The sequence below is a fragment of the Pteronotus mesoamericanus genome, unplaced genomic scaffold, assembly GCF_021234165.1.
Source record: "Pteronotus mesoamericanus isolate MK-2021 breed Mesoamerican mustached bat unplaced genomic scaffold, CSHL_Meso_final contig_2, whole genome shotgun sequence".
NCBI lineage: Eukaryota > Metazoa > Chordata > Mammalia > Chiroptera > Mormoopidae > Pteronotus > Pteronotus mesoamericanus.
The window spans coordinates 27,526,314-27,596,769 of record NW_026555084.1 but is presented as its reverse complement, the minus strand read 5'-3'; the positions used below and the strand labels follow the sequence as shown (position 1 = coordinate 27,596,769).

The 70,456-nt window shown below is 50.7% G+C and overlaps 2 protein-coding genes and 1 pseudogene across 4 annotated transcripts; 1 reads left to right on the top strand and 2 right to left on the bottom strand.

The window, feature by feature from the left end:
* Positions 1–18,788: 18,788 nt before the first annotated feature.
* LOC129066322 (60S ribosomal protein L21-like) lies at positions 18,789–22,051 on the top strand (annotated as a pseudogene).
* CUNH5orf15 (chromosome unknown C5orf15 homolog) lies at positions 21,796–36,216 on the bottom strand. The gene is made up of 3 exons (XM_054568471.1): positions 36,046–36,216; positions 25,023–25,552; positions 21,796–23,279 (listed from the first exon to the last, which is right to left on the bottom strand). Exons 1-3 carry the CDS (start codon positions 36,182–36,184, stop codon positions 23,148–23,150), a joined length of 801 nt encoding a protein of 266 aa, XP_054424446.1. The 5' UTR covers positions 36,185–36,216; the 3' UTR covers positions 21,796–23,147.
* A 2,608-nt stretch (positions 36,217–38,824) lies between these two features.
* On the bottom strand, positions 38,825–64,403 carry VDAC1 (voltage dependent anion channel 1). 3 transcript variants are annotated; one of them, XM_054568467.1, is made up of 9 exons: positions 64,289–64,403; positions 54,415–54,487; positions 53,832–53,881; positions 52,490–52,642; positions 52,344–52,396; positions 45,779–46,006; positions 42,448–42,598; positions 40,717–40,774; positions 38,825–39,771 (listed from the first exon to the last, which is right to left on the bottom strand). In XM_054568467.1, exons 2-9 carry the CDS (start codon positions 54,479–54,481, stop codon positions 39,680–39,682), a joined length of 852 nt encoding a protein of 283 aa, XP_054424442.1. In that variant the 5' UTR covers positions 54,482–54,487; positions 64,289–64,403; the 3' UTR covers positions 38,825–39,679. The 3 variants fall into 3 exon arrangements, with proteins under 3 accessions (XP_054424442.1, XP_054424443.1, XP_054424444.1); XM_054568468.1 differs by having other exon boundaries at positions 54,415–54,484; XM_054568469.1 differs by lacking the exon at positions 64,289–64,403 and adding an exon at positions 56,535–56,555.
* Between the last annotated feature and the right edge of the window lie 6,053 nt (positions 64,404–70,456).

Sequence of the window (70,456 nt, the reverse complement as noted above, 5' to 3'; positions counted from 1 at the left end):
CTTCCTGCTATGGTTCTAGGAGTGGCTGTGTCTACTTCCTGGTCAAAAAGGAAAAAAGGGGGGAGTTGTAGGGAGTGATTTAAAAACGATTACTTTATACGCTCAAGTTTGGACATACAAACTCCCTCTCAGCACAGACCCCATGACCACGAGAGCCTCCCTGCCAGACCAGTCCTGGGACCTCAGACGGGCGCCACCGGGCCCACACGGGTCAGGGGTTCGCAGAGGCAGGGAGACCCCGAGGAGAGAGCACAAAGGCGGCCCAGAGTGCGAGGTCAGGGGCCGTGCCTCAAGCATGTTTTCTTTTGTTTGGATTTTGGGTAGAAAACTCAGCTCTCAAAACTCTTCCTTCCTCTCTTGAGAAAACTTCACAGCCTGCAGAAATGAGGGTGCTCTGGCGGGCCAAGCACCCCTATTCACCCCAATTCACAAATGGGTGGCTTGAAATGACAGAAATGTCTTCTCCCGGTGTTCTGGAGGCTGGGTGTCCAAAATCCAACCCTTCCTGCCCCCCCAGCTTCCAGTGGCTGCCAGCAGCCCTTGGCATTCTTTGGTTTATAGACACATCACTCCAATTTCTGTCTCCGCTGTCACATGGATGTCTTCCCCCTGTGGCTTCATGTGGCCTTATAAGGACACCCACCTTTGGACTTAGGGCCCACCCTAATCCAACATTACCTCATCACAACTAATTACGTCTGTAAATTATTTCCAAATAATAGCACGTTCTAAAGTACGAAGGGTTAGAACTTTAACATATCCCTTTTGGGGGGCACAATTCAACCCCCATTCACACACTCTCCAGCACTGTGGTCTCACTCTGCATTTCCTTCATCTGCACCTCAAGGTTTATCAGGAAGAATATTCCAGAAAGCAAGCTTTGTAGGATCCTAGAATGGAGGAGAGCCCAGAGTGGCCGATGGTGACTGAGGACTTACGAGCGCCCCCCGAAGTCTAGGCCTCCCTCCTCAGAGCATCTGTGGAGGGGGCTGCGGGGGCCTGGTCCCTGGGAGGCCCCGGGCAGGGGCGGGGGGGGGGCGGGGGGGGGGGGGGGGGCAGCCTCCTGAAGCGCCAGGGGTGTCCTGTCTCCTGGGAGTAGCTCAGGAAGGGACCGGGGCTCACAAAACTCCCCTGGCCACAGTGACCCCCTGCCAAGAGGAGGGTTTCCGGAAGCTCGGAGCCCAGCAGTGAGTCACAGCAGGCCCCCAGCAGCGCGCGACATGGCTGCTCCAGTGGCGTTTTCACGGTTCCTTCCGCGGCTCCCGCTGCAGTCGGTGGAGGTAGACAGCAGCTTCGAGCGAAACAGATGCAGAGGAAGCGTCGGGCCCAACAGTCCTGAACGGGGAGCGTCTGAACACCCACCGGAAAGATGGGGGTGGGACACGCGGCGGGGGAAAGCGAAGCGCAGCGGCGCGGCGCGGGGCGGGAGCCAGCCCGCTGGGACGTGACGTCAGGCCTGCATACGCATCAGGGTCCCCTCTCTGCCCTAAGTCGGTCACTTGCTTTTGCTTGTTCTGTCTAAGTTCCAGCGATGCCGGCTCCTGACCACGTGGCCTTGGGCAATCAGCTGGCTCTGTCTATGCCTCAGTCCCTGTCTGTTTCCTGGGGGCAGGAAGACATCTGCCTTACAAGACCGCAGGGAAGCCTTGGACTAGATCTCACAGGTGAAGAGAAGTTCAGCTGTCACCCAGCACACGCTCCGCCCACGCTCACTGCGTGGGACGGAGATGTGAAAACAGGCGCTTGCCTCTGGCTTTGGACCTCTGGGTCCGGAGAGCCCCTCCACTCACAAGCCGGGTCTTTGCATGGGGACACCTGACAAATCACTTCAGCAGTGACGTACACAAAGACTGCTATGCAAGGAGATTTAGTGCAGCATGACTAAAATTACTAAAATTGGAAACAATCCAAAGAACCCAAAGTAGGGAAAGTGGTTACAGGATTGCAGACCCACTGAGCGGAACATGGTGCAGCTGTTCATTCAAAGGTAGTGAGCAAAATGTGCTCGAGCGGGATCCCGCCCCGGAAACTGGCCGCACCCACACCTGAACAGGTGCGAGGTGGGGCCAGTGGGAAGGACAGCAAAACAGCGCCCACGCTTCCCGCTGGGTGGGATCCTGGGCGAGGTTGCCTGTCCTTGTACGTTCCCATGTTTCCCAAACTTTCTAAGACAAATTACTTAGAAAAAAATGAGCATGCAGTGTTTCATGAGCGTGCCACTCACCAACGCTGATGGGAAATTCAACATGTGTCAGGTTTTAGGGCGGCCTCTTTCACCCCGGAGAGTCAGGCAATATTCTTCGGGGTCCAGCACACGGTGGATTCAGGAAGGATCTTAATGTCTTCTGTCTTCTCTGGTCATCCCTGAGACGGCATCAGAATGGATCTCTGGCTCTGGCTGGGTGTCTCGGTTGGTTGGAGCGTTGTCCCATACGCCAAAAGGTTGGGCATTCGACCCCCAGCCGGTGCATGAACAAGAGGCAACCAATCATTGTTCCTCTCACACATAGACGTTTCTCTGTCTCCGCCCCCCATGTCCTCCCACTTCCTCGCTCTCTAAAATCAATAAATTACATCCTTGAGTAAGGATTTAAAATACTAATAATAATAATAGATCTCTGCCAGGCCCACCACACCTCCCTTCTCCCTAAGGGTCCAGAGTCTCAAGGATTTCAGTCCTTGGGGGGAAGGGGGTGCACAGGAAAAACAGAAGACACTCTGAGGAGCTTCCAGCCCCCCAGGAGCATGAGCCTGTCCCTGCCAGGGCCAGTCTGCCCTCGGGCATCTGGGCTCCTAGCCTTTGGACCACTGGCCCGAGGACACCCATGAGGTGGGAAAAACGGGGCTGTCCTGTACTGGGACTAAGTCCGATATGGTTTAAACACAGCGGGGGCAGCCTCGAGAAGCACCCGCGGGAACGTACCAACAAGAGGAAAACGCACAGTGGTCTCCCTGGTGGATGTCCCCCTCCCGGCTCTCACTGAGCTCCCTGCACGCGGGGCTGTCTGCTCCGCCTCGGCCTGTGTCCTCCCTGCACGTGAGGCAGGAGCTCCAAGTCCATTACCTCTCTCGTGGTGTGAGGCCTAAATCAGGGCCTAATATTACATGCTGCCTGATGCCTGGGGAAACCGGGAGGGCCTCAAATGGCCTGAGCTGCAGCCCCTCCCCACGCTGCTCCCGCAGATAAGGTCCCCCAGCCGGCGACCCTCCTAATCCCAGGCGCCAGGCCCCATTCCTGCTTGTCCCTGAGGAGGGGGCTTCAGCTCTCTGCCAGCGCATGGAATTATTCAAATAAGCCAACTGCATCCTCCCTGGGAACCGGGGCCCCTCGCCCTCCTGACACCACCCAGCCTGCTCCCGCAGGCCCACACTGCTCCCACGTCAAGCCCGAGTGGCCCTGCACAGGGCGCGGTGCCCGCCCTCCCCAGGCTGTGAGCGCCTGTGACTAAGGAACTGCTGGCAGTCCCATCCCCCCGGTGTCCGATGTTGTGCATTCAGTCACCCCTGTCTCCCTGGGACGGGAACCCCTCCCTCACCCATGGGGTGAAGATGAAGCAGTAGAAACCTCGGTAGGTTCTCTCAGCATGGGAGGCCCGGCAGCCTGGGCGGAGCGTCACGAGCCAGCACGGCGTCCCACCAGCAGGCGGGCAGCTCAGGACTGGGCTCTGTCCCTGAGAAGGGCCCGCACAGCCGGGCCGCCCACGGCCAAGTGGCCTGGGCTACTTTCGCTTCTCCAGGCCTTTGAGAGGTTAAACACCAGAGACACACCAAGGCAGAGCTATAAAACCTGTGGCACTTTTCAGAGGCTTACACTTAACAAATCACTGCTTTTAATGTTAAAACCTCCTTTGGAATAATCCCTGAAGGCAAAATGTGAAGAGGCGACTGTGGATGGGAGGCCCGGCCAAAAGGCTGCCTGTGCCTGGCCCCAGGCCGGCCCTGTGTCCCCGGGGGAGCCTGGGGCCCGGTGTGTGCCCGACCTGGGCCCTCCCAGTGACCGCGAGGCCGCGGGCCTCTGCCCTGCCGACCACACCCCCCCACCGCACCCCGCTTCCTTCTCCCCTCCTCTGCCTCTCCCTCCCCGCTCCTCCTGTCAGACACGGGAGCCCTGCCGGCTGCGACTGAGGGGCCCTGCGGCCCTGGGTGGACGAGCCGTCCCTGCTGTCTAACGCTCGTCCTTGCTCCGAGGACTTGCCGGGCCATGCTCTTTGCCAGGCTGTGGCTTGCCCAGGTGCCAGACTTCCAGATCGCCACCAAAGCATCTGAATCGCCGGATCATCGCACGGCCGGTGTGGTCCGCAACGCTGGCCTCAGCGGAAGGCGCTCTGTCCGGGGGTGCTGAGGCCAATCCCTGCGTCTCCCTGGGCCTGTCTGTCCCTGCATCTCCTGACACAGCCAGAGCCCCGCGCCTCCCTCCCGAAGCCTGGGCAGCCTGCACTGCACAAGCGCCCCCCCAGGAGGTCTCGCCCCTCCACGGCCGGCCTGTAGGTGGTCTCACAAAGGTGGGAGAACTTCAGCCAACAGCCTCACCGATGAGTGCTCAATAACCACAGGAATCGAGCTACCCGGGGAAAACGCAGTCCCTCGCAGGTGGGCAGCAGGGCCCCGCCCTTGGCCAGGGCAGGGGTGCGGCCCAATGCAGGGGGGGACATGAAGGGGGTGTAGAAGAGGCCGGTTAGAGGAGAGAAGAGAAGGGTGCTCTGGGCAGGGAGAAGGGCGCTGTGTGGAGCCCGGGCTTGGTGCTTCGGGGTCCCTGCGGCCCCAGTGCAGACAGCAAGGTGGGGGGCGGGGTGGGGGTGCTGAGAGCAGGCCAGACCCAGGCCCCCCAGACCTGGATGTAGTCGGGGTCCTGGGGCTGGGCCGCGCAGGCAGAACCCTCCAAGCGGGGCCCGGCCTGACCCTGGGAGCTGGCTCTTCCCCGGACTGTCCCAGCCATGGCCTCGGCTCCCCGCCTGGTCCCTGAGAAAAGCGAGTCAAGGTAGAGGACCCAGAGGTGTCTCTCTGAGCACAGGAGGGGTGGGGGACTGGGTGGGGCCACAAAAGGGGCTGGGGTGCTCGTGTGTGTGCAGCCATGGGCTGCTACCCAGGGGCTCCTGCCCGTTCCTACAGGCCGGGTGGGGCAGCCAGGTTCTGGCACGGAGGCCGGGGTGCCGCAGCCAAGCCGACCCCACCCGCCAGCGCCAGCAGCTGCACCCCACACAGTCCTCGCTCATGGCTCTGCCGCTCGGGAAGCAAGCTCCCAGGGGCGCTATACTTCAGGTCTTGTCAACACGGCCCTGTATGAAAGGCTGCTCCCCGGGCAGGGACGGGAAGCTCAAGAGGGGTTGGGGGTGGGCCTGGCGCTCCCCGAGCCGCCGCGGGCAAATCCCACAGCTTTTGGGGTTACTTCTCCCTATACTTGTGAGCTTTATCTTCAGGTATTAAAAAGTCCTATCTAGTTCAGTTTAAAATGAAACCATACAAAGATGTGAATATACAGGGATGGGCAAAAGTAGGTTAATAATAAAAAATAATGCAATAATAAATAATAATGCTAGAATAGACTCTGTTTTGCATACTCACAGCTGTGAACTTACCTTTGCCCACCCCTGTACTTAAACACTATGGAACTGTACACTTAAAAATGGTCAAGGTAGGCCCTGGCTGGTTAGGCTCAGGGGGCTGGGTATCGTCCTGCAAACCAAAAGGTCTCTGGTTGGATTCCTGGTCAGGGCACCTGCCTGGCACGCGGTTAGGAGTGTGCGAGAGGCAACTGATTGGTGTTTCTCTCGCACATCGATGTTTCTCTCCCTCTATGCCCCTCTCTCTAAAAGTGAATAAGTAAATACCCTTTAAATGGTCAAGATGGTAAATTTTATGTGATATGTATTTTGTCACAATTAAAAATAAATTTTAAAAAACTTTTTAAAAACCTTTACTCTCACAACCAGTTTTAGCCTTTTGGTAACCCCAGGCTTTGGGGACCAGCAGTCAGGCATGTCGTGTAACTGCAGCAGGGTAAAGGGGTTGAATGTGGCGGGGGGGGCGGGGGGAGGGGCGCACGCGGGTAAGGAATGAGCTAAAATCCCTAGAGCTAGTGTCCCGGTTCAAAGGTCGAGGGGCGAGGGATTCTCCTGCTAGGGCAGAGGCAGCCTTTTGTTCCAGCCAGTCCTGCGGACCAGAGGCAGCCTATCAGGGACGCAACCTGCTTTACCCAGTCTACCAATTCCTATGTTAGTCTAACCCAAAACCGCCCACAGAGACGCCCAGAATAATGGCTAACCCAATTATCTGGGCACCTGTGGCCCCGTCAAGTTGACACACAAAATTACCCCCCAGCAGTGAGAGAGCAGTCAGCAGGGGCGAGTCAGGCAGCCCCGGGGCTCCGCTCTGTCCCTGGCCCTCCCCGCTGGCTGACCTCTCTGGGCCTCAGTTTCCTCGATGAGGCCCGTGACCCCTCCACAGCTGTGTGCACCCTACAGGTGTGAACTGCGGTTGTGGTGGCGATGCCGGTCATTTTGGTTGCTCTTGGTAGGGGATGGGCCAGTTGCTGAGGGCTTTGGCAGGTTTCCCACGTGCAGCTGGGGTGGGGGTGGGGGTGGGGGAATCATTGCCCAAGACCTTCCCGGCATGTTGATTTCCAGAGAGGATTTCTGGGCCCTGGTAGTCATGGTTTCAGGGTGACATCAAAAACAGTGCCCACGGCCTCCCTTGCTCCACAGGAAAATTGTTTGCAAAACACAACAGGCATCAATAATGATGATCACAGAGTTCTAAATCTTTTTAGCCTGCCTTCCCTTCTTGGGGAATAAGGCCCTTGATTTGGTTCTCCAGGGGCCTGGAAGTTTCCAGATAGATAACAGAATCCCGAAGTCCATTAAGCAAGGTAATTTACAATCGTGGCCGACCAAACCCGCAGAAATACATTACAGCGTTTTTCCCATTTGGCTTGTAGAAAAGACATTATTCTAAGCACACACGCAATGAACGCTGTCAGGTGGCAACGAGGCCACCGGTTGGCGCTCCTAGTGAGTTTATCCATCCCCCACACCACACAGGGAGGTCATGCTCAGTGGAAGTTGTGCCACCAGTTAAGATTCTCACAGCCCTGACACAGACGCCGGGACCTCATGTTTGACCCGTTCAATAGCTGTCACTGGGCACTGTGACAGGAGAAGGGGGAAGGCAGGAGCTCCGACTCAGGCCCTAGCTCTCCCTCGTCAAAGGTGTGCGTGGAAGGAAGAAGCAATTTCAAACCCGGTGCTGCAGGAGCTTTTTGAGACCCCGGGAGTGTTTTGGGGAGAGGAATTGAACATAAACTGCTATCTGTGAAATGGCTAGTTTTCTCTCATGTCCTAAATGACAGCCAGACTAGAGTCACTGTTGTAGATTTCACTCTCAAGATAAGAGGACATGACTGAAGGGCCAAAAACGTCCTTCGATCACGTGGTTTCAATCACGGCTTGAGACCCTGGCTCCCTGTTGCGGGGACGGATGTGGGGCTTCCAGCTGCTGGGACCCCGTATTCCATTCATGTGCCGCCCGACTCCTGCATCCCCCGGGGCATGGCAATGGAGCAGCCATCGCCCAAAGTGCCCCCGGTCCCAACACTCTGATTTCCCCGCTGAGCACGTGGGGAGGAGGAAGAAGGGAGAGGGCAAGACAAACACCCCTTGACTGTCCCCAGTGTCCTCTGGCACGGGCTTTGTCTGGTCATAACTGATGTTGAAAGCTGGGGTTCACTGGACTTCCTCTCATGGGTACCTTCTTGGGTCCTTTGAGCCCCCAACTTTGGAGCGCTTGGTCACATTTTCCTCTGGATGGTCATTCATTTCCTCCCTCCCTCCCTCCCTGGGAATGTGGGGGTGTGTTTTTGGAGCTGCTCCACTTCAGGGCTCTCTTCAGGCCAGCCCCCCGCCCCCTGTGGTCCATGCCTGGTCTACAAGGGCCGCTGGGTATCAGCAGCCTTGCTTCCGGCAAAGGCACCGTTGGCTCCTAACGTCTCCCTCCTCTTCTCTCAGCTTTGCTTCTCTTCACTTCTCTTTCCACCCACCCCACTGAACCCCACGTTTAGACGCTTCGAGCATACGTCTGACACCAGCGCCCGACTCCGGAGGCCAAATCCAAGCTACGCCAGCCACCTTCCTGACGTTGCTCCTGCTAGACCTGCACCTTTGGGGCCTTCAGGTGAAACTAGGGAGGGAGCCCTGTTTCAACAACGTGTCACACTTGCATACACGACTCCGCGTGCACGAACCATCCCTGGAAGGCCACACAGAATGGCGATCGAATCCGGGGAGAGCAAGTGGGATGAAGACTTAGTTTGCACCCTTTACTGTTTTGTACTGTTTGAATTAATTTCTCATGCATACACTTTAGCAAGTCAAAAAAACACAAATTAATTCACGTTTTAGACAGACATTTTTGGAATGCGGCCTCTTTGCTGCGTGTATCATGGGACCGCCTTCTCTGACACATTCGGAGTCCCCGCGCAGAGGCAACGTGGTCTTGCAGAAGGTGCCCGTGAGCCAGACTAGACGCTGTTGACAAGTTGAGAGACCCTGAGCGGGCCCTATACTTTCTGGCCTCAGTTTCCCCATCTGCTAGACATCTGCCCTGCCATCCTCCTGCAACTCCAAGGAGTCAATCTATCCGTCAGATCAAACTGCAGCAGATCACCTTGCTCGAGCCTGAAGGTCAAAGCCGCTCCTTCTTGTCCCTAAGACTGTGTGGGGTGGGTCGTGCTGTACTTACCAAGGTCCATGTCCCCGCGCATCGGGCGGTGCCAGAGCTGAGGAGGCAGGGGTGGGAAGCTGCCTCCACCTCCCCAGCCAGGCTCCCTCGTGTCCCTTCCCCAAGCCTGGCTCAGCGACTTCCTCCCTGAAAGACCTTCACTGTAACCTCTCCACCTTCAGGTGCCCCCTTACATAACAGGGGCATTATGTACAGTATATGCAATATACATCATACATCAGGATATGTAAAATATATATAATATTATATATTCTGGCATACCTAGAAGTGACACCATAGGGTTCTTGTGGAAATTGAATTGAAGAACCAGGCCCGTGTTAAAGCAGTCAAAACTGCTAGTCTTATTTTTTCTAACCAGAGCACACAAACGGCCCCCACTCATCCACCAGGGCCAGGAATCAGGGAATATTCCTGACCGCGACAGCAGCTCAAACCTCGAAAGGCCGATTTCTCAAAATGGATCCGGGGCGAGCGCGCGCACACACACACACACACACACGCAGCTTCCTTGAACGTGAGAACCCCGAGCCGCGATGGCCGGTTCAGCGTGAGGCCTGGCGGGGCGGAGCAGGGGGCCTTGGACGCCGGCAGACGCCTCGCAGCGCGCCGCTCCTGGTCGCTCCCTCCCCGCGGGCGGGGCGCTGGGGATTAGCAGTCAGCAGCCCTGTGCCGCTTCTGTTCACAGGGGCCCACAGACTAGGGGAGGACTTTGGAGAAGCTACAAAGATAACTGCGGGCTGCTTTGAACATCTGAACCAAAAGCACTTCTGAAGCCAGGAGGCTGGGCTGCGCCATCGATCCTTAAGTTCATCAGGGCGGGAGCCTCTGATGCGGGCTGAGCTGAGGGCCGAGGGTCCGCACAGACGTTAACCAGGGAGATCTCTCAGCCTAGCCATCTGGACACCAGACACCCAGACTCCGCCCCCTCCCCCGGCCAAAAGTAAAAAATCTGCCTTCGGAGTCCTGAGCAGGCCCTGGGGTGGGCATCATCTGTGTATCTCGAAAGAGATAAGGGGCCAAGTTCCTGCCCTGGAACAAGATTGTCAGCTGAAGCCAAAAGCATTTCTGCAAGTCGTGCCTGCCCGGTGCCCCCGCGGATCAGTGGAACCAGGGACTGAACCTAGAATGACTAGAGGTTGGGAGTGCCCGAGGCTGGGAGGAGGCGGGGTGACAGTTGTGCCTCCGTTCGCCCTCACTGTTTGTGGGAGCCTTGGGCGCGCTGTCCAAGCCAGAAACAGCATTTTCCCAGGATCCGCAGAGACTCCGAGCTTCACTTTTCCGGGGAATGCGGCTGAAGGAGGATGCCCCTTGCGGTGTAGTCACACTGCCCCCTGCTGGACAGAAGGCAGCATGACGGTGCGGCCCGCTGTGCCCAGCACTGGTGGACATTTGCCGAGAGCCTGACGTGGGCAAAGCACCCGGTATACAGTGAGCTCTCAATACATGTTAGCTCTCGTTACTGCTTAGGTAGGTGGCGTCATTATTGCCAGTGTCGTCAGGCAGTGAGCACTGCAGGTGGTCAGCGCGGGCTGAGAGGGGTCAGGGAAGAAGGGCCCCCCCTCCAGCAAAGCGCAAGGGGGTTGATGAGCGGAGCAGAGCCGGGACATGGCAAGAGAGGCGGAGGGGTGCGTCCCACTTCCCACTCTGCCCGGGCCACCACTCTCCCGGGGGAAAAAACACCTCAAAGTGCAAGCTCTGAACAGGGCCCTCCTTCTAAGTTACAGGGGAAGAAACCACATGACACCCACCTCCCCCGTGCACGGAGGCCAGGCCCCAGCTGCACGCCCTGTGGGAGGCCGGCGCTCTCTGCCCCTGCCCCGCTCCCCGCTCTGCACGCGCTTTCCTGGGCTGCTCCAGCGTAGCTGCTGCCGCTGCAGCCGGGCCACAGCCTCTGGTGAGCTGGCCTGGCCCTGCTATTTCCCTTTCATCATGTGAGAAAATGCCGAGATAACTGTCAGCGTTAATAATGTAAAAATGCAATAGGTCTTGTAATTAAAAATAAGCCTGAAAGAGACCACAAATTGTAATAATGTTTCAAGGGCCAATTATAGAGCAGATTCCTCTCCCTGTGCCAGGAGGAGGGGAAGGAAGGGACTGACTCCTGAGGGCTCAGAGCAGCTCTTGCACCAGGAGGACCCACCTCCCAAGTCTGGCCTACGGGAGCGTGGGAGGCGCTTGGCCTCACATCTCTGTATATTTCCTCAATTTATTTATCTGTTCGGGGGATTTTGTTTGTTTGTTTTGAGTGACCCAGAAGCAACTGTGAACTCCTTTCTCCCCCTGCCCCTGCTCTCCCGTTCCTTCTGGTACATTCTGGAAAGTCTAAGTGCCATTTTTAAGCTTTGGTCCCATTACCCCCTGGCGAGCCTTGCTTAAAACTACCGAGCAGCTCACTTGTTCTGTACAATAGAGCAGTTCATAGACAAGCATCCTCTTTCCTGGCTAACATCCGCAGCCACTCTCGTGAGACGAGAGAAAGAGCAGGCGCGGTAGCCGTGGCTCTGGCTTCCGATGCCCCCTGGTGCGGCTGGTGCCCAGGCCTCTCTCTGCCTCCCAGGCCAGGTGCTGGCCTCCCGACTCAACGAGCCCATGGGGACCGCAGAATGCAGCGTGCCACGCAGTCCATGCATTTCCACTTACAGAGACCTTCCCAAGGTATCTTTTCCAGACCTCATTGTTTTCTTTCATGTTTAAATCAATAAATTAATCCTGATCATCCTATCATAGGCTTTTCTTCCCTCAAGATAAAAAGTCTGTTTCCTCAAAAATCTAAGCCTGCCTGCCCATGGAAGGATGTCGCCACCAGGCCAGTGACCTTGGGCAAAAGGCAGGAAGGGCTGTGCAAGCTGGTGGGCGGGGCCGAGGGGAGGGAGAAAGCAGGGCACCGGCTGCGTTCAGACACGCCATCCTCGGCAGCACCTGGCCCCAGACTGGAGGCTTTGTCCACCACGCTGACAAAGAGGACCCCAAAGTACACCCAACAGGGAGGACAGCCCCGCCTGCCCCCAGGCCCTTGAGTCAGAGGCCTTGCAAGAACATGGCTGAGAAAAAATGGCAGATGTGCATCTGTAAAGCTACCAAAAAGAAAACCAGTCTCCATGTCTTTGAATGTTTTTGAGTTTTTTCCACGAGGTTGGTTTCTAGTTTCAAGCCCTTGTGGTCCGAGAAAATGCTTGTTATGATTTCAATTTTCTTGAATGCGTTGAGGCTTGTTTTCTGTCCTATCATGTGGTCTATCTTTGAAAATGTTCCATGTGCATTTGCAAAGAATTCATATTTTGCTTCTTTCGGATGAGAGATTCCATATATATCAGACAAGTCCATTTGATCTAATGCATCGTTCAGTCCACAATATCCTTGTTGACATTTTCTTTGGAAGATCGATCCACTGTTGACAGTAGGATGTTAAAATCCCCTCCTATCCGTGTGTTGCTGTCTGTATCTTTCTTGAAATCCTCCAAGATTTTCCTTCTATATTTGGGTGCTTACGTGTTTACAATATCTGTCCTCTCGATAGAGTCTTCCCTTGAGTGTTACAAAGCACCCAGACGTCATCTCTGGAAACCCAGAAAGTCTCTGTAGTCCCAGAACCATCAGGCCCCGACGAGACCTCCCTTCAGCAGAGACTGAGTTTTCAGAGAAAACAAGACCTTACTGGGGGGGGCGGGGGGAGACTCACTTACCAAATACACAGACCCTCAAACATTCACCCAGACATCGGGGTCCCTGTTCCTATGCAAGTCCAGGGCACCCCAAAAAGAAACTCTCCTGTTCTGCCTACGAGTCGGGGGTGCCAGGAGGGCAGGAGAGAGGGCCCAGCCCCAGGACGGACCCTGGCAGGGGGGTCCAAAGGCCCATGCCTAGTGCTGCAGCGGGGGGCAGCCCCTGCCGCGCAGACAGCTCCCCCTCGGACAAAGGAGGAGGAAGCACCAGGCGCCTCGGCCCTCCTGAGAGGCCGGGCCTGTTCATGGCGTCGCTGTGGAGGCCCAGCTAGGCCTGGGCTCTCAGAGGGCCTGTTCCAAGGGGGTGGGGGCGGGGATGGGTGCGATAGGGCCAGAGGCTCCCGTTGAAACAGTGCCCCGGCCTCCCAAATGCAACCTCTGAGTCCCCTTCCAGCAAATAAATTCAGTGCATTCTAATAAAAACACGGAAAAGATGAGCTCATTGAAATTCTTATCCTCAGTTTTCTTTGGAACCAAGACCTGACCCCAGGAGCCAACTCCGACATCATGTCCCTGGTGAACCCTCCCCTCGCCCTGTGCCCCCGGACCCCCACACAGGGCCCTGCTCAGTGCCGGCCACCATTAAACATCTACGGAATGAATGAGCTGCCTGTGGGCTTCTGGAACGGCGTGAGACGCCAAGCCTCATGTTCCCGACAGGCGCAGCGCGTCTCAGAGTAACTCTGTCTCAGTGTTTGGCTTGGCCGGGCCTCCTTCCTAATGGGGTGAAAGACAAAGACGTCTCTTGTGTGTCCTCCTCTGCTGGGACACAGCTTAGTATATGGCTTCCTGCCGGCAGGCCCAAGGCCAGGGGTCTGGCCCATGTGCTAATGACTCACGGCAGCACAGGCTCCAAAGAGACTTTCGAAAAGTGTTCGGTTCCCATCCACTGTCACCCAGGTAACCGGGCAACCTTTTTAACTTCCTTGATGCCTTGATGAGCTGGGTTTTTCATGCGAAATGGAGGTACTCTTCATTTGCCCCCAACAATAAGGTAAATGACTTCCATGACCCAAGAGAATCTTGCCATCAGTGCTCAGGTAGTCGAAGTCCTTTCATCTGGAGGCTACGAAGGGAAGGCGGATGCAAGACACCACGTCACGCACTTGCAGAGCCTAACACACGATGTCTCTGTCGCTCACAGACCTGGCACAGGCAGCGGCTCGGGGAGAGTGGCCTGCTCTGCCTGACATCTCTTCCAACATCCTTGCCAACACAGAATCCGCTTTGTCAAGGTAGAAAGAGGGACATTTCTGCCTCTAACCATGATGGAGGAGCCAGCACCATAAACAACTGAAACACTAAAATATGAGTTTTCTTATTTTATGCATATACAGAAATGTATACAGTTGTCAAAACTGATTGAACTGAACACTTAAAACCTGTGAATATATCCATGTAAAGTCTACCTCAATAAAGAGAGCTCTAATTTCCTCCAAAAAACGTTAAGAATTTTTGTTCATCAAAGGACTCCATTAAGAATGCCAAAGCAAGCCACACAGACTAAGAGGAGTGGTTTGTCACATATGTAACCAACTAAGGGCTTGTATCCAGAATAGAAAACTCCCACAAAACTACAGAAAAAGACAGTCACTCCAATAGACAATAAGCAAGAGACTTGAACATCACTTCACAGGAAAGGATATTGAAATGCCCCATAAACATGAAAAATTGATCATAATGATTAAGCATCAGGAAAAGCAAAGTCCAACCACAATGAGATACCACCATAGAGCCACCAGATTAGCTAAATGTAAGAACACTAACAATGCCAAGTGTTAGCAAGGATGTGGCGCAACAGGAACTCCCATCCACTGCCAGAGAATATAAACTGGTACAATCCCTTGAGAAGATTGCTTGGCATGAGCTATTCAAGTATGCATCCAGCCATTCAGCTCCTGGTTGTACACCCACCAGAAAAGCCAGCTCTTCTGCAGGCAACAAAAGACATGTATCTGTATAAGAATGTTCCTAAGAGTATCATCCATAATAGTTTGAAACTGGAAATAACTCAAATGTCCATCAATAGTAGACTACTGCCCTGTAAAACACGGGATATTTTTATAATAGGATACCAGACAGCGATGAAAATGAATGAGCTACACCTACACACTAAACCACCTGTGCATCTCACTATCATAATGTAGAATGAAAGAAGCCGCTCACAATAGAAAATATACAATGCACACTATGATTCAATTTGTATGAAAGTCCAAAACATACTAAATTATAGTGTTAGGGATATATACTTAGGTGGTAAGCCTAAAAAGAAAAGTGAGGTAGTGATTACCATACAGGTGAAAATAATCCTTCCCTAGGGAGGGAGGGAGGCAGAGCGGGGAGAGCTCGGGGTGCAGGCCACGTTTGATTTCTCTGCCTGGGCGATGGCTACACAAGCATGTGCTTTGTAATAATTTGTTAAGCTGTACATTTGATGTCTTTTCATAGAGTGAGTTATGTTATATTCATTATAAAAGCAATTCTAAAAGGGAGAAGAGGATACACCTCAACGTGTAGGGCCTAAGGGGAGAGAGCCTTGGGATAATTTTCCGGCTCACGGTTCCGCAGCTGCCTCACGAAGGGCGCAAGCCCGGCGTCAGGCCGCACCCGAAGCCAACCCCCAGCCCTCTCCTATCAGCCGTACAACCTCAGGCAAGTCGCTCAACTCCGTAGACTCCTGTTCCCTTACCTGAGAAATGGGGTACTATGGTGCTCCTTAATTTATGATAGGGTCACACCCCAATAAACCCATCGCAAGTGAAAGATGTCATTAGTGAGAAATGCATTTAACACACCTGACCTACTAAACGCAGAGCCGAGCCTCACCAACCTTACACGTGCTCGAAACACTTCCCTGAGCCTCCCGCTGGGCAAACCCCTCGCACAAAGAATACACTGCAGGGCTCTGGTCGCTCACCCCGGGGATCGTACACTTGACTGGGAGCGGCAGCTGGAGGCCCCAAGCCTGAGAAACGGTCACAATTCAAAATTCAAAGTATGTTTTCTACTCAGTTGGTACCGCTTTCACACTGTCGTAAAGTCAAAAAATCATCAAAGCATCGTAAGTCAGGCCCACCCGCCCTGGGCCGGGGGACGCACAGGAGCAGTGAGAGCGCGGCCGTCCTGAGCCCTCACGCGGTGCGCACTGCTGCTGCAGTCCGTCTGCAGGACCTTCACCACGAAGAAACCAAGTCCAGCTCTCGGCATAGAAACATTCATCACGCTTCCCTGTGATTGCTTAACTCTTTTTCTTCTCTGCCCGACAGGGGCACCCTGGGGACCGAGGCCGGTCCGGCCTGACCTGGGCCGTCCCCAGCGCGCAGCACCGCGCCCGAGGGCAGGGAGCCCCGGTGTCCGCAGTCACAGCAGAGTGTGGGCACCTGCAAGCAAGCCGCGGAGCCCAGGCCCTGCTCCGTGCTGGCTCCCCCGGGGGGAAGCCCCCTTGGCTCCGGCACGCCGAGTAACCTAAAAGTGGCTCTCTCTGGGCTCCTGGGCCCCACTGCCTCTAGCCCAGGGGTGTCCAACCTTTTGGCATCTCCGCGCCACACTGGAAGAAGAGTTGCCTTGAGCCACGTATGAAATACACTGCAAACCGTAATCGCCAATATAATCTCATGACTTAGGTAAATTTACGATTTTGTGTTGGGCCTCGTTCATAGCCATCTTGGGCTGCACGCAGCCCGCCGGCCGCAGGCTGGACGCCCCTGCGAGACCAAGGTTCTTGGAAGCAGCCCAGGGCACGATGGGAAGGACCCCTTGGCCTTGTTCCAGGGAAAGGATGGGGGTGGGGAACAGAGGATGAGGTTGGAAAGCTCCAAGCAGCCCCATCTGTCACCTAGCAGGCTGCACACGTCCGGATGGTTCAGGGTGACCTGGCTCTGCCAAGCGGCATGTGCCAAGGCAGCCCTCAGGGAGCCAGGGGGCCAGTCGCAGGACCGGGGGCATCTCCGGGGCAGCGCCTCCGAGCTCGCACTCCTTGGTGGGCCTGAGGTTCCTGCTGACTCTACTGTGGTCAGTGACATGCTGGAAACTCCTCCCCACACACACAGTCCTTTCACAAACAAAACCATTTTCTCTTCCCGACAAACCTGTGAGCTATCAATTGCCCCTTTTACAAGGTAGGAGGCTCACAGGAACCCAAAGCTCAGACCAAGGTCATCGGGGACCTTGACCTCACCCTGCACTCCCCCTCCCCCTCCCTTTCCCCCCAGCTCTGTCTTTCTAGAATAGGTATGTGCACCATGGGCCGAGATGACTTTAGCCCCAGCAAAGCCCAGAACATTCCAGTTAGCCCTCAAGATCCCAGGCTCTTCGTCCCTCCCAAGGGAATGAGATGTATTTGGCCTCCCCTGGAGGCTACAGATCAGTGTGGAGAGGACTCGGAGACTAGAGGTCAGGCCCAGAGTGGGAATCCAACCCAGACCTGCCCGATTCCAGGGCCCGCCATAGCTCTAATGCACGGCAAGGCTCTCAGACGGGGGTGCCGTCCAATCCACAGGCAAAGGGGCTGCCAGGAGAGGTGCACCCGGAGCCCAGCGAGAAGGGTGTGCAGGAAGTCCAGGGCTCCCGGGTCACGGCACCGCTGGGTTTCCCGGCAGAGCAATGGGGCGGTTTAGGGGTGCTGAGAGGGAGCCGCACAGGGTTTCAGAGCAGGTGTATTAGGGTGTCAGGTGGAGAAGGGCTTCCTAAGGAGCAAGGCTGTTGGGTCTGGAGCCTCATCGGAGTGGCTCCTCAGGAGGGAGGTGGAAGACAGGAGGGCTTAGGTAGGGGTAGAGGCTGCGACTTACGGTCCAAAAATCAGGCCCCCTTGAGCCATGTCAGTAGCCTAGACAGCAGGTCAGCACCATGCAGAGCTACAGAGATGACAGTCAGAAATGGTCCCAGCTCCACTTCCAGAATCTGCCCCTGCCACATCCCCTCCTCCTGTTGAAGGGAGTAAAAACACAGGTGAACACCACCCAGCCCCAGACTGACCTCACGCCACAGGACAGCCTCCTTCTCCGCTCCCTTGGAAGACATCTGGCCCTGGGAAGAACACTTTTAACCTCTCGAACTCCTGCTGGGAAGGATGGGACTGCTTACTGCAGTTCCCAGACGGGAGGCAAACTGCCGCGCCGCAGACCAGACTGAGAGAGGGCAGAAGGCAGCCGGCCAGAGGCACCAGGGAGAGGCCCGTAACCCCTCGCAGCTGCGTGAGCCGCCGTCTCCCCCACCCCCGCCTCACGGGCAGCGGCTGCTGTGCCGATTGACGGAGCGTGGGACTGGGGCAGCGGCGAGATCGTACAGTCAGTGTGAGTTCAGCTCCATGCGGGAATGCGGGCGTTCGGATGCAGTTCTAGGTCCCGGATATTAGTAGAATTAGACTGCGCCGACTCCATGAGCCGGCGTAGAGTGTGATTTGTCGTGGTTTCCTCCCCTCATTTCCCGAATGTGTCACTGAACCATTTTAAGGGGCCTAGCGGCCTCCAGGCAGCACCGTGAGAGGCGCCGGAGATGAGTCAGAGCCGGTCTCCGTTCTCATAGACTCACAGGTGGAGGCTGCCCCGCACACCAGAGCTGCGGCTGACCCTCCTGAGTTCACACCTAACATCAACACCCCAGTTGCGACACGTCTGCCCTAACGCATTCTAAATGTCTCTCTCTGCCACCCAAGGTTCAACACATTCCTTTCCAAGGAAGATACTGAAATGGGAGTTCAAGGCTAACCTTGTGTACCGTTCGTACCCACATTCGGGGCCGAGCTCCTGGTCTATCCACAAAGTGACAGACACCACACAGGAGGGCACGGTAGTGCTCTAAGGCTCAAATGTGAGTCTTACGTGTGCCATCCAGTCCTACGTAGGCCCTCCTTTGCATCATGGAATCCAGACCAATTCTAGGACAGAAATGTTCACACATTATTGCCAAACCACAAATTGGAAACCATCTAAACAGTCAACAGGAACGTAACTAAATAAATCAGATAGCTATTAAATGTTTGTAAAGAATAGTAATGATATAGAAAATGCTCCTGATTTGCAAGATAGTCTCTATGAGGCCTGTCTGGTGTGGCTCAGGTAGTTGGCGCATAGTCCTGTCACCAGAAGGTTGAGGGTCTGTTTCCAGGTCAGGGCACACGCCTGGGTTGTAGGTTTGACCCCTGGTCTGGGCGCATGCAATTCCTGGTCAGAGCAAACACAGGAGGCAACTGATAGATGCTTCTCTCTTGCATTTATATTTCTCTCTCTCCCTGTCTCTCTAAAAGCAATGAAAAAAAAAATGTTCTCAGGTGAGGATTAAAAAAAATCTCTATATGACCTTTCAGCTGGAACCACCATCTTCCAGTAATTCCCCAAAATGACTAACACAAAGGGAAAGAGGAGAGGCACCTGCTGTCTGCTCTCTAGGCCTTTTGGAAAACACGTAGCTGTTCCTTTGGCCACATACATGCGAGTCTACAGGAAAGCCGATGTTGTACGCATGGAGGAGCAGGCACTGTTCCAAAAGGAATGCCCCACAGCCGTTGCCATGGCAAAACTGGAGCAGTCTACGGTGTCACCCAGCATGCGGTGGGCATTGCTGTAAACAAACACGTTAAGGGCAAGAGTCTTGCCAAGAGACTTCATGTACCCATTGAGCATATTAAGCACTCTAAGAGCCGAGATAGCTTCCTGAAACGTGTGAAGGAAGATGATCAGAAAAAGAAGGAAGCCGGACTTCCAGCCAAGATGTAGGCATAGGTAGACATGCTTCGCCGCCTCGAACAACCATAAAAAGGATCACAGCTAACCTCAAAATAAAAAACCAGAACTGCCAGAAAATTGAACTGTATGGAAGTCCAACAACTAAGGGTTTAAGGACAAAATATTCACCCAGGTGGTAAGGAGGGGCAGAGCCGGGGAGCTGGAGCAGACACGCTGGGGCAGCGAGGCAGCGGCGGCGGCGGGGCAGTGGCGGCAGCCCGCAGCGAGGGCGGTTCCACATTCACGTGGCAGATAAAAACCAGGAGGGGCACCTGGGGAGCGAGCGCTCTCAGCCCCAGGCCAGCCTGCACAGCCCGTTTCCAGCGCCAGGAAAATAAAGCCTCATAACTTCTGGCTGTAAAAACCAGTGGGGGTTGGAGCAGCAGACGCAACAGCCAGTCTCTCAGGAGAGTCTGTTTAAAGGGCCCCAAAGGTCCTAGAACTAACAGAAACCCACCCATACTGGGAACCACCACCAGGGCAACAGCTAGAGGGGCACCAGCTGCATGCGGGAAGTGGGTGAGGTGACTGGAAAAGGGGCGAGTGCCAAGTGAGTGGCACTGTTCCCTCTCAGACCCCTCCCCCACGTACAGCACCACAAAGTGGTTGAGCAGGCTGCCCTGCCCTGGCGAATACCCAAGGCTCTGCCCCTTACAACATCACAGGTACACCAAGGCAAGAAGCAGATTGACCTAACACACGGAATCAAACACAGGGAGGCTGCCAAATTGAGCAAAGAAATATGGCCCAAATGAAAGAACAGATCAAAACTCCAGGAAAGAGCCAAGTGAAACGGAGACAGCCAACCTATCAGATGCAGAGTTCAAAACACTGGTGATAAGGATGCTCAGAGAACTCACTGAGTAGGGCAAATGCATAAGGGAAGAAATAAAGGCTACACTAAGTGAAATAAAGAAAACTCCACAGGGAACCAACAGTGAACGGAAGGAGACCAGAGTTCAAATCAACGATTTAGAACATAGGGAAATAAAATAAATAGACAACCACTACAGAATGAAGAAATAAGAATTCAAAAAAATGAGGGGGAAAAAAAGACTCTAGGACATGTCCAAAAGTGCTGACATCTGGATCATAGGGATGCCAGAGGCAGAAGAGCAAGAAACTGAAAATTTATTTGAAAAAATAATGAAATAAAACTTCCCTAATTTGGTAAAGGAAACAGACATAAAAGTCCAGGAAGCACAGAGTCTCAAACAAGTTGGACCCAAACAGGACCACACCAAGACACATCATAATTAAAATGCCAAAGGTTAAAGATAACAAGTCTTACAAGTAGCAAAAGAAGAGAGTTACCTACAAAGGAGTTCCCGTGAGAATGTCACCTGATTTCTCAAAAGCAGCTTTTCAGGCCAGAACAGATTAGCAAGAAATATTCAAAGTTATGAAAAGCAGGGACCTACGACCAAGAATCTAGCAGAGCTATCATTTAGAGTCAAAGGGCAGATAAAGTGCCTCCCAGACAAGGTAAAGCTAAAGTTCAGCATCACCAAGCCATTATTATATGAAATGTTAAAGGGACTTATCTAAGAAAAAGATCAAAACTATGAACAGTAAAATGACAACTCACTGCTACCAACAACTGGATATAAAAAACAAGAAGAAACTAAACAAACTGGAACAGGAACAGAATCACAGAAATGGAGACCACATCGGGATTACCAGCAAGGAGGGTGAGGGGGGAGAATGGGGAAAAGGTACAGGGAATAAGGAGCACAAATAGTAGGTATAAAATAGGCAGGGGGAGTTGAGAACAGTATAGGAAATGGAGAAGCCAAAGAACTTACATGCACGGCCCATGACTTTATGAACTAAGGGCGTGGGGACGCTGGAGGGAAGGGGGTGCCAGGTGAAGGGGGGAACAAATGGTAAAAAAAATTGGGACAACTGTAATAGCATAATCAATAAAATATACTTTAAAAAAAAAAAAAGGAGGAAGCCAAAGAGAGAGATACCGGGGTCCAACGGAAGCGCCGGTCTGCCCCCCGAGGGGGCGCACTCTTCTGTGAGAACCAGTGGAAGCAGCCTGAGCTGCTGGAACCCACTCCCTGTGAATTCATGGCACAGAGTGTGAAACAAGCAAAAGACCTCTGCACTGGTAAAAAAAATGTTTGTTAATTTTGAATGAGATCAAATTTTAAAATTACAACATGAAAAGTATGTCTGAATTTTTCATCGATGTACAATCTGACCTTGGAACGTCAGAGGCTGCTTGGTTTCAGCACTGGGGCTGGAGTGGCAAAGGCTGTGTGGTCGGGGGGACCCGAGAACCCTGGGCCCACCCGGGGGGCGGTCCCCCAGGACAGGGGAGGCTTGGGCAGGAAGACACCAGCGGGGCGGGATGCTAGAAAGCGCACACGCTGCTTTAGCTGCCCGCTTCTCTTTGTAATCCTACTGTGCAACAGTTTCCAACTTCAGGACTTGGAGGAAAAGTAGGACTTGGAAACTAAGTGGAATTGGAAGAGACAGAGCCCTACCACTGCCAGAGCCAGCTGGTCAGTTCAGCTTCGCCCCCAGACACAGCACCAACCCTCAGTCACCGCCCAGAGGAGGACCCCATGCCACCATTAAAATAAAACATACGTATAAAATCATGGGTTGATATATCTTTGCCATTTATTTTTTGAAATCTTATTCAAAATATTAAATAATACAATTTCAGATATAAAAAAAATTACTGCAATAAAACAGTGCAGGTGTATTTCCATTGTGCTCCCCTTCCTTGTTGGGACAGTACATTGTCTGCCAAGAGAAGTGGCAGACGGCCCCGACCCTGCCAGCTCTGCCCAGAGCACGCGCCTCCTCGCTCCCCCGGGCTTCGCGGTGGCTGGCGGGGTGGGGTCTGACGTACACTAGGGGTTATGTTTTCTGAAAGGCTGTTGTGACTCTTGTAAGTCAACCATGCTTCAAATCACGTATTTACACATCGATCAATTCTTATGATAGATCAGTTAAAATAAAATACAGTAAGTAATTTCCAGTCACTGTTTAAATAAAAAATGGGAGAACAAGTACAGTGGGAGAAAACATAAGTGTACACATACAGTCTTTATGCATACAACTTCACTTAGGTTTAATTTTAACTTGAAAGACCTAAATATAACATTACTTAAGTGATAATGGCCCCTAAAATTTATTCAAATTTACTAGAAAATAATAAACAAAGTGAAAAACTCTGATATAATTTTAAATTCTGCCCCTGGCTTGAAAGCTTGGAGGAACCCGTGCTACCATCAATTGCCAACTAAAAGCAATTGTGCATGTATTAATATCTTACCACAATTTCTATCTCTAAATTTAATTCAGTAATTCAAACCAAAAAATATTATCTCTATAACATTTTACCCATGTCCACTGCAAACTGCAGTCTATTGCCAGAATTTCTAGAAATAGTTGTTAATTGACCTAAAATTGTGATCAGATTGAATATTATCATTAACTTAAATTATGTTTAAATTATCCAAAAATATCCAAAGCAATTTTTCTGGCGAAGAAAAATATTACTAATATGCAAAGTATTATTACATACATCTTTGTAGATGACAGTTTGGGAAGAAAAATAAGTGTCCTTAAAAAAAGTATGTGGATGGCAGGAAAAGAATCCGAGTCAGCAGCGCCAGGTATGTTAGAATTTAGTTCCAAGTTTGGGATCTCTTAAAAGTAGTATCACTAATGCTTCCAAGAGTACAGTAAGGAAATCTAAAACAATAAAAACTAACAGGAAATGCTTAGCTCCACACTTTGGACACCTGATTGAATTCACCTCTGAAAGTGTAGATTAAAAATTATACACTCCTTGTTTGTGACATTTAATTTCCAAAGCACCAAGGCAAAGTAAAGAGAGACCCACCTCTCATTTAATACCAACTGCCTATGGCATACCTCTGCATGGTATCATATAAAAAGTCAAGCAAATAAAATTATAGAATAAGCAAACTCAAACCACACAGCTTTAGAAAATATAATCATTGGTAATCTTCAGCGAAGGCATCGCCTCATTAACATTCTGGTCTAGACGATGATACTCCACTGTTTTGGAACAAAGACCATCACGCCATTTCCTGCTTTGAACCAGGAGGAAAATCTGGAATAAGACAAAATAAATGAGACAGGCAAGAGAAAACAGAAGAGATGCTAAAAGTTTTTTATAACAAATACCTCTCTCATGGGTTCCCAAATACAAACAGTAAAATAACAACAACAAAAGGGCTATTTTGTTTTCTATCTTGTAAACAAGACTAGACAGTGCTTCTCAAATTTTACACAGTGCTTGTTAAAGACTGATTCCTGGGCTCTAGCTCCAGAGAGGAGCGAGTTAGTAGATTGAGGTGGAATCCAGAAACCTACCTGTTTAACAAGTCCCTTAGGCATTTACAGTAGAGATGGCTCAACATTAAACACAAGGACAGAATATCCCTGGCATTCAAAATGTTGTCCACCTACAAATATACAAAGCTAGTGATAGGCCACTAAGCCACGAATAACCAAAAGGCTTTTAGAACCCCTGATTCTCAAAGCTGGAAGGCACGCTGAAATAATCCAGTCAGTTCTGTCATTTCTCATGTGAGAAAATCAAGGCTCCAAAGGGGAAGGTGGCTTGCCAGGAATCACAAAGCAAGTTAGGATAAAGTCAAAGACAGAGACCTCCTGACCAGGAAGCATTAAAAGGATACTGTGTGTTTGATTTCCCTGTAAGTATGTGAAAAGCTTAACTATTCAGCTCTGGGACCAAGAGCTCAAGACGTTCCCTCATAAGAAGTCCTCCGTCAGTGCTGCTCATGCCTCCTCTGCCTCATGGAATCCAACAAACCAATTTGAGCACAGAAATGTTCATCGCAACGTTATTTCTGAACCAAAAACTGGAAATCATCTAAATATTCAACCAGAAAACAGCTAAATAAAATACATAGCTATTAAATCATGTTTTTAAAGAACATGAATGGTAATTTAAAATGCTCATGATTTGTTAGGTAAAAAACAAGATACAAAACTCTGTATGAGATCAAATTCATTTAAAAATTACAACAAAAAATAAAAATAAAAATTATAAAATATGCATACATGTCTAAATTATATACATATCTGTAGACCAGAAATACAACAAAATGTTAATAATGCTCAACATTGGGTAGTAGCCTACATTTTCATTTCTATACTTTTCTGAGTTTTCTGAATTCCCTAAAATAAACATGCAATGCTTTTACAAGCAGGGGAAAAGTTACTAAAATATCACTAAGTTCAATGGTTAATTAATTAAAAGTACTAAATTAACAGTCTTTCTCCAGAAGTATTCCCATTGAAATAGCAATGCTAAATTAAGATATAAAACCTTTTTAAAAAAAAATCACTGGGTTTTGGGTTTTCTCATTAAAAAATAATTTTATTTCCTCTCTTAGAAGAATATGTAGTAAACCACTCTGTCTATAATTTGTTAAAATACACTAGATTTATGAACTGATTAGGTAGCTCAATATTTTACCATTTTAAACTTCACTAAAGAAAAAACTCTGAATCATCAAAAGCATTAATAAGAAATATGACTGATGCCCTGGCTGGTGCAGCTCAGTGGACTGAGTGCCGGCCTGCGAACCAGAAGGTCGCTGGTTTGATTCCCAGTCCGGGCACATGCCTGGGCTGCAGGCCAGGCTGCCTGTTGGTGGGTGTGTGAGAGGCAACCTATCTCGGTATCTCTCAAACATCAATGTTTCTCTCCCTCTCTTTTTCCCTCCCTTCCCCTCTCTAAAAATAAAATAAATAAAATCTTTAAAAAAAAATATGACTGAAATACTAAAGGGAAACTAGTGGGGCTGAAAAAACCCAAACTTACCTTCCTTTTGTTGTGATATGTAATATACACAATAGCAATGCAAAAAGCAAAAATAATAAGATGAAAAAAGAAATGGCTATCTTCCTCTTCTGTATGTGAGGGTGGGGTCTTAAAAGACCTCACTGACTGTTCAATTTCCACGTAGCCCCTGTTTTCCTCCAACGGCTCGCTGGGCTCGTCGTCCCTGGGGCTGGCGGTCCAGTCGTAGTCTGTTTCTCCGTAGTCCCCAGTGTCCAGGGCATCTTTGGCGGTGGACGGAGAACTATTCAGTGTGAGAAGATCCTCCTCTTCTATGCTCGGATCTTCGTTGTTATCTGCTTCCTCTTGGGACAGAGAAGTAGCTGGTGAGGGATGAGGGGGGACCGATGCCCCTCCACTCTTCTCTGCACTAGTTGGCAGAGGGAGAGCACTGCTGATCTGGGTGACAGAAGGTTTGGTCTGTTTTTCCTGTGTTAAATCCGCGCTCATATTTGGGGTAGAAACATCTTCTTTGAATTCAGTCTGGCTCAGTGAATCAGCAGGTAACAGAGCTAAAAAAAAGTGAACGAAGAACATTAAACTGAAATCTCTAAATTTATATCTATTAAGATAGAAGCGTATTTACCTAAATTTTTCACTAAGCATTTCTCTTTGCTAAATTCCTATATCTTGCTCTTGAGAATTAGTTAATAAGTCTCAACAGGCAACAGTTACTTTCTTAAGCTGATTATTCCTCAGGTAACAACAGCCTTGCAAGACAGCAACAACTGAAGCAGCAAGGAAGACCCAGCTGCCAGCAGAAGAGAAAAGAAAGAACAGAGAGGGTTTGACTACAGGCCCCCGCGGCCCAGGTCACACGGCGCTCTCACCAGCCCCGCGATCTTCACCCCGCGAGAGGGCAGACCTCAGTGACCTCTGCCCAGCCAGACCCACCCCATGCCCAGAACGGAGACCGTGGCTGATGCTAACACACAGGTCACACGCTAAGTGTGAAATCTGAACTTACGTATTTCCAACACAATACAACAAATTCAAGAGAAGCTAATGTAAACAGCATTTCTAAGTGACACTAGAACTGAAAGACTCCTCCATCTTCCAAATTATAAAAAAAAGGAAAGTATTCTTAGGAAGAAGAAAGGGAAAACTCCTAAAGGGAAAGAATTGGAAACTGGAGGTTAAAAACAAAGTGTGAACTAGACTCTTAAACATTGGGGAAGGCAACCTAGGTGTGGGAATAACACTAAACACGTGCAAGCTCAATCGCCCAATGCTACAACCCACTCGCATGCCTTACCAAAGTAACAGTTAAATTAGTTGCAGAAGTAACTCTATATGCCACAAGTCCAGAAGCATACCTGCTGAAATTTAAGTGTTTCTAATTTATAATCTGATGTAGTATCTGTTAGACAACATCGAGAATACCCATTATACTTAAAAAACTATCATGTGAGATTTAAAAATACTCAGATCATATTTTTAAGTCTATCACAGAAAAGAAGAACATTTATAGGGCTAAGATTAAACCAAATCATTCCTGGGCTTTCAAAAACATGTGTGCATATACACAAATTAACAATCTCACAGACAATTCTTTGTTTATGTGAATACACTCCAGTTTGTGTATCACAGTTGACATCTATTTCATATAGAAAAAATATATTTATTTTTTACACAATATATACACAATATACACAATAGCAATGCAAAAAGCAAAAATAGTTTCAATTGAACTGAATAGAATCTTAGAAAAAATATTTTAGTAAATTAGTAAAACTCTTAAAACAGTTGCAACAGATGATTCCTTGATATTTTTCACTAGAAGAAATCAACAGGGACTACAACTGAATATATTATTCAGAAAACTATTAAAAGGAATTTTTTATTTTATCTATTTAATTTTTAGAGAGAGGGGATGGGAGGGAGAAAGGAAGAAAAACATCAATGTACAAGAGATACATCAATCAGTTGCCTCTCACATGCCCCCAACAAGGGAACTAGCCTGCATCCCAGGCAGGTGCCCTGACCAGGAATCAAACCGGTAAAGCTTTGGTTCACAAGCCGGGGCTCAGTCCACTGAGCAACACCAACCAGGACTAACAGGAATTTCTTAAAATAATTTTTTTACATTTTTCGCTTCAATTTACTTATGATTCAGGCAGGCATTTACAAATTGCTACTTCTCTCTTTAATTTCCCTGAAAAAGTGTTGGAAAATATGTTTTAAAATAAAATTTTAAAGCTGGGCGCCAACAAACTAACCTTGACGTTTTTAAAAATTATTTTTCTAGGCTTGACTTTTAGAATAGCCATGTGAATCTAAAGAGCACAAGCTGACGGGGCGCCCCGCCACCCCGCCACCCCCCCACGCCACAAACGCCTCCCGCCAGTGCGCTCCGGAACTCACAGTCACTCACCAGCAAGTCCCCTCTTTCATCCTTCACTTTCTCATTATAACTGAAACCTGAATCTCCCTGAAGGACACCCTTTCCCTGCAGCCCTTTTAATTAATAGCTCTTTTTTCTCCCACATCCTTGAAGCCCAGCGGAGTCTGGAGGAGGGGAACTAGTCCACCACAGAACGGGTGGAGCCCCTCCCGCACCATCCCCCTCCCCTCCCTGAACGCCGCAGCCTTGGTTCTCCTGCCATCCGCTTTCGCCCACCAGCCTGTGTCCATGAACTCGCTGCCCGGGTCCCTCATTCTCCATCAGCCCAGCTTCTGGCTAGAGTTCACTCTCCCCACGTACTCCTGCCTTCATTTCCAAATCATTGACCTCCTCTCTCTATTCTGATGAGCCAGCCCTCCCTCTCATCACGCTCCTCACACCCAAGGTCATTACCGGCACACGCCTTCCGGACCCTCAGTCTCAGGCGCCCCACTCACTGACCTGACCTCCTGCCCTTCGAATCCACCCCCTGGGATTCTGAATCCGTCGGGACCACCATTCTCGGATTGTACCGCCGTTTCAGCCCTTCAGGGCACCACGCCACCCTCGCCCAATACACCCTCGCCCCTCCTGACCTAGATTCAAGTCTGTGGCCAGCCAGTGTCCCCCCCTCCTGTACACCTTCAAGTCCCTCCACCTTGCTCGCTCGGCCCCACGCACTTGGTGAGGCAGCAACTCTCTGACTGCTCTCCCTCTGCACCACGCAGCTGAGCGCGGCTGAAAAGAAACACACGGCCATGCCCCTGCTTTTATTTCATTTTCAACCCAATGCCAAAATGCTGTTGGCAATTATACTGTATTTTCCTCGTCATCCACCCTCCCGCTCCCTTAGGAAACCATTCACATTTTCCTCTGTCGTCAAACTTTCAACACCTTCTCGGTTGCCCTCACTTGCAACTAATGACTTCACTTCCTAACTTCTCTGAGAAAAATGAAGTGATCAGAAGAGAACTTCCATAACTACCAGAACTCCAGACTCATAAATCCAACTGCCCAGTTAAACTCTCCTCTGAGATGTCTGACTTTCAAATTAACATGCTCAAAATGAATTCTGATTTTGGCCGCCAGGAAGATGGAGTAAACATACATTTCCCTACTCTTCCCACTAAACACAACTGAGGTCCTACATGACATATATTGTGTTGGCCTAAAACTCTGTTATGTTTTTAACGTAAAATAAAAGGTACATTTTTTATTTTCACCAATAACTTTGTTGATTTGGATATTTTGACAGTGTCTGCTCTCTCCTGCTATAGACTTCTAGTGGGCAGAGGCCAGGGGTGCTGCTAAACATCTCCCAATGCATAAGACAGCCCCACAGCAAAGAATTATATGGCCAAAAATGTCAAGAGTACCACGAAACTTCGTAAACCACTTTTGACATGTTTGATCAGTCACAGCACCTTCTCCATACACTGCACAAATTTTTTTTGCATTTCAGGTGTGCTGTTTACCTTTCTCGAAACAATAAAACATAATACGCCAAAAATGTTGAGTATTTTCTTCCATCTTCAATATTAAAATCGCTGCACAAAAATTCACCAATTTCAGTAAGTTTATTTTTAATGCGCGCTGCCATGACAGCTGTCACAACACAATCTTAACAAAATTGTTTCGAATGAAGTTAGAGACAACTAAGCACTGCTAGAGCCATCCGACAGAAAGAACCAAGTAACTTTTTGGCCAGCCCAGTTACAACACAACACGAGGAGACTCTGAACGGTGGAGACTGGGTAGAGCGGTGAGAGACCCCCTGGCCCGAGAAATGGCCCAATGGTGCCCTCCCTGGATTTTCTGTTCACCTCGGGTCTCGCAGACCTAGAGCTGAAGGCAGACACCTGGAAGCAGGCTGAGGGGTACGGACAAAGAGTCCCGTAAGAAGCCTGCTCTCTCTGGCCACATCAGGGCACGGCCTGGCAAGAAAGCAAACATCCACAACAGCCGCTCTGCTCAGGCGAGCGCCCCTCGCATCCACACCTGCGAAGGCCGGTGGGGCATCGAGATCCCGCCCCTCCCCAGACTGTGACAAGGTGCCCTCCGCCTTCACAGGTGGATGGAGCCAGGCAGCCCAGAGAGGAGTCAAGACTGACCACGGCCCAGCAGCACGAGGCCACCTCGGTCATTAGGTCGGCGGAGACCATGAGGGGACCCGAACGCCCACCTTTGCCCAAAAGCAGCAAGTGGGGACTCCGACCTCCACCTGGGAGTGACGGGCAAGCCCTCCCCTGCCAGAGCAATGCCACCAAAAGCCAAGTAGAAGCCCAAGAATAACACAAACTACCACAGCTCACCCAATATGAAATCCATTAAATAGCCCTGTAACTACTAAGGAAATTAAATTCTTAGTTTTAAAACTCCCCAAAAATAAATCTCTTGACCCAAATGGTGCACTAGAGAATTCTACCAAATGTTTAAAGAAGAATTAACACCAATTCTACACAATCTCTCCCAGAGAATAGAAAAGTAAGGAACACTGCTCAATTCACTTTATGAAGCTAATATTATCATCCTGATACCAAAACTAAAGATACTACAGAAAAAGAAAACTAAAGGCTGGTATCTTTCACAACATGGATGTAAACATTCTTAACAACATATTAGCAAATAGAAATCAGCAACACAGAGAAAGAATGATGTTCCAGGAACAGTAAGGTTTATTCCAGAGATGCAAGACTGGTTCTACATTCAAAATTGATCAATGTAATAAACCATATTAACAAGTTAAGTGAACCTTGACCTAAGTCTCGCAACTACATAAAAATTAACCAAAACAGATAACAAACTTAAATGTAAAAAGTAAAACTACAAAAGTTTTACAAAAAGACAGGAGAAAATCTTTGGAATCTAGCAATAGGGAACAAATTCTTAGACCTGACACCAAACACAAAATACGTAAGAGGAAAAATTCATAACTGCATTCCATAGAAATTAAAAGCTTTTGCTACACAAAAGGCTTCCTGAGGTGAGGATGAAAAGACAAGCTACAAAGTGAGCAAAATATTATTAAGCCCCGTATCAAAGGACTAGCACCTAAAATACAAAAGACCTCTGGAACTCAAAAGCGAAAAAGGAAACAACCCAACAGAACATGACGGGCAAAGGCCCCAGAGGCAGCTCACCTAAGAGAGCAGTAAACCCTCATTTTCCTCACTATCAGTTACGAATAGGTTTTGCAACTTTAAGCGAAACAATGTATAACTAAGCTAATTTTGCCACAAGCTAAATGATATAAATAAGAGTTAAGTTCCTACAATATTACAATGATAAATGAAACCTTATTGCAGGACCTGCTGTATACAGATGGCAAATAAGCACATGAAAAGATACTAGCCATTAGGGAAATGCAAGATAAAACCACAATGAGATATCATTGCACAGCTATCAGAATGACTAAAATAAAAAATAATGACAATACCAAATGCTGGAGAGGATGCAAAGAAACTAGATCACTCATATATTAGTAGTGGTACTGTCAAGTAGGAGAGCCATGCCAGAAAACAGTTTGATTTCTCAAAAAACTAAATATGCAACTACCATATGACCCAGCAATTGCTCTCCTGGGCATTTATCCCAGAGAAATCAAAACCTATGTTCACACAAAAATCTGAATGTTTATAGCAGCTTTATTCATAATAGCCAAAAACTGGAAACAACATAGATGTCCTTCAACAGATGAATGGTTAAATAAAATGTAGTACACATCCATACCATGGAATATTATTCAGCAATAAAATGAAACAAACTATTGACACGTGAGACAACTTGGATGACTCTCCACAGAATTATGCGAGGTAAAAAAAACAGTCCCAAAAAATTATATACCATCTGATTCCATTTATATCATATCCTCAAAATGACAAAATTATAAAACTAAAGAACAGATCAGTGGTTGCCAGGCTTTCAGGAGGAGATGTGAATGGAAGGGCAGTTGGGGGCGGGAGGGGGGCGCTGTAAAGGGCAACCCCAGAGGCGCTTAGAGTCGTGGAGGTGCTCCCTCTGGACTAGACCAGCATCTGACGCTGACTGTGACGCTGCACTACAGCGGCGCAGGGTGGAACCACCGGGGAAACTGGGTAACGGGTACACGGGATCTCTGTATTATTTCTTGCAACTGCAATGGATCTATAATTAAAATAAAAAGTTTCATTTTAAAATGTGCTCTTAGCCCTGGCTGATGTGGCTCAGTGGATTGAGCGCTGGCCTGCAAACCAAAAGGTCACCAGTCTGATTCCCAGGCAGGGCACACGCCTGGGTTGCGCAGCCAGGTCCCTAGTTGGGTGCGCCAATCAATGTATCTCTCCCACATCTTGATATTTCTCTCCCTTTATTTTGTCTCTCTAAAAATAAATGAAATCTTTAAAAATAAAAAAATAAAATGCATTTTACTTTCCACTCCAATTAAAAAACAAAAAAACAAAATACAAACAAACAAAAAACAACTTGTTCTTCCTACAATCTCCCTGTCAGTTAACGACAACTCCATTTTTCAAGCCAAAAACCTTGGAGTCATCATGTTCTTAATATCCGACATGCAGTCAGTTACTCTGCCCTCGAAATGCATGCAGAATTTGAAGGCTTTTCATCGCTCCGCTGCTACGGCCTCGGCCCGGCCCTCACCCCAGCCCTCACCGTCTCGCCTGGAATAACACAGCAGCCTCTGAATACACGATCTGCCAGCCTCTCCCCTAACCCCTGCTCTCCACTCTCCACAACAGCCAGAGTCATCCTGTAAAACTCAGGGTAGATGATGGTCCTCCTCTGGGAGTTCTCCAAGTGCAGCGCAGGGTCTAGTCCATAATAATGTAGAAATTATGTATGGTGCCAGGCAGGTCCTGGAAATATCGGGGGAACACTTTATAAAGTACATGACTGTCTAACCACTATGCTGTATACCTGTAACTAATACAAAATAATACAGGATGTAAACTGTGTTTGAAAAAAAAATAAACCCTCTGGGAACTCTCCATTTCTCTCAAAAATGGAATTCCAAGGCATAATAATAGCCCACGAGACCCTACCTGCCCTGACCCCTCACTTCAAACTCACCATCCCTTACTCCTGCCCCCGCCTGCTCTGCCCCTGCCACCCACTGGACAGGCGGCAGGCATTCAGTATTTAGTGATCCTGCTCTTGACCCACTCTCATCACACCACTTCCCAAGCTGCACCTCTGCTCCTGCTGCACCCTCTGAAAAGCCATTCCCAGGGTTCTCAGCCAGGCAAAACCCCACTCATTCTTCTAAGATATCTCCATTATCACCATATTTGTTGTAACTCCAATACCTAGCACCAGGGAGGAGGAGAACTCCTTAGCATTGTCCAAGGACTAAGCACTTGGAAGGAATACACAAGAAGACAAACTAAGAATTCATCTAACACACTTGATGCAAATAACATCAACCTCCTGGACCTCCACTCCTTCAAAACAGGAAGTTGATCCGAAGAAGAACAAAGTGATAACTCTGACTTTACAGAGTTAATTGCTGAGCTTCTAAAAATATATTACTTTAGACCTCTAAGTGTTCCATTTCTATCCTTCCTTAGCTGATATTACCTCTCTACTTAAAATTTAACATTTAAAATAAAACTTCCTAAATTTAATCCTCTATTAGTCTCTTTAAAATAAAATTGTCTTAAAATAAACTATATCAGTATTTCTCAAACAAGAATGCAGAGGACCCTAAGAATTCATTCACACAGTGGCCTGGGAAACATTACCTTAAAAAAATTAAATACATTACACATTAAATTTAGGTAATTGCTTTGGAGCAGTATGAGGGCAAATGTAAAAAAGCAGAGACTTTTGAAACGGCATGTCAAGATTTGGTCACCTAAGGTGACCATCCCATGATCCAAAATAATGTTTATATTAATGTTTTAGACCTCATAAAAACAAAAACATAAAACTTAAAAATCCTTGCAGATTGCCAAGAATATACCCAAGCACTGAAATTTTAAGAAACCTAATAAGGAATTAAGTTTAAATAAATCTGATGTGGTAACTTTCTAACTTCCTATGCTTATTGAAGTTTGCAACTCAATACATTCTATCTAGACTTTAATTTTCTTATTACAAGAGTAATGCTTTGAGATCACTCTGCCATAAGGCATGCTTATAAAAACACTAATATTAGCCAAAGCTCTGTACATGCTACCTTATGCTGCAATTAAGCTGCTTCCCTATGTTAGTTTTCATTTACGTTATTTTCAGCAGGGAACAATCTGAATTTCATATATATAATGTAAAAAAGAAAGAAAGAAAGAAAAAGAACCCCTGAGATGTCCCACCACAGTTGGATCAATATTTCTGGGACTCTAATAAATAAAAACCTACACAAGAGGACACCTTAATATTCCACACTCCCCCTCACTTACCCCGCCCCCAAATCTAAAGATTTTCAACCACCTCTTAAGGGGGAAAGTTGTTTCTGAAACTACAGTTACTAGCCATATATCCCCAAAACCATATAGCTTAAGCATTCCAGCAAGAAATGTAAATGTTTAGGTGTCAGTTTTTTCTCAGGTGATCAAATGACCAAAACAATCATCTACTTAAGTGCTTTAGGAACACAACTATCTGTATCAGCCAGGGAAGTCCTCTGTATTTTACTAATGATGAAAGGGCCTTGGGAAAATGGACCTCAGTCCTTCCCCACAGACGTACAAACACATCCGGTGGGGGCAGCGGGGGGAGTGGCAGTTGCCCTACCCTCAGCAACCACAGCGCTTTAGTAGAAGAATGTATGTCTAGACAGCCTCTGTTGACCTATAAGAGAACACTATCCCTTTCATACTGTTTTTCAGCTGAAAACTCAAAATAGATTTAGGGAGAAAAGCAGGATTGTGTCTTGGCCCAAAATAAAAAAGGGACTATTAAACAAAATACTGCTTAATCATTGTAAGTTCTTATTAGTGATTTGTTCCCCCTAAGCTGCAGGCCCTGGTTTATAGATTTCCTCATTTCTCAATGAAGCCATCAATATATCTTGATTCACAATGTAACATGTAACATTTCTAAGTAAAGTAATACTTAATCAGGCAGGTTTATTTGCAACAGTCAAGATATGGAAACAACCTAAGTGCCCATCAATGGCTAAATGACTAAGGAAGGTGTCAGATATATAAACATGGACTATTACTCAGCCATAAAAAAAATGGAGTCTTGTCATTTGGGACAACGTGGATGGACTTTGAGGGCATTACACAGAGAAAGATAAATACCATATGATTTCACTTATAAGTATAATCTTAAAAAAAAACAAAAACAAATCAAAACAAGGCCAAGCTCATAGAGAGAGAACAGAATGGTGACTTGTGAAGGGGTTGGAGAGAAAGATTGGCAAAGAAAGTCAAAAACTACAAACTTCCAGTTATAAAATAAGTCAGGGGGATGTAATGCACAGCATGGTGCCTTTAGTTAATAATACTGTTGTACTGCATATATGAAAGTTGTTACGTGAAAAAATCTTAAAAGTTCTCATTACAAGAAAAAAACCGTAACTATGTATGAGAACATATGGTAACTAGACTTACAGCAGCAATCAGTTTGCAGTGTATACAAATATCAAATCTTATGTTGTACACCTGAAACTAATGTATATGTCAATTATATCTCAATTAAAAAGTAAACATATTTTAAAAAGGAAATACTTAAATCCCATAGAGGCATTAAGATAAAGCAGGATTGCCCCCAGCAGGGTAGCTCTGTTGGTTAGACCATCGACCCCTACGGCAACATTGTGGGTTCGATCCCGAGTCTGGGCATATACAAGAATCAACCAATGCGAGCATAAATAAGTAAAATAACAAACTCATGTTTCTTTCTTTCTTTCTTTCTTTCTTTCTTTCTTTCTTTCTTTCTCTCTTTCTCTCTTTCTCTCTCTCTCTCTCTCTCTCATTAATAAATAAAAATTGTTAAAGAAGAAAAGAAGCAGAACTGTCCTGTTGACCCAGGACCCAGGGAAGGGGGATTATGTTTACAAGGAATCTCCCTTGTCCTGGAATTTCCCCCCGCGCCCCAAGCCCCCGCATTCTGGCTCTTTATCAAACACCAGCCCAGACCTCGGAGCTGCCAGCACCCGGAGCCAGCTTTTCCCTTCACTGCTGCTCCCCATCAGCCCAGCCCGGCCACTGCTCCTGCCCTCCGTGGTCCTGCTGGATCCCTGGGTGCCCTCCCTTTGGGACGCTCTGCAGACGCCCCAACTTCTAACCGCGGCCACCGCCTCAGCACCGGTCTCCTCCGCCGCCTCCTCTCCACGGTCCTAACTGCCCCCTCCGAGAAATTCTGGAGACCACACCACGGCCACCCCAGTGGCAACCCACTCGCGAGCGTAGACCACACCCCCAGCCCGCCCTCCCCGCCCCTCGGCTCCCTCCGCCGGCTGCTCCCCGGGTCCCGGCCCCCTCTCAACCTCTCTCCTCGGGCCTCTTAGACACCCACTTCGTTAGACCCCTTCAGGCAGCCCACTCTCCCTCCTCGGGCTGGTGGCGACCCTGCCCCGCCTTGAGAGCGCCGCCCGCTCGGGACACTCGGGAGCGCCCCTTCCCCGGCTCCGCACGTCTAGGGGTCCGCGCCACCGCCCTGCCGCCGCGCCCCCTTTACCACTGGACACGGTGGCGGACGCGAGCAGGAGGGCCAGGACCAGCGGCCGCTCCAAACCCGCGGGGCCCAGGATGCCCAGCCTGGGCGGCAGCTTCGCTCGCACGGCCCCACTCATCCTCCTCAGAGCGACAGCGGCCATAACGGACTCTGCCCGGAACCTGCGCTGTTGCTAGGCTCTACGTCAGGACGTCAGGCGCGCGTAGGATCCACGGCGCTCGGCCCTTGCGTCCGAGCGTGATGACGTTCATCCTGCCCCGGGGCCCCAGAAGGGATATGGAAAGGACAGGTAGTGGGAGTCGGGGGGCAAAGGGGAAGCCCCCGAGGTCTGTGGCGGGTTAAGGCTGTAACGTGTGTGGTGCGAAGAGGGTCAGAGCGAGCCGCTCCCTGCCTGCCGCACGACGGGCCTCCTCACAGCCAATAAAAGTGTTTTCAAACATTTTTGAGCGGAAGAGGTAACTGTTGAATAAACTGATCCCTAAAGGGATCCCCTCCCCGTGTCCTCCCGGAGGCGGAGGAAGCAAATGTTAACAGTGACAGTGGCTGGGTGGCGGGATTATAAGTAAATGTTTTATTTATTTTTTATTTTTACCCATAATCTGCAACAGATATGCAGCAACCTCTCCATGTTTCAGTATACAGCAGCGAACAAAACAAACCCTGCTTTTGTGGAGTTTACTTCCCTGTGAGGGCCTCTGTTGTGTAAAATGTACACTATACGCAATAGAAAACGTATTAAGGAGGAAAAGCTGGGAAGCTGGCTAGGAAACAGGTGCAAAGAGCTTCCCCGTTTCCTGCAATCAGTTTCTATTACTTTCTTAATTTCGTAACTAAAAAGTCCCAGTATAGGGAAATTCAAATTTAGAAACGTCCAGGGAGTTCCCCTTAAGGCCCTGGCACAGTGCTGTGTTGTGTAAATGTTTCCTTAATAAACAGCGGTAGGCTTCAAATAATAGAAGTTCCATCGGGTGAATTTGCAGGGAAGTCAGCGCGTCACGGAGTGAGGCGTTTACTGCGCCGACAGCCTCACTGCCCTGGGCTCCGCGAGCCCCTCGGAAGGCCGCCGCCGGCCCCCAGACACAGCTGAGCGGCCTCTGAAGAGAGACGGGCCTGTGTTCTCCTGAATCTGGTTGCCCTTAACATTCATCTGGCCCAGGTGACAGCTCTGAAACACAAACTCCACGTTGTTAAGAAAACTAAAAAGCCATTCATCTGTTCATTTCCCGCAGCCCACCACCAGCCCAGAGAGGCTGAATGGCGCCCTTATTGCGAGGCGGCCGGGGGAGCGAGGGCACAGCGGGTCCCTGGAGCGCCCCCTGCCGGGAGCACGGAAGCCACCGCTCACGGGAACGAATGAGCCTCTGAGTTTTAGCTTCTGCTTGTCGGGAGATTCACGTTTAAACAGGCCTTTTCCTATAATAAACACACCTTCAATCCTCTCCTTTGCCCCCGATTGCTTCAGTTCTCTTACTGGTGCGCAATCATGAACTCAAAGCATTTTACACGATATTCTGGCATGCTGCATGCAACAGGCAGGTATTTAAATGAAAATGGGGAAGAAAATATTCCCTCATACTGAGGGCCCTTCGTACCTGGCACCTGGCTGGATGTGCCTAGTACCCATTATGTGCCAAAATCTCCAGACAAATTCAACAAAGTTCACTTTGAAGTAGCTGCACGTCATTACGAACCTGATGAAGGCAGTATGACAAATAATGAGGTCAGCAGATCTGGGGTGATCACACAAAATACTAGAAGTAAATCTGATACCTGTTTGGAATTGTCACTTCCCGATATCCATAAAAAAGGAATTCTGCCTACAAATGTATCATTGAATAGAAAAAAAATGTTCGCATTTGTTGAAACGGTAATATACGTGCAGTTTGTTACTACTATGTGAATGTTTGAAATTTAATCCTCACCGGAGGATATATTTATTGATTTTGAGAGAGAAGGGAGAAACGTCTCCGGGAAAGGCCAGTCCGTCACCTCCCACACGCTCTCTGACCAGGGATCGAACCAACAAACACCCTCAGTATGCGCCCTGACCGGGAATCAAACCCACCTTTTGGTGTACAGAGTGCTGCAACTGAGCCACTCTGCCAAACTCCACCATGTTACTTTTTTAATTATAAATATATGGCAGAATTCTAAAACCCTTCCATGCCTTCGTATAAGCCCGTCTTGGAGTGCGGGAGGAACCTGTAAATATATTACTCCTGTGAAGGCTGCTGTATGGCACAGATGACTTCCTGAGACATCATCCTCAGTGGACCTGACATAATCAGTGAGCCCTTGAAAGGAGCTGGGGCAAATTATGGATATGTAATATACAACATGGTGACTATAATTAATGAGGCTGTGTTGTGTATTTGAAAGTTGCTAAGAGACTAGGTCTTAAAAGTTCTTACAGGAAAAAATTGTAACTATGTATGGTGATAGATGTTAACCTTATGTAGATGTTAACCTTATGTATGGTGATAGATGTTAACAACATTTCCATGTTGTGAGAACCCTAACAGAGAGCCCGGCCACACCGTGCTTGGATTTCTAACCTGGAGAACTGTGAAGTGAGCGTTTTAAGCCGCTAAATTTGTGGTAATTCGTTATGCGACAATGGAAAACTAAAAATCTCTTTCTCTCTTTCTCTCTCTCTCTCTCTCTCTCTCTCTCACACACACACACACACACACACACACACACACAGAACAAAGGGTCAAAGAAAAAGACCAAATGCCCGTTCACTTACACTTTTATTAATGAAGACAACAAAAGGAGGAGGTTTCATATTTTATTCAAGTTTTATTTTAAGTGATGTTAATTACAGCATTTGAAAGGGATGATCTAATTCCACACAATGGAAGACTCTACAATGTACCCATTAAACTGCTAAAAAATAAACTGAGTGGCGAGAATACAACAGAAGTCTGTCTTAGGTTCCGAGTGTTGTCACCATGTGATTACAGTCACTGAGACTCTTCCCAGCTTCAGCTGGAGCTCTTAGAAGCTATTTCACACTCGGGTGCAAGGGCAAAAAAACCACGTGAGAGGGAATTAAGTCCTGAATTGTTGGCTTTATCACATCCACCTTCTCCACCCCAAAATGGCACAAAAGAAACAACTACCACACCCTGCAGACTACTTTTGGTGTAAAAGAGGTGATGGACTGGGGTGGAAACAGGTCATGAAGATCTGTCTAAAAAAGTCCCTTCAGATGAGTTTGTACACACCACCAAACTGTGGGCCTTTCTCAGTTAGGGTAGGAAGTCAAGGTTCAATTCTCAGGAAGTCACAATTTCATTCATTGAAGCAATACAAATTTACAAAGTGCTTACAAATCATCAGCTTCCACTTGCAGCCATTTCTAGATTAAAAAAAGAAAAGAAACCTGACATCTCTAGAGGGGCTGCCAAGTCCCCCCAAGTCTACAGCTGAAAGGACCTTTTTTTGGAATCGGGTTTCTTCTCTACCTCTGAAAGGGTAACACCTTAAAGCTGAATCATCTTCAAACCGGGAGGTCTAACATGATATTTAGCAATACTTGCATCCCAGACATACGACATTAAAAGGTACACTAAATTCTGAAGGTAGCTATGCTGCAAAATAGTTTAAAATTAAACGATTGTACAGTCTTCATTTATGCTTGAAATTCCAGTCCTAGACCAAGCTTGTGGCCACCAGCGTTGACATTCTTGCCATCCAGCAGAGCTGACAGCGTCAGTTTGATACCTGCAGCGGGGGAAACCAGGGAGAAGAATGGGGGAGGTGCAAGGAAAAGAGAAGAAAAGTTAACACGCGGAGGAATGCGGTTGGAACCCACTGGCAAAGCCAGGCCACGCTCAATGTGCCTGCTCCAGCTGCGTGACCAAGGGAAAAGCCACGTGGCCCTTCAAGCCCTGTTACTTAATGCCGTCTGACTCGTTCCCAGGTAGCCTAGAATGAGCTTACACAGCCATCAGTGTGACTCTGCTGCCTGCCCAAGTCCACTCTGTGGACTCCACGTTCCTCTTTCCTTTCATCGTCTCGGGCCACCACTAACCTCTCTACCATTGGCACCACGCAGTAAGCTTCTCCAGCAACAGCCCCTTGAAACGAAACCCCAGTCATGAATCAGACACTGAAGTCTTACACCCACAGTCACAGCATGCGCACGCGCACAACTGATTATTTCCCCTGGAATAGCTGGATTCTGACATCAGGTAATCTTAGGCTTCCAGGGTTCAAAGGCCCAGCGTATAAAAGATAAGCCCAAGGTGGTGTCAGCTCCGGCAGCTCTGCTACACCGGGGACCGGCCTGGCCAGCTGTGCAGAGGAGACGTGCAAACCAGCTTTACCACAAGGGTGACTTACGCGCTGGTTTTAAGAACCTGTGGGAGATTAGCATCAAGCACTTCGTCCACTGGGGGGACGGGGCGGGGAAGGCGGAAGAAAATAACCAAAAATGTAACATACATTAGTTAGCCTTGCTCTTCTTCTCTCCTACTTACTACTCCTATTCTCTGGATGTTTTGTAATGGCTGCATGCCTTTGTAAATGCTTCATCATAACACTTAATAGCCACTCATTTACAATGCACTACATATGTCTTTTATAAGCAATAACATAAAGCGGCAAACAAGAACCACAATTTTTTTTTACGACAAAGAACCAATGTCACACACAGCCAACACATACCTGGCTTTAGTGTCTGAGTGTATCCGAGCCCGATCAGGCTGGAGTTGTTCACTTTAGCCTGGTAAAGGGAAACAGAGACAGAAAGAAAATGCTCAGTACTTCATGCTCCCTGCTCCGGAATAACTAAGGGCTTTTTAATCAACCAACTGTGAGCTTCAGAATCAGATTATCTTTCTTTATGACTATTTTGTTTATGGGGTTCATTAAATTCACTAGAAAATATATCAAATTTGGGAAACTGGTCTCCAAAGGGAAACTCAACACAATTTCCAATTAAAACAAAATTATTATTTACATTTGATTCCTGAAGGTATGATTGCCCAGTTTCACTTACACTGAGTAGGTCTGCATTCAAGTTATAGCAGATGGGGACACTTTCATGTATGGGCAGAGAGATAAAAGGCTCTCTTGTATGGAAGATTTCTTCAAGATTTACTTGTTTTCAAGGAAAACAGAGCAATTGTCAGACAGGGTTTTGAGGCTTTTTTTTTTTTTAAGGCAGAGAATGCTATTAGAATTGTCTCTTCATGGAAAAGAGAAGCAAAAATCATATGGACGTGACACTGACAAGCCTGAGTTTAAAGTGAATATGGGAACAAGAAAAGGACCTCGCCGATCACTTCAGCTTCAGCACGGGGGGAATGCTGAGTAATCCTTCAGTCCAGGAAAGCAGCTGAGTCCATAGTAATGCTGCCCTCACTCTTCTGCCGGAGCCGCACGGGAATCTGGGCCTCTCCCTGCCCCCTTTCTGGCGAAGTAAGGAGGGTCAGGAGCAACGGAAGCTCGGGCCACAAGGACACCACATCCCGGGCTGCCGAGGTGCATGTTTTCCAGCTCAAATGCTACTTGCAGACCCGACAGCTCCCACCAGGAAAAGCAGAGGCGGGGAAGGCAGGCCGGTGGCCAGTGCCCTGTCTCGCCGTTCCTCTTTGCTCGTTTCACCCAAGCAACAGGTCCCCTTGTCCTGTGTGTTTACATGTCTACCCTAAAGGGACGGAACTCAGTTTCTACTTCCAGACACTTAAAAATGGGCCGTCTGTAAATTACTCATGCCAGCCCCGAAACCATCCCACGACACGAGATTCCCTCATTCCACCCCAAAGGGTGCAGCTGGCAGTTCCCTGTGACGAGAGCCCGAGCTCGACAGGACTGAGTGTGAAAACTGTGCAGCAGCCCAAGAGCCCGTGATCAATGCAGCAGGGTCTGCAAGGTAAGACGCCAACTGCCCGACTCTAGGGCCTGTGTTCTGAATGCACAATCCAGGGGCTGGGGAAAAGAATGTTAAATGAGGGGGGAATTAACACTTAAAACCTTAGCGTTCAAGGGTTTTCTAGTCTGCAGCATGAACAGTAGCTGCTTAGAGGCACTTCAGGGAGCCAGCCTAGGTCAAATGCAGGCCACAGCACTTACCAAATGTCTACCCTTGGGCAAGTTACTCAACTTCTCTAAGCTTCCAGTTCCTCTTCTGTGATAACAGGGAGCGAATGATTAAAAAACAAAACCAAAAAAAGGCACCTCTTTCAAGTGGATCGTGTAAGTAATCCACGTATGATGGACTCCACACAGGGCCTGACACCCACAGAAAGTCCTACTACTATAAGCAGCTTCCTTATTTTGAACTCTTCTCACAGTGAGCAAATCTCTAGCCAAAGCATGGAACCCCGGCAACCCGGAATGGTTGCAAGTGAAGGGCGGGGGGGCCCAAGCAAAGCCTGACTCCACAGGACCCACCGAGAAGCAGGCGTCGGGGTCGATCTGATACTTGGCTGCTATTCCGAAGCGAGTGTTACTGTTTCCCGCTGTCCAGGCGAGGTTAACGGCCGTCTCCAGCTTCTTGTTCACCTTCTGATAAATGGAGCCACCAAACTCTGTCCCGTCATTTCTGCAAAGAAGCACAGCACAGATGTCCAGCCGCCCGGGGTGGCAGGCTGGCGCGGGGCAGGGCCACCCAAGGCGAACAGAGGGCAGGGAGGCTGCAAAAGGACGGGCCTTGTCACAAAACGGGCCCCAAACCACAGGAAGCCGGGTGGGAATGGAACAGACGCCAGAGTCGGGGAGGTTTGGAGGGAGGGAAGGCTACGGCGACCACCGCCGGGAGGACCCAAAGGCAGCTCAGTCAACTACTTGGGCTGCGCTGAACTTGAAGCGGGCTTCCAAAATAGTCTTTAAAAATAGATGCAACAACAAGGGCATTGGGATTCTGGGTTTTGAGTGATTTCTTTCTTCTGCTGCTAATGTTATTACTTATAAATGCTTTTATCCTAAAAATGGTAAGGGAGGCGGAGCAAACGAGACAGCAAACGAGGCTGGGACAGGCTCCCCAGATGTCACGTGAAATATAGCCTTAGCACCACCACGGCTGAGCCAGCCAACCTGGGCTGCTGCTCGCCGAGGCCCAAAGGTGTGACAGGCGCTCTTTGGGCTCCACAGAGAGGCGTTTGAACGAGCTCCTTCTCTTTATGGTTTTGAGAGCTCAGCACCGCCACCCACGGGGGACACAGCCGGGGCTGAGCTAGCCCCTCGGAGGAGAGGCGATTACAAAAGAGCTTCACCTAGGATTCAGGTTGGTCCACTGTGCACACTGTTGGTCCGCGCAGCAACAGCTACAATCCTGGCAGGATTTGAAGAAAGGCTATTGCTATTACAGAATGTTTCTGGTCTTCCAAAATGGAAGGAAACCCAGCTGGCCAGACGCCTTCCTCTCTTCCAAACACATGGACTCCCTCCTAGGGAATGGGCCCTTCCTCTCCCCAATATTCTCAATTTAAATAAACACCGTCCAAGTTCTGCCTCATCATTTTGGTTGTTCCCAGAGGAAAGGGCACCGGAAGCCATTAAGGCAGAGCCCACGTGCTTGGAATCCAGAGCTTAGAACTCACTAACCCACGAACAAATGCATTGTAAACTCTGCTTCACACCAATAAAATCTCCCTCAAGTAGGCACTCTTCAAATACCTCCTAAATCCTTACATTATCCCCTGAAATGCAGCCAGACAGACATTGTACTTCCAGAAACTACAGGCACCACCTGGCTCACAGGCAATCCTCACTTGCTCAGGAAGTGCGAACATGCTGCAAAACAGCCATTTGTCAAAAATAGTACATTGGAGGCCTGGCCGGTGTGGCTCAGTTGGTTGGACGTTGTCTCACAAAGCGAAAGATCGCCAGCTGGACTCCTGGTCAGGGCACATGCCTGGGCTGTGGGTTTGGTCCCCAGTTGGGGCACGTGCGCGGGGCAACTAATCGATGTTTCTCTCCCTCACTTTCTCTCTACCCTTCCCCACTCTCTAAAACTAAATAAAGTAAGTCTTAAATATAAAGAAAAAGAAAAAAAATAACATATTTGAGTGGCTTCGGTACAATTCAAATGGGGATATTTTCTTGGGCTTACATGTGTTTTTAAAAAGCATCAGATTTTTCTATATGTTCAAAACCAGGAACACAGGCTTCCGGTGCTGAGCTCTCAAAATCATAAAGAGAAGGAGCTCGTTCAAACGCCTCTCCGTGGAGCCCAAAGAGTGCCTGTCACACCTTTGGGCCTCGGCGAGCAGCAGCCCAGGTGGGCTGGCGCAGCCGATTCCACGCCAGGCCCCCGGACGAGCCACGTCCACTTCTGAAAGATCTCGAAGCTCAGGCGCACGGGGAAAACAGCAAACCACCGTCGTTCTCCCAAAGCCGGGGCCGACTCCCAAACCCAGACCAAGGAAGCACGTTCCACGTCAGTCAAAACTCTAAATTAAAAAACACTTCCATGCTTGTGATAGCTTTTTTGTATGTTATTTTTGTGAATTTACATAACCTTCCTGCCCCCTTTTTGGTGTACATTTCTATGAGTTTTATCACATGTACAGATTCAAGTGACCACCACCATCAGGACAGAGGACAGTCCCCATCACCCCCACGTGACCCCCTTTGTAGTCACAACCTTCCCCAACCCCATGAACCACTGGACTGTCCATCTCTAAGGTTTTCCTGGGACTTTCTTAGTTTTAAAAGACTCAAAATTCAGACCCTGACCAATGTGGCTCAGCGGGTTGGGCACTGTCCCACAAATCAGAAGGTCCAGCTCCCGGTCAGAGCCCATGCCGGGGGTGCAGCTTCAGTCCCCGGTGAGGGCACATGCAGGAGGCGACCGCTGTTTCTCTCTCACACCAATGTCTCTCCGCCTCTCTTTCTCTCTCCCTTCCCCTCTCTCAAAAAATAAATAAATAAAATCTTAAAAATAAAAGACTCAAAATTTATTAATAATGTGTATTTATTATAGCATATTAATTAATTATAGAAATTTCCTCCAAAAAAATGTATTACTGGAAATGTGATTCATTTAGAGGCTAATACCGTTTACTTGTCTTTCAATTTCAGGAGTCACTTCTTTAGTGACCTCTAGTGGAAAGAAAGAAATTCGGGGCAGCTTAGTTCCTCGTGTCTGCCGTGCTATCTATCCATGTTCATGGATGAAATGTTTGTTGCCTTTAACCTAAATCAGCACTCCAGCTCTCAAATTTGATTACAAGGGTCTCTCTCTATTCTAACCTGTGATTTTCTCTTCCCTTCACTACACTATGCAGGAATTAATAAACTTTTACATGCTCCACCATCCAGAGAGGACACTGTATTTAACTGAGAAAACCATCTCCTAATTTGCGTCCCGTGCCTAAGTTCCGTTAAGCACAGGAAGCTGACCCTCATAGGCAACAGAGAGAGGAAGAGAGAGAGCTGCACCTCTCCTCCCCCCATTTTGTTAACTAAAACCAAAAGGACCTCCAAGGCCCATACTGCTGCAGGGAAGGGACACTCCTCTGGACTGACACCACACCCTTGATGTCACTGATGAGTCATTCTGTGTGGACCAGGGACGGCACTTACTGTTCACAGAATAGAAAGAACCTAAGTCACGTGAGGAAATGGTTAGGAGGGACACAGAAACACAGGAGCGGTCTGTTTGGCTCATCCGATGCCCACAAACTCCCTTTACAGTGATTAACCATGGAGCTTAGGAAACACGCATGAAGAGCAATCCCCTACCGCGCACACGCGCATGCCAACACTCACACGCACTTACACGTTAGTGTGAAGCTGGAACTCATCAGTCTTGTAGCCGACCGCAAAGTTGCTCTGTGTCACTCGAGACTTTGCGGTCTCAAAATTCATCTGGTAGCCAGCCAGCCAGCCTTCGTAACCCAGCACCAGGGCGCCTCGGACGGAAGGCCCGGCGATGTCAAAGTCTACGTCACAGCCCAGGTTGATGTGCTCCCGCTTGTACCCTGTCTTGATTTTAGCATTTTTTTTCCTGAAGGAAAAGAAATTGTATTACAATCAGAAGCAGACTCACTTGGAGACAACCATACCAAGAAATGCAAATTTTAAAAACAGAATTCCAGTGGAAGCCGAGAGATGGGGGTCCCAGATCTCCCCTGAGCAGCTGCTGAGCCACAACCGGAAGAACACAGCCAAGTCCGGTCTGCAGAAATGCCTCGGCGATGAAGCAGGAACACAGGCTTGAACAATAAGCTCTCTCTCATGTTCTTTTACTGCCCTCTCCCTGTGTCACGCAGTGGCCTACACAGGCATTCATTAGGTCGAGCACCCCCATGTAACTAAGGAACAGATTCCTCTTCGCGATTCTCCAAGACTGTGGGGAAGATATGTTTGTCACGAAGGCGCTACCTAAACATCGGCTCTCAAGGAGACAGTCGGTCATCTTCTTACTTTGTGGCTCACTCAAGGGAGAAAGCAGCAAATACTAGGTCCTGTCTAAGTAAACGTAACAGTTAGACAGCTTTTAATTCAGTATTCCTGAGAAACCAATGAGTGGACGTTTCAGAGAACTGGGTGCTGATATGGAACCGGGGGCCCTGCAGTCCCAGAGGCCAGGAAGACCTCAGGTCTCATCCGCTGACCCCGGATTTGTGCGTATGACCAGATCGGTGCCTCCCTTGCCTGTGATTCAGACATTCCTCAGGACGGGCTGAGGGCTGTGCCACACACAAATACGTCACCACCATGCCTTGTCCCGAGAGCCAACACTGGAGACAAGATCACATCTATCAAATAACACGTAGACTATTTCCCCTGATGATTTCTGTCCCTTGGCTACAAAGTGGACGCCTCCCATGGACGGCAGGCCACATTCTCAGCAAGACCACAAGAGAACCCAGATCCGTTCAAGGGCCCAAAGACTGCACGGCCCTGTCCAGCCCAGCTTCATTCACAGTGAGACCGATGCCTCCCAGCACCCAGCCGCCGGCTCCTAAATACCATTCCCTCCTAAGAGAACCCAGTGCTCCTCGGAGAACAGTCGATTATAACTCGGGGCAGGAAATTCGCAAGGTGAGCTTGAGGCATCTACCAAAGCTTCAACGGCTATGTATCAGGGCCAGGCAAACGGACTGCAGAGCCCACCTGAAGAGCCTCCCAAGGCTTCATACATGGGGCCGTGTGAGCGTTGTTAAAAATAACACCAGCGCCCCGGCTGGTGTGGCTCAGTGAACTGAGCACAGGCCTATGGACCAAAAGGTCACTGGTTTGATTCCGCACCAGGGCACATGCCTGGGTTGCAGGCCAGGTCTCCAGCTGGGGGCGTGTGAGAGGCAACCGATAAGATCAAATTTTCTCTCCCCCTCTTTTTTCCTTCCTTCCCCTCTAAAAATAAAAATAAATCTTTAAAATAATAGTAGTAATAGTAACATTGGCAATGGATTGAAATACACCAAACGTGTTTAAATCTATGAATTACAGCAACAAAACACACCCATCAGTCAGCTTTAGAGACTAAAGAACCAATTGGTAATTTTAAAGAGTTAATAAAATGCCCTGGCTGGTGCAGCTCAGTGGATTGAGTGCCAGCCTGAAAACAAAAGGGTCGCTGGTTCAATTCCCAGTCAGGACACATGCCTAGGTTGTGGGCAGGTCCCCAACTGGGAGCACAAAAGACGCAAACACACATCGATGTTTCTCTCTCTTTCTCCCTCCCTTCCCCTCTCTCTGGAAATAAATAAATAAATAAACTCTTTCAAAAAAGAAAAAAGAAAGAAAGAAAAGAGTAAATAAAAAAGGAGTCAAACATTGCCTCCACCTTTCCTATACTAACTATATCTCAAGGTAACCAACTAGCTGATGAGAAGTTTCTCTTTAGTGAAATACTCCAGCTAACAAATGAAGAAGGAATCATCACCAATTTGCAGCGCCTACTGAGTGGATCGTGAATGACATGAACATGCAGAGAGAAAACAGGACCTCCCCCGCACCAGCACCCTCCCCCGCACCAGCACCCTCGCCCGCACCGGCACCCCAACGGACGCACACAGCACCATGTATTTCGGTCCCCTCCCCCCAGAACAGAAACATGAAGGAGCCTCTAGACTTACCAACTCACAGCAAATATGGGGGACAGGAGAGCAAGTTAAATGCACTCTAGTTATGTAGGATGTTAGAAACAACAAAGTTTACATGTAATTCTACAGGACAAATGATCTAATTTCAACAAATAAACTGCAAGTGGAAAATAAAAACAGAGGAGAATCCAAAACCTAAGAGATTTAGGAGCCAGATGAACCAATTTTTGCAATTTTTCATGGATAATTTTGGATTCTGTAAAAAAAAATTGCATGAAATGATGCAATTTGAACAGACTAGAGATTTTCCAATATTAAGGAATTTTTTACAATGTAATGATATTATGGATATGCTTTTGTAAAAAAGAATCTTATCATTGAAAAATACATATTAAAATATTTACAAACAAAACTGTGATATGTTATTTACTTCAAAATAATCTGCAGGTGGGAGGGGTTAATTACGAACGTACGAGTAAGACATGTTCGGCCATAGGTTGGTAAATATTAAAGCCGAGTGACAGGAACATGACAAGGGTTTAATATACTTTTGTCCATTCTTTTGCGTGTTTGAAATTGTCCACCATAAAAAATGCGGAGGTGAAACATACCAAGTCCTCAATGAGACAAGAATTTTAGAGGTGATTGTCAAAGATAAAGCCAAGACCCTTCCCAAGTGACAATGAAATCTGCAACTTCTGTTCAAGTTGCTTCTGCACATTTTCAAAAACTTCAGAGAAAAACCCTAACAACCCAGCCAACTATCTCTCAGTAAGAAAAACTCAAATCTATTAGGATCGGCCTACTCTGTGGGGGAAGAAGCCAGGATTCTGCCCAAGTATCTAACCGGCACCAGGCCGGGTGGGATGATTGATGAAGAGACAGCTGCTCCGACGCTGACGTTTAGAAAGCGAGGGAGACCAAGAAATGTAAAAATCGGGCATCGTGTAACAACCGGACAGTGTACACGGTGCCTCCACACTGTGTCTCACTGGGCTCTGGCCAAGGACACAAGGTCCCCAGAGAATGGGCCATGCTGGGGCAGGGATCCGGCTTCTCCCCAGGCTTCTGACCTAAGGCCGCATTCCACTGCTCCCTATTGCCACGGCGGCGCTAATTTGACAAGCACTTGAGAGAGGCATGACTGACGCGCAGTTAACGAGGTGGCTCTCTCTGTGCTGGGTGCTCAGCACGGGTGCCGGTCCCTAGAGAGCGCCTGCAGCCTCACCCAGATGTGGCCCACAATCAGCTCGTCACGGAAGCGGGGGCGCCTTCCCAGACTGCTCCCCTCGGCCGCTCTGGAAAGCCAGCTTTCACTTCCAGTCTCCACCCAGTCATCAAAACCTTCCCCCACAGCCCAGGAGAATGGGCACACCGTGTGCCCGCCCTCTGGGTTTCAAAACACCATTCTTCAGTGAGAAGAACCACGGCTTTTTGGAGAAATGGCTGATAGCAGGACTAGGGAAAAGCAAGAAGAAGGTGAGCCTGGAATATCTTCTGAAGAAGAGCTCAAAAAAAAAAGGCGGGGGAGGCTTGTCAAAAATACATACGATGCCAACTTGAAGGTGCCCTCAATGGCCGTATCCAAGGGCAATATGAGTAACAAAATAAATGTCCATGAACCCATACTGATATAAATAAATAAGTGGTAAAATAAATAAATGGAAAAGAAAGAAAAGCTCTTCCTCACAGCAGAATCTCAATAAATGTGGAAGGAATGACAGGAACAGGAAATCACCATTTGCCAAGCATAACTGCTGCAGGCAAACACCACCAATGGATACCAATATTTGTGAGTCAAAGCATAAGAAACAGAATGGTTACAAAGTCTCAAAGTATCTCCCCACAAGATACTTATTATATACAAAAAGGAAAACAGTAGATTTATAGAGAAACATGGCAAACACCACTTTAGTCAAGTGATGAAAGTTGATGTCACCATTGGTGAGGCATATTGACCTACACGGCTCCTGCTATTACGAAGCATCCACAATGGACGCAACACAACCTCCCTTCCATGGCTGCCCATCCACATAACCTGAGTTGAACCATCAGGACACATCAGACAAATGCAAGTAGAAGAATTCTACAAAATAACTGGCCAGCCCTCTCTAAAAGGGTCAAGGTCGTGCCCTGACGGATGTGGCTCTGTTGGCTGGGTGTCATCCCACCAAGCAAAAAGGTCACCACTTTGATCCCCTGCTCCGGGCTTGTGCCTGGGTTGCGGTTTTGGTCCCCGGTTGGGAGACATACGAGAAGCAACCGATCAATGATTCTCTCTCACATCGATGTTTCTCTCCCTGTCTTTCTCCCTCTCTTCACCTCTCTCTAAAAATAAATAAATAAAATCCTTTAAAAATAACAAAAGTGTCAAGGTCATGAAAGACAAAAAAAAAAAAAAAAGACTGTTCCAGATCAGAGGAGACAAGGGAGACTTGACCACTAAATGCACTGTAGTCCCCTAAACTGGCTCACAGGCCAGAAATAAGACACCAGTAAGATACTAGATTAGTTAACAGTATAATAGCAACGTAATTTCCTGGTTCTAATAATTATAGTTATGTACGATGTTAACATGAGGAGAAGCTGGGTGAAGGATATATGAAAACTCTACACTATTTGTGCCACATTCTTGTATATATTAAGTACAAAACATTTCAAAATAAAGAATTTAATTAAATAAAAACCTTTCCTCTTATGTGTATTATTGCAGGACCCAGAAACTTCTCTACAATCTCCCAAAGGTAGTGAGGAATCCCTTACAAGTCCCAAAGGCTGCCATCTAGGGCAGCAGGCAAAGTCCTAGGCAGCAAAGTCAAGCATGTGGGTACATCCACCAGCCCCGCGTCCTATCAGAGGCTCTCTGGATAACTTCTCCCATCATGCCAGAGTGCTGGGCCGGGAGGGGACAGGCAGGAAGGCAATACTGCTGCAGGGGAAACTCCAGCAGAGATGAGAACATGAGCAAATACAGCTCCTGGCCAATGGGCTTCGGATCATCCAGAACCAAGTCATAAAGACTATAACCTGCGAGGCAGGAGCCCTGTCTGTCCAGCCACTTCTAGTCACCCTGCACCTAGTACGCGGTCTGAACTTGGAAGACGCTCCCTCTAATAAACACCTGTCAGGAGGGTGGGGGGTAGTAAAGGGTAGTAAAGAGAAAGCCAAATACATGGTGACAGAAGATGATCTGACTTGGGGTGGTGGGCACACAATGCAATATATAGATCATGTATCATAGAACTGTACCGTAGATATGGTACATAGAAACCTATATAATGGTACCCTATATAAATGGTACACTTGAAACCTATATAATCTTAACCAATGTCACCCAATAAATTTAATTGAAAACTCTCTCTCTCTCTCTCTCTCTCTCTCCCCCTCCCTTTCTCCCTCTCTCCCTCTCTCCCTCTCTCCCTCTCTCCCTCTCTCCCTCGCTCTCTCGCCAGGTAGCTTGGGTGGTTAGAGCACTATCCTGATATGCCAAGGTTGCAAGTTCAATCCTGGTCAGGGCACATACAAGAAGCAACCAACGAATACATACACAAGTGGCACAACAAATCCATGTTTCTCTCTCTCTAAAAATCAATAAATAAAAAAAAAGTTAAAGGCACTTGTCAGAAGGGAAAAAGGAAGAAAGGGGGAAAATAATATAGAATGGCAAAAAATGAATTTCATAATGCCACTGAATTGTACACTTAAAGATGGTGGAGATGGTCCATTTTATAGTCGTATTTTACCACAATTTTAGGGAACTAAACTATGATGCTAGGCAGACGCCCTTGAGCCTGTCATCAGTGTGCAGAACAGCCTTCCCCAGGTGTGGGAGACAGCCGCTCTGAGCAAACAAAAGCAAGAGAGTGTTCTAGAACAGAACGACTCCCCATGTAAGCGCCGGCAGGCGAGGAGACACGCTGCCTTGCCTCCTGAGGTGCCCAGCAACCATCGGGCCTGACTGGTCTGGGGCAAAGAGTGCAGCCTCAGGGGCCACCTCGAAGTGAAGCCCACACCCTCTCGGGGTCCCTAGGAAGCTGGGGAAAGGGCCCTCCGCGCCTGAAATACAGGGCTGGCACCAGAGATCAGTTAGCCCCTGCTCCCGAAGGTCGTCCGCCACCCTGCAGCCTCGGCCCCTTACGTGACCAGCCGCCTCACTCACATGAAACGGAGCGTAACTGGACCAGAAATTGTGCAGCCTCCATGGCTACGGCCGGGACAACAATCACAGACAGCGCAGAACTTCACTGTAACCCCGCTACACGTCCTTGCAGGGAAAACAGAAGGGATTCTTACCCAGTGTTTGGTGAGAAGGATGAATCAAAGGTCAGCTTCAGTCCACGCGCAAGCTGAACAGAAAAGAAATTGGCCAGGAGGTTTAGTCACAAGGCAGGCCAGCAGACGTCAATGAATGCAACTGCCCTTCAGCAGGCAAGCAGTACCTGGTCTTCCACAGTGATCTCCGTGCCCAGCGTGTTGTCAGTGTTCCACTTCTCCGTGAACGTCAGGCCGTACTCGGTCCACCTGTACTTGGTTTCCAGGCTGCCCGTCACTTTGGTGGTCTCGGTGTTGGCTGAACCTGAGCTTGTAAATTCCTGCAAAGGAGGGAGGCAGTCACGGCCTGCACACCAGCCCTTCACTTTGCATCAGCCCACCCCTTAATGGGCTGCCCTTTCTTTTTCCTTTTTTTTAACACTGTTTTTATTTATTTATTTTTATAGAGGAAAAGGGAGAGAAACATCAATGTGTGGTTGCATCTCAAGAGGCCCCCCTCGCCGGGTCCCCAGCAGGGGGCACTCAAGATGCAACCACACATTGATGTTTCTACACTGTGCCCTACACATTGTGCCCTACACTGGGAATCGAACTGGCGATGCTTTGATTTGCTGGCTGGTATTCAATCCACTGAGCTACACCAGCTAGGGCTGCACTTTCCTTTATGCAACAGGTGGCACCTGAATGGGTGGGGCGAAAGCTAATTCTATAATTCGTTTAGGTATTTCAAGAACAGAGAGGGCTAAAGTAATCTGCTAATTAAAAGAATCTTATGGGGAATCCTCTATCAGGCAACAGCATCCTTCCTCCCTTGTAACTCCTCAGCCTGCACAGGAAGGCACTGCTCCCCACCCCCACCGCCTCCAGCCTGGGACAGGGAAAAAGCCCTGAGCTAAGGCTGACATTGCAGTAATTCAACCCCGAAACTCCTGCCTTCCAACAACTACCACATGCGCAATCTAAAAGGGACTACTAAGATTTTTAAAATAATTGTGTGGCATTGAACACAGATCAACTGTGAAATTAAGAAACACAAGGAGCCCTGGCCAGTGTGGCGCAGTTGGTGGGAACATCGTCCCGTAAACCAAAAGGTCACGGGTTTAATTCCTGGTCAGGGCACATACCTAGGTTGTGGGTTTCATTGATGTTTCTCTTTTGCATCAATGTTTCTCTCTCTCTCTCTCCCTCCCCACTTCCTCTCCCTCTAAAACCAATAAGCATGTCCTCAGATGAGGAGAGGAGAGAAAAAAGGAAAGGGAAGAAGAAACACAAGGAAAAATAAAACTGACTCCTGCCCCATACACCTGAGAGTATTAAGGGCTGCTAAATTGATGACCTATTAGTGTGGTTGCCCTGGGCCACCCATCCCCCAGAGGGTGCAATAAATGTGACAATTACAAACTGCCCCAAACAAGGAAGTCCCTTCATTTGACTCTGCCACCCAGGACATGGCAGTTATGTACCAATCTACACTAAATGCCCATGTTCTGTGAGAGTCAGACAACTTACCAGTCCATTCTCAGATTTTGTTTTCAACTCGAGTTTTATTAAGCCAAATCCTAAAGAAAGAAGACGGTAACTATTAACAGGTTAACTAAGTAACTCGAGGGCAGCATCCCTGCCTCCCTTACGCCATTTCAGATGCCACGAGCACAGAGGGCACGTCAACACACTGCCTGCCTGGGTGCAGAGTGCAGCCGCCATGGCTCGGTGCAGCCAGAACAGGCACAGGCCCCGCCTGGCCCCCACCTGCGCTGCCAGGGGCGTCTGAGGAAAAGGTGCGTGACAATGTGGTCATGCGCCTAAGGGTGGGCAAAGGTTAGAACTCACACTCCACCGCAGGAGTATCCACAGAGCCGCCGCGCGCCTGGGAGAGGGGACAGGAATGTCCACTGGTCTGCCGCAACCCATGCGCCTGCCCCCACTGGGTGCACAACCAAAACTGCTTTCCCAACCATAGAAAGCTGATCTTTTTCCCCTGATGTGAAAGCTCTGAGGGCTGTCCGACCCAGGCCTCCCAGCCTATGACGGGCAAAACCCCAAACATGCCAATCCAGTCCGTGAGCTGAAGGCCGCTCCATGCAACACTCACCATAGCCCTTGGTGAAGACGTCCCTGGCCGGTTTGCCAAGATCAATATACGTGGGCGGCACAGCCATCTTCTGCTGCAACAGAAGAACCACCAGAGTAAGTGCATCGGTAATTAGGGAACGTAGTTTTCCATCAGTAAAAATTATTAGGTGCACCTGTCAATAAAGGCCTCAGTACTGAGTCCTGGGCACCTGTTCTCTCAGGGGCAGACGGAGCAGCCTGGGCCGTCTTCATGCCCCCTTTTGTGGCCAGAGCCTGAGACACCCAGTAAGTGTTCGCTGACAGCCTGGCTTTAGACCACGTCTCTTCCTGAGCAGAGGCCAGCATATAGCAGGAGTCAGTAAATATTTGCTGAATGAATGAATTGTCAAAGACACATTCCCATGAGCCAGCTACTTTACTCAACTGCAGGACTCTTGCCAATAAAAGATATTGTCTTACCAAATTTCAACTGCTAGGACACTAAATGCACTGAATAAAAATCAGAGCTTTACGTGGAGACCTATTTTCCATATGGGGTCTGATTTCATTAATCCAACAAATATTTACGGTGTGTATCTAATATGTGCCAGAATGGACCCGACTTTTTTTTTTAAAGATTTTATTTATTTACTTTTAGGGGGAGGAGGGAGAAAGAGAGGGAGAGAAACATTGATGTGGGAGAGATACAACAATCAGTTGCCTCTCGCACGCCCCCTACTGGGGACCTGGCCCACAACCCAGGCACGTGCCCTGACTGGGAATCAAACCAGCGGCCTTTCAGTCTGTAGGCTGGCGTTCCATCCACTGAGCCACAGCAGCCAGGGCCCAGAATGGACCCAACTTTTCACAAAATTTTTGCATCTTCGGGGAACCCACTTTTAGAGTATCATATTCCTCACAGGGAATGCAGCAAAAGCTGATTAGGCAACTCTTCACGTGAAAGGCAACGTAAGCACATCCACCCCCCAAAAAAATTTAACTCAAACATTTATTGAGCTCCAATGTGACTTTATTTTTTAAAACCAGCTATCAAAGCACTACGTGGGATTGTTGCATATCACTGAGTCAGTCAACAAGCATTCATCGAGCGCTCGGTATTCAAGGAAGGCGAGTAGTTCACACAGGCCTCACCTCAGAGACCACATGGTGCACCTTGGAGGCTTTGCGTGCACACACAGGTACACAGAATTAAAAGTCTAAAGCCAGACAGCGTCATCTTCTGCATCTTCTCCATCTCCAAAGTCATTAGCCCGAAATTCAATTAACCAGAGGATGGTTCCATTAACGTGTAAAGCACAGCAACCCTGAACGGCCAGACTGACGCTGCACACGCCCCATCGGAAGTCACATCGGCTCACGTGAATAAACACCTACGCGGCACGTTCCTGGAGAGGGACACCACTGACAAGTGGTCCACCGGTTCCCAGGGGAAAGACACCGCAATCAGAAGTCCCATTCTTAACCCACACCAACTCCAGAGACCTTGCAGGGCACCCACTAAACCAATGAGCACTTTGGAAAAGAAACACCTACACACTTACAGGGTTTTACATTATAAAACTGTGGTCCAGGTCCTACTTTCCTTTTTTTCAGAGGTTTTGCTAATTCTGTCCCAACCCACTGTACGTCACAGCGGGGGAGCAGCCTGAGAGCTGTTTACACTATCCTATTTTTGTTGCTGTCATTTCTTACACATGATGGGTCTGGAACCATGGGCAGCTCCGTCCACATGAGGGCCAGGGCACAGAGAACTGGGGGAAGATCCGTTTTTAAGCTTGCCCCCACTGGCTCTTTCAAGTCCAGAGACTCCCCCTCCACCCCAGACAAACCCCATGGGCACACCCTCCCCAGGGACAGACCAGGAAGCCATCCACCCGCCTCCAGAATACTCCCTTCCCCCGCCGCCCCCACCCCCGCCCCGCGTAAGGCACATGCTCCAGCATGGCCCCTCCCAGGAGAAGCAATGAAACAACCCTGGACAGAAGGGTGAGAAAACTTGCAGAACATCTCAGCAAGCCTCCCAGAACATCCTCCACCCAGGCCAGCAGCAACAGGCATCCGGGGACTCCGGTACAGCCTCCTCCCCAGCCGGGCCCCAAACTCAGCACGGTGAGGGGCAGAGCAGCCCAGGGGCATTACCTCTGAGTCAGCGAAGGCCTCCTGCACCCCAGGGGCCAGGGCGTCTCAAGTACCCTCCCCGGCTCCGGCTCCGCGGCAACTTTCACATCTGGACAGGTGCCCCAGGGAAGAGGCGGAACACTCATCATTCATCATTCAATGTTCCCCAAATGCCCTCTCTCATCACTAATCCCAAACACCAAGCACGCAAGGCCACCTGCCAAAAACAGCTCTACGCACAGCAAACGTCGCCCTCAGTACAGGTCACTGAGGAGATTACCCTCCAAGGACAGGGGAGGCGGGAGAGCAGAGGGAGCTCAGATTAAGGCCAGGCTCTCCTTGGGGCTCCCAGTCAGCACCGAACCCACTCCTGGGCCTGCGGGAACACCTACTGGCGGGCGCGAGGATGACTCCCTCGCTAAGTCCCCCCAAACTATCGGAGGGAAGGTGAGGCCGCTCAGCCTCTGTGAGCTCAGCTTTCTACAACTGCAAACATCAGCCAGAAAATGCCCACTGTGCAGTTCTCAGCGTCCGCTCCAGGAACAGTTTTATTGGAGAAGTAAGGATTCCACTCATGCTTTCTAGGCCAGCGCTGGAGGGAAGGGAACCCAGCCTCCCACCTTCTCGTTGAATTCCCTGCCTGCACTGACTGGGAGGCTGAAGCCTGCCCTGGGCCCGCCCTCTGCCCTGATCAGCTCGCCACCTGTCCCCACAGGGTCCCCCCCAAACGTCTGCAGAAGCCCAGCCTCCAGAGGCTGAGCATGAGGCAGGGCACTCTGGCGTGGGCTGAACCACCAGCCACACACAGATGGGGGCCAGACGACTGTCTGGGGAAGGCAGGACCCCAGGTCCAGGCCTGGGCAGTGGCTTCGAGGCACAGAGTTCCGAGCACAGTCCCCAAGGGTGAGGGATGGGCAGGGCCAGCTGAGCAGACCTGCCTACAGTCACCATGACTTTGAGAAGGACCAGTAAATCACACCAGGAGACAGGAGACTGGTTTCCCTCCACTGCCTGCCAGCCTACCTACCCAACCTTCCCCTGGCTGACCTTGAACCATTATGCAAGCTCCTCTCGAGCTCAGGAATGAAAATCCAGCCCATACTGGAAGCTCGGAGGGGAGGGATAGTATATCACCCAGCATGGACTGCGTCGCACTTACATAACCTCTGTCTTGGGGGTACATACCCTCCTCGGCTTGGCAGCTGCGTCAGTGACAGCTGCTCTGCCCCCAGCCCCCCCCCACAGCCCCCACAAATGCACACCTACCCCCAAATCACGCCTTGAACTCAAAGCATCCCAGAGCCTGTCATGCAAAAATTTATCCAAAACATGGAAAAAGCTGTGTACAAAGATGCCAAGGTCTGGCACATAGTAGGTATTCGATATGTCTACTTAATGAGTAAATGTGCAATGAGCACATCAAAGTATTTTTATAGCGGGGAAGAAGAAAACCCAGAAACTAGGTATCTGACAATAGGGACTAAGTCAGTGACAATGGAACCAGGAAGGAGGAGCTGCCACTGCAACACCAGCAGGGAGAGGGGACAGGGGACAGGAGACCCACGTCCGCACCCCGCCCGCGGGCCAGAGAAGAGCTGCGCTCAGGCTGCAGCACTGAGCGCCCGGGAAGAGAGCGCTGCCACGGACCCCAGAACCACGAGAGGATTCGATTCTAAGGGCCCCGGGGAGCCGCTTTGGGACTGACACACCTGTGTTTGGGAAACTCACTCAACCAACAGGCCGGCAAAAACGCAAGTGACAATATTGACTGTTGGGGTGGAAAATGGTCACTCCCATTCACGCCGAGTGCGAGAGCGGGGCCCAGCCCTGCCCTTCCGCAGCCAGCGGCGGGCAGTGCCTCGGTGCACATGCGTGAACTGGACGGCCCATCTACGGCGAGGGCCTCACCCACCGCAGTCCCCAAGGCACCCAAAGACACGTGCACGAGGAGGCCCACCACAGTGTTACCTGTAACACAAAACCCAGAGGCAACCTAAAGGTCGATCCACAGGCAAATGAACGAATAAAAATTAAGGTACTTGCCAACTAAGGAGCACCAAGTGGTGAGCCAAAAAAAACGACGTGAATTTACACACGGTGGCACAGACAGCTGTCTATGACATAGTTAAATGAAAAAAGCAAGTCACAGGACATTTGTAGTTCCATGGAATTGGAGGACAGCGTTTTTCTGTTCACGCGTCTAAAAGCGCATGGAAGAGGCTGCGGAAGGACCCGGGCCGATCTGCAAATGGGGCTGCCCCAGAGCTGCTTCTGCAAAGCAAAGGGGGCTTAGGGGCGGAGTGGGGTTAAAACGGGATTTTCATTTCTTATTCTACTTCACTATTTAAGTTGTTTGTATATATTGATTTCTTTTTAAGGACAGAAAATTTAAAACTCCAACCTGGGTGTCTGAAACAATCCGCCTCGCCTCTGCAATGCCACAAGTCACATCCTAAACGCCGGCTGCCGCAAGCGTGCAAGGGGGGAAAGCTACCTAGAAGGTGTCAACACTGGTTCCAAGAAGAGATCCAAACCACACTGAGGTGGCAGGGTTAACGCGCCAGGCCAGTGGTGGGCACATTCTACTCCCAGGAGACCACCTGTGGTTTTGGCCACCCAGCCCAGCCGGCAGGAGTAGGGCAGAGCTCCCCAAGCTTACTCAGCCTGAGAATCGCCTGCGGCTCTTGTTCCAAAGCCTCCTTCCCTCCCTCCCAGCCTTTCACTGCCTAACAGGCAGGGCCGCCTGCAGGCGCCACTGAGAAGAGGCTCGGCCCCTGCACCGAGCACCCCTCCAGAACCTGGCCTTAAGTCTGCACGATCTTCTCTCTGCAGAGGATCCAGGCAGCAGAGCCTTGGTGGCCTTCGCAGAGCCAGCCACCAACACCATGGCTGACACAGAGAGCGATGTGCAGGGGGTGAGCTCAGTCAGGAATAGCTGAGAGGAAAAGTCTGAACACAGGCAACGCCCAATGGGGAGAAAGGCCACATCTTCCAGAGCAGGGGCGTCCCAGGGCTAGGACCAAACACTGGGAGGCACCCTGCCACCGCACTCCCAGCCCTTCAGGGCGGCCAGCCACAGGGCAATGACCGCTGGAAGAGGCAGGGGCCTGCTGCGGGTCTAGCCGGCGCCGGCCCTTCCATGCCATGTCACGTGGGACAAGCCATTTGCAATTTATATTCCCAGGGTCTCATTTTGCTCATCTATAAAATGGGCCTAACAATAGTGTCTTTCTACCGGAGCTGCTGCGAGGACTGAGCTAACAGGGAGCGCACAGAGGACTGTCTGGCACACAGTGGGCACTCAATAAATAGTGGTGGTAACCACGTCCGTTATTCTGGGTGGTCTCTGTCTGCCCCTCCATATCCACCTTCCTCCTCCATTCTGCTCTGTGGCTCACGGCCTGATCATTGTGGACTGGCATCAGCAGGCTGTCCTTGGGCTTGGCCAGCAGGAGGCATCAGCAGAAGACAGGAGCGAGGCTGGGGCATCCCCAGGTTCCCTCCCTGCTGGACCCTGGATGGGCAGTGACTACCTTCTACTACGCAAGCCCACAGCTCCTGCCAAGAGGTTCCTCCCAGTTCCAAAGAATCCCTGGAGCCCCACCCACTACCCACACTTCTGCAAATGATCCCTTCATTGTGCTTTTTGCTTTTTTATTACCCGGTGTGAGTGTGTATCTGGTTCCTGCGAGGACCTTGACCTACAAGGCAATCGTTGGTCAACCATCAATCACCACCAGCACCCTAGACTCCCCTTGGGAAGCGAGAACTGCCACAAAGCTTCCGGCTCTGCTGTTACTCCAACACACTGACCCCAGGTGGTTTCTCAGGGCGGAACTGGGCCAGCCCATAGGAGGACCATCGGACTAACCAGGGATTGGTGCAAAGGCACCTTCCCCCTAATTGTGGGGACCAGGAAAAAAGCAACTTCCCCAGCAGAAGGCCAACCCAGCTCTGAAGGCCAATCTGCGGGGGCCGGTGCCAGCAGGAGCCTCCCCACATACTCCACCCCGCCCCACCCCCTCCAGGAAGAGGCAGCCCAGGAGAACAGCCCCAGGAGAACAGGAGAGGTCTGCGTTCCGGGCGCAGCTGTCTTCCCCTCCCCCTCCCACATCAGCCTCAGGCAGGGCAGTCCTGCAGGCGGTGCTGCTATTTTAATCCAAGCTGGGAGCTGGGCCACCGCCTTCCACAAGCCTCAACAGCATAGCTGACTTGGGGGCAGCCTGCCCACCCACCCACCAAGAAGAAAAGGCCTGGGCTGGCAGGGAACATGCCAGGGTCTGGGTCCCAGGCACACCCAGGGCTCCTCCACCATCTCAGGCACCTCAAGTTCCCTGGAGCCTCATGCCTGGCCTGACACACCAGGATTGGAGGAGACAGTGCCCGGGCAGGTGGGCTTGGGACTCAAGTGGCCCTGAGTGCCATCCCAAGCTGCCGCCCTCTAGACTGGCAACCATGGGCAAGTCATGAACTGCCTGCACCTCGGCTGTAATATGGGGAAAGGGTACCCCACTCCGCATCATTGTGAGGACTAAATGAGATTAATATAAAGCACTTAGTACAATGGCTGGTACCTGGTAGGTATGCAACAAGCACAGATGTTTTATTACAGGCTTTCATTTTCTATATCTCTTTTTATCATTAGGGCTGCTGTTCAGGCTGCCGAAAGGTCACCCTGAACCACAGGGTCCAAGTCCTCCTCAGCCACAATGAGGTACTGTCTAGCTGAACACTGTCCAGCCAGGTCCTGGGAGAATGCCTCCCACCTCACCCCAGGAAAGCTCACCCCTCTGACAGACACCCAGCACCCCCGACCTGGCAACAACCAGGAGCAACCCCGCCGACCGCTGTCGACGGACAGCCAGCCCACGCGCTCACTGCTTTCACTGTAAATGAATAACTTTCCCTCTGAACAGCAAATTCTGCTTTTCACAAGGCGCTCGCCTCTACCAGCGCCTTACAAAGGCCCCCAGGAGGGACCACCGCAGTGTACAAGCTCCGGCTCCATTCCTGCGGAGCTGTGTGGCCTGGGCCGGTTACCTCACTGCTCTGTGCTCTGGCCTCCAGACCTGTGAAACAAAAGCAAAAGTCCCTCTCTGCCAGGGCTTGGGGGATGGTCCCACTGCAGCTCCAACAGAGAGAGGACAGGACCCGCGACTAGCACCCTTACCCCTCACAACAACTGCCAAGCTCCCAGGGCGGTGCTGGGCAGGCCCTCAGTGAACAGTGACCATGAGGAACTGAGGAACAGGAAGGGCGATGCCACCGGGTCCTGGTCCGGTGGCGGACCTGGACCCGGTGACTCACAGCAGAGCTGAGTCGTGAGCTCAGTCTGCTCTCCAGGACTCTCCAGCACAGCTCCGGTCAAAGGGCCAAGATTCCCACTCGCCCTCACCCCCGAGAGCAGTCAGGAAATCGGAGCACCGGGCTCGGGCCCAGCTGAGGGTCCGCTGCCCACCTGGCTTCCGCGGCCACCAGAGCAGGCTGGGGGGCCTTGGCCACAGACCCTCCAAGCGCCGAGGCGCTGCCTCCAGGCTTGGCTGGCTCTCAGCCACACATGTGCCTCCTTGTCACTACCACCAAAGATGTCACACTGCGAGAAAGGCCATCAAGGGCAAAGTGGACTTCAGGGCCTCGGAAGCACTTTACTGGAAAAGGCGGGGGTGAACGTAGCCCATTGCCACCAGCTTGGAGGTCACAGTCCACAGGTGCCTAGCGTCCTGCAGGCCCGGAGGCCCAGCGGCAGCTCCTTACTGTAAGTTCCCCTGAGCCCCTGCGTTTGTCTACGAATGGCCCCTGCCCACAGCCTATGGAATAGCAGAAATCAACTAAGCAATCGACTGACCGCCGCCCCCTCCCCAGGGCCAAGCTCTTCATTCAGGCCAACTCCTCCGGCGGAAGCCCTCAGAGAGGGGAAGGCACCAGGCCCGGGGCCTCTCTGACAATTCCCACTCACCCCTGTCACCTGCCCTGCAAGCCCAGAAACACCAGTTCCACAAGTTTCCCGCAGGACTTAGGAGGTCACCGAATGAAGACAACGTGTTCAAAGCAGCAGTTATTTCAAATAAGAAACAGCTTTGCCTCTCGCTGCTGTAGGGCTGCACAGGCTATTTAAATAACTATGTGTGACTTGGCAGCTCGGCAGGGCTATTTTCTGGAAGTGAGTGAGAAGTGCGTCCCTCAAAAAGGACACCCACAATCGAGGGGCTACGGTCTGGGCCTGCCTCCACTACATACGGCCGTCCAATAATTCCACTAATACTTAGTGAGCACCTACTATAGGCCATGTGCTGGAAGGGTAAAAACTATCCTGTCGATAGGGCGAGTCAACTCTCGGATTCAAAGCAAGTGTCTTCACCCCACAGAGCCCTCTCAAGTACCTACTGTGTGCCAGGTGCCACCGCCCCAGGCACTGAAAGCGAACCGGCACAGGCTGAGGCCTGCAGGTGTCAGGGCTCAGGCCAGAGCTGGGGTACAGGGAGAGAAGGCAGGCCCTGGGCAGCCCGCCCTGGCCCCTCCCCCAGCCTGTCAGGCAAAGAAGTCCGTTCCTGCCTGCTCTGGAGAGAATGGTCAAGGGGATGGGGTGGGGGGCCACACCAGCCTGGCTCAGCCCAGGTCTGTGCCCACACCACTGTTCTGCTCCAGCCTGACCCTGTCTGCCTGTAAACTCGAAGGGTTTCTCATGAATATCCTAAAAATTACTCAATACCTGGCACACAAATGCTTCATAATGCCTGTTTCCATTAACAGGGGGTACCACGTGGAGCAAGCGGGCCTACTGGGGACAGGCCAGTCCTCCCCAAAAAGCCTCAAGGCTCAGTGTCAAGGCTTCTCCTGAGGCATTCCCCTTGCCAGGCACCGTTCTGAGGGCTTCCCGGTCATCAGTTCATTTTACTCTTCCCAAAAACCCAAGGAAGGAGAAGTGTGATTGCTCCCATTCTACAGATGGGAAAACTGAGGCGTGGCATCCTCCCAGCTGTGTGACCTTGGACAAGTTACTAGGCTGTGGGCCTCAAATCCAAAGGGCTCTGAACTGGTTTCATGAATGCCACATTTGGTTAATGAATCAGGGACTGAAACAGGAAGCCTCGCTAAGGACAGAGAGGCCACATTGCTCTTGCGGGGCCTCCTTATCTTGGGCCTAACGTCCTGCCCGGCCCCGGCCCCGGCCCCGGCCCCGGCCCCTGCGGCCTAAGTCGACTCTGGGCCTCCAGTTCCGCCCCGATGGCGCTGGCACGCGCGTGCAGTGCCGGGCGCCAGCTCCTCCCGGCGTGGATCGGCCAGGGCGTGAGGGGCTGGGGGCGCCAGGCCGCGGTCGACCCAGGAGGGCACCCCCGCAGCGACAGCGTGGCCCGCACCGGCCCAGCCCGTGGGCTCCGCCTGGCGATCGTGGGTGGCGGAAGGGTCCCTGCTCGACCCGCGCTGGCGGGATCGAGGGCCAGAGGGCGCCGCCGGAGAAGGTCACCTAGACCTGCAGCCGGCCGGGCCTCCACGCGGCGGCCCGCGCCCTTCCACGAGCGAGGCCCCGCAGGCTCCGGCCCCGGCCGCAGGCGCCTCCGGATGTCCGGCCTCCGGCTCCCCGACCCGGGCCCGCTCGCCGCCCGGTCGCGCGGCCTGCTCTGCCCGCCGCTGACCCGGCAGGCCCGCGCGGGCCGCTGCCGCTCCCGCCCTGGCCTTCGCCTGTCCTCCCCCGCTCTCCTTCTCCCGGATCCCCAGGGGCCCGGCGCACGGCCCGGAGCGAAGGCAGAGCGCTGGTCTCTGTCCGCGGCGCCTACCTCAGAGGTGGTGACGGGGGGCTCGGCGGCGGCTACGGCGGGGACTGCGGCGCAGGGAACCCAGCGAGCGGCGGGCCGAGGGCGGAGCGGCGGACGGCGGCGGCGCGGACCCGCCCCGACCCTGCGCCCGGCCCGCGAGCTCCGCCCCAGGGCCCGCCCCGGACACCGCCCAGGCCCGGCCCCGGTCCCTGTTCCGCCCCGGAGACGCGCCGCGTGCGCCTGGGCACGGGTGGAGGGGCCGCGGAGCCTCGGCGTGTGCGTGCGCAGGGACACGCGAGCCGGCCGCCCGCCCGCGCGGTCCGCCGGAAATCCCGCGGGGCTGAAGCAGCCGCGGCGCGGGGCGGGAGTGTTCGGCGTAGCTGCCCGGCGGCCGGGCGATGCCCTGCGGTGATGCGGAGTGCGGGGTCCGGTGCTCCTGCTCGGCCCAGCGACTGAGGACCACCCTCCGCCCCCGGAGCTGACGTGGCGGGTGGCCCTGGACCGGGGAGGCCTAGCTTGGGTGGATGAGGTGACCCCCGAGTCCCCCCAGCAAAGCCCCGCGTAGGACATCAAATCGGGCCCCCAGGTCCGGCTGGGCGCCGGGCACCCTGGAGGCGCAGATACAGAGGAGCGGCCACCGACCGCTGCTCCTACGCCTTCAACACCTGGGTCCGGCGTGGCCGACCCTCTTCAAGCCGCACGCTGCTCGCCGAGCCCTGCGGTGCCCCGGACGAAGCGCCCAGAAAACTTCCCTGTGCGCCAAGCCTGCACCCCAGGATAGCAGTTTCCCCCGGCAGCGAAGCAGCGAGCAGCCATTTTTGGAGTATTTGAAAAGTGAAAAAAGCAAACTGCGTTTGCAAGAACGTCTGCTGGGTCTCACGGCGCGCCGAGGTGCCGCAGGGTCCGGCCAGCCGGGGCCGCCCCGGCCCTGCGCCCCCGCGGAGCCTGGTTAGAGAGCCTGGAGGCTCCCCGCTAGGTCTAGGCGGGTGACCTCGATCACCACTGAGTGTCAATGGCATCCCGCGCGACCCCAAGCCGACTTTTCCAAGCTGACTTCAAGAACGAATGAGTTCATGGTTGGGTGAAGATTCTGCAAGGCTTGGGGCGTCTGGGTCCCGGTGGAGGAGGCTCCGCACCACTGAGAAAAGACAGGAGCTCACAGCCAGCCATGGCACCAATTAAAGGAGCAGGCAACTAGGGCGCGCGAAGCTGCAATAAGGGCAGGCTGCTGGACAGAAGGGGCAGCTTAAATGGGAAAGTAGCCACTGGTGTTCCAGTAGGGGACGGGGCCTTGAGAAAGAAGGTAGCTTGTGGGGGAGAGCGGGATATGGGCAGGGCTCCCTGTGGGGGGCTCAGGTCTGATTGAAAATGTGAGGAGCCCCTAAACCCCTGACGTCCTGAAGAGTGAAGGAGCTGAGCTAGAACTCTTCCCCAGGCACATGAGCTGCTCCGTGGGGGACTCTGGGCTTCCCAACCTGGCCACCCCCACCGGGCACACAGAGGCCCACTCCTGGAGAGGATTGGGCAGAAGAGCGACACAGCCACCCACAAGTGTGGGCGGACAGGACCAGGTGGCCCTGAGGGACGATGGAGATCTAGACACCTCACTGGAGCCAGGGGCGGATACCACGCCCTGGGTCCATGACACGCACGCTTGACCCGGATGTTGCCCTCCACCACCTCCCCGCCAACCCCCCTTCAGGACCCGAACGTGGGCAGAGTTCCCCCTGCCCACCCTGTCCTGGTCCTTTCGGAGACCCCCATAAGTGTCACTTCCAGATAAATCACCTGAGCACCCTTTGAGTGATTTACTGGTTGTGTGACTCTGGGCAACAGGTCTCAGTTTCAACTTCAGTGGGTTGTTGTGAGTGTAGACTGGGTCGTGTAAGAAGCGAGCACTCAGAAACCGGTGGAAAAATAACTAGAGCATCAAAGCTGTCAGGCCAGGCCAAGTGTCGCCCTCTCGCCTCCTCAACCCTGAGGGAAGAGCGCAGCCCAGGCAGGCTGCCCCGCCAGGCTTACCAACCACCTCCCACCCCAGGCCTCTCCCCGGCCCCAGCCCTGGGCTGCGGGTGAGCACCTGACCTCAGGCCTGCCAATCAGGTCCTCCCTTGTAAGTTTGAACTAAGAAATCCAGGTGTGGCCTAACAGTGTTTCTTTGGGGAAATGACCCTTCTCTTCTCAGTCCACAAACTTTGATGGAGCTGACTCCATCCTTGACACTCTCGGGGTGGCCCAGTGGCTCAGCCTGACCCATCAGAGCACTGCACTCCCCTGGCCCTAGGGAGGGACCCATGAGACCGATCCTGGGGCTTTTGAAATAAAGGCTTGAAAAATGGACCCAGCCGACAAAAGACAGGTAGATACCAGGTCTTGGGGACGTCAGCTCCTGGATCTAGCCATGCCTCAGGCTACCTCTGTGCTTTCCAGCTAACTGAGCTGACAATTATCCTTTCTGCATAGTCCAGTCTGGATTAGGTTTTTTTCCAGGTCCTAACTCAGTTCCACTCCTTCCTTCCAGCAGAACAATATGCAACGTCCAGAGATAATGAGATTTTTCTATTATTGTTAATACAGGCATGGCTAAACAGTGAAAGAATGTTTCATTTTAGGGAAGTCCTTTCTTATGTCTAACTTACAGCCATGGGGCTGCTACTATAGATATTCACTACGTTGGAAGGCAGCCCCAATGACCTTTCCCAGAACCTATGTTGAAACCCTTAGCACACTTTTCAGAACCAGATGTACCTCAACATGATCTCTTAATGTTGTCTTTGCCAAGTAACCAGAGCTTGAAGATAATGCCTATGAAAGTAGAAATGGAAGATGTAATTGATAAAAATTATTTTTAAAGGAGAAAAATACCCTGCTTGTAACCAGCATCAATGAATTGGAGTATAAAGCTGAATTGTCATCCAACCTAAACTTTTTAACCATTTTTCAGACTAGTGTCCAGGTGGGAGGAGTCAGGATTAAGAATTTGTGGTCAGGAATCACGATGCACCTTGGCCACATAGGGCAGGTGGTTAGAGCATCATCCAGATATACCAAGGTTGTGGGTTTGATCCCCAGTCAGGGCACACAGAAGAACCAACCAATGAATGCATAAATAAGTAGAACAACAAATTGATGTTTCTCTCTCGCTCGCTCTAAAATCAATAAAATAAAAATTTTAAAAATTCTCAGGCCATACTTTCCACATTGTTCCATGACAGGCATCATCTGGGGAAGCACCTGACCTGGCCTCCAGCCCCTGAGTGAAATGGAGGGCAGTAGTCAATTGGGGGAACAGGATAAGCCAATAAAAAACCTTCTCCTGCATGCCCCAAAACATGAGGCGTCGGAGATCTGCAATAGTTCCACCGAGTTCCTACATCATATCCATGTTTTTTAAATTATATATACATACACACAGATAGCAATATTGGAAAGAAATGCATTAGTGAAAAAGTATTGGTGAACTTAGGGGACCATACATGATTTTTTTTTTCTTTTGCCTCTTTCTCTATGCCCCGAATATTCTTTAATGAGGATATAATATCTTTATTCTAAAAGAGAACTTTTTTTTTTAATTTTTAAAAAAGCCAAATGAGGTTGGCCAGGAGAAACATAAACTACACAATCCTGGAAACCAGTCAGGCAACACGTAATAAGAGTCAGAAACCTACCCCCTCTGACCTGTCCCTGGGAACCGAATGCCCAGACAGTGACCCCCGAGGACGGGGAATGCTGACTCAGGAAGGGGTGTGGCAGCCCAGAAGGGAACACAGCCTGGGTTCCCGTTTGAGCAAATTGAAGCACATTCCCTCTGTGGATCCGTAGCCTCAAGGAAAGGTTGTGAAGACTTCCTGTGGGGTAATATGTCTGTTACAAGGCTAATGGAGGGCAATCACATGTGCATGGTTAGTACTTCCACAGCAAACTATGGGAGAGAGAATAACGGCCTGCCATGAATGTCCACGTCCTCGTCGAACCCTGTGAATATGTTACCTCACACGGCAAAGGCAACGTAACAGGTGTGGTCCTGTTGAGGATCCTGAGAGGGAGAGGTTCACTGGATCGCCCAAGTGGGCCCGATGTAATTACAAGGGTCTTTATAAGAGAAAGGCAGTCAGGGTGAAGGGGGCGGGGTCGGGGGGAGGGATTGGAAGATGCTGCCCCGCTGGCTTTGACGACAGAGGAAGAGGCTGGAAACCCACCACGCAGGCACCGAGCTTCTGGAAGGTGGAAAAGGATTCTCCGCTCAGACCCTCTCGAAGGCACAAGCCCTGATGTCAGCCCAGGGAGATGGATTTTGGACTTCTGACCTCCAGAACAGTAAAATGATAAAGTTAAGTTGTCTTAAGCCACTAAGTCTGTGGTAGTTTGTTACAGCAGCAATAGGAAACTACTGCCTCAGGAAGACAACACTATAAATGATTTGTTAGAAAGGCGTCTTAGCCCAGGCTGCTATCTCAGACTACCACGCACTGAGGGGCTTAAACATCAGACGTTTATTCCTCACGGTTCTGGTGGCAGGAAGTCTGAGACCAGGGTCAGGGTCTTGGTGGGAACCCCCTTATTGGTTAGGTCTGCCTTGTGTGCCTGCCGAGAGCACAGCCTTGCTGTGCGCTGGGATGGCTTAATCCGCCCACGGACGGAACACTTAGCTGCCCCCAGACAGAGGTCTGGCCTTTACCCTCGGCTCTGGAACGTATCTCTCAGCCCTTGCGATACCATGTCAGGTAGGAGTATCTTTATTTAGAGTGAGGGCTGGCCCCACGGGATAAACTAATAATGTGATTTAGGGCGGGGGTTTGAGTCACCCAGTAACAGCTGGACTTGGACTTCCAGAGGCACCTGAGGCGGAAGGTGTCAGCTCCCTGGAAAGACGACTACAGGGCCCCATCAAGTCTCTGGACACCGAGGCTCGGGGGGACTTCCCTGGCGGGGACTGCCCCGGGGGCCCTGCCACGCACCTCCACTGGAGCCCACACGGCCTGGGAGTCGCTGGGAGAGGGCAGCTGGCAGCTCTGCGCCTGGACCCCTCCTGTCCCCTGCCCCATGCGTCTCTTCTCCAGGCTGATTTGAATCTGTCCTCTTTCCCTGGGCTGGGCCGCAGCTGTGAGGGTAACAACCCGCAGTGAGTCCTGCGAGTCCTGCCCATGAATTCTCTCCTTAGGGGTGGTCGTGGAGACCCGCAAGCTTGCAGCCTGTGTCGGCGGGGGGTGGTCTTGGGCCTGCACACCCACTCCGTTGCACTGCCCCGAAGCCGCAAGCACGGGACGAGCGCCACACGCACAGGGTCTTGTACGAGGAGTTCTGTCTTCTCCTGCTTTCCCCTGGCTGGCCAAGGCTGGCTGGTCTTGGTAGGCGTCTACCACGGCTGAGACCACCCTGCCTACTAGACCCTATCCTCAAAAGGCCCCTTTCCAGGGCTGGAGAGCAGCTGCTTCCTCACTGGACCCACCAGTGCCTCCCCCTCCTGGCTGGCGGCCAGAAGGACTTTCTCTCCAAAGTGGGTAGGGACAGTAAGAGCCCAAATGTCCCTGCCATCGTCCCCACCCCAGCCTCTCATGCCTTCCGCCCCATGACCTACTCTGATCTTTGAAGGAGGAGGGACTGGGGAGAGGAAGGGCTGACCCCCAGGGTTTTCTCTGGAAATGGCCTCGCCCTCCTAAAGCTTGTGAGGCCCCTCCTTCCTGTAACACCCACCCGTGATGGCCGGTGGAGCCGCAGACTCAGACAGCCCTTCCTGCCAGGGGCAGCGCAGCCAAAGGTGGCAGCGGCCTCAGATGCCACTCCGGGCTCAGGAGTTTCAGGTTAAAATCTAAACTTAGCAGCCCCGCTGCCTGGGATTACAAAACAAGTTCTTCCTTGACTCTTATGTAAGCTGATTAGTCCCTCTGCCCCTCCCTCCCCCTCCCCAGTTCCTCCTTACCCCTGGGGCAATGCTGGCTTCCCCAGAACTGTGCTGGAAGCTCCCCGATATCGGGACCCCACCCGCCTCTCCTTTCCCTAAGCCCCAAACACAAGCCTCCCAATCCACACCCAGGAAATCTGTAGGAGGGCTGAACCCAGTTTTGCTTCTCCCTGCCTGGTGTTGAGGCACGGCCCTGCTCTGCCACAGGAGACCAGACCGTTTGACCTCTCCACAACTTTGAACATCAGGCCTCCCGAAAGATAGGGAAATACACCTAATTCTCCAGG

Coding starts and splice junctions, on each gene's coding strand:
- VDAC1 (XM_054568467.1), bottom strand. CDS start 54,481: ATGGCTGTGCCGCCCACGTATATTGATCTTGGCAAACCGGCCAGGGAC. Junction 46,007..52,343: donor TCCTTCTCACCAAACACTGG/GTAAGAATCCCT, acceptor CTTTTCCTTCAG/GAAAAAAAATGCTAAAATCA. Junction 39,772..40,716: donor CACTCAGACACTAAAGCCAG/GTATGTGTTGGC, acceptor CCCCCGCTGCAG/GTATCAAACTGACGCTGTCA.
- CUNH5orf15 (XM_054568471.1), bottom strand. CDS start 36,184: ATGGCCGCTGTCGCTCTGAGGAGGATGAGTGGGGCCGTGCGAGCGAAG. Junction 25,553..36,045: donor GTCCGCCACCGTGTCCAGTG/GTAAAGGGGGCG, acceptor ACTTTTTTTTAG/CTCTGTTACCTGCTGATTCA. Junction 23,280..25,022: donor CATATCACAACAAAAGGAAG/GTAAGTTTGGGT, acceptor GTCTTATTCCAG/ATTTTCCTCCTGGTTCAAAG.